Consider the following 71,652-nt stretch of genomic DNA (forward strand, 5'->3'; position numbering starts at 1 on the left):
TCTCAACATGATTTGCTTTTAGGGGAAGTGACTTAGTCACTTAACTCTATGCTTAAATGACTTAGCTCCATTAACTTTTATTAATGCCCACTTGAGAAGGTAGTGATGAGACACACTATCTAGTTCACGTAGCCAACTGCTGGGTGTACTGTAAGTGTTAGTATTAACTCAGCGTGCTGGCACTCTGCTATAGCTGTAGACGGTCATTGAGAGCTGGGTATCAGCTCCCTGCAGCTGCTGGAAAAAAAACCACCTAAAGCTCTCTTGCATAAAGCACACCTTCTTGTCTTGCAATTATGGAGTCCTATGGAGGCCAGAGGCCAGTGTCTCTAGGCAGAGGGAAGTGTCAACAGGCACTGTTTCCTCCAGAGGCTCGCTTGGAGCAGTGGTGCCTTGTCTTTCTCAGTTCTGACAACTGTCAGCATTTTCTGGCTTGTGAATGTTACTGCTGCATCTCTGCTCTGGGTGCACAGCGCCATCCCCTCTTGGTCTAGTTCAGTCTCCTCCCATTTTCTTATCAGGACTAATGATGGTATTTAGGTCTTGATAGGATGATAGGGGTAGTATCCCCAGCTCATGTAAGTCAATCCGCAGCTTAGCGCTGTATGTAGGTACTTCATGTGCTAAGTCTCTTTGCCATGGAAGACGATGTTGGTAGGTGGCAGGGATTAGGATCTGGAATCCTGGGGGACCATTACTTGGCCAATATAGGCTGCTAACTCAGTGTGACACAGAGTGAGGCAATGTTCTAGACAATTCCCTAAAGGAATTGTTGGTAAACCCAGCTGTGAATACGAACCAGTGGTTGTCTTGGAAGAGAGTCCTGGACAAGATTCCAAGTTGGAATCATTCGAGATAGACAGAGTGAGTTGCCAAGGAACACAGCCATGTCAAGGCACAGTGTGATTACCAGTGTGAAGTTTATTGATCCCTTTTCTCATGTGATATAGCATCGAATTTGTCCTCCCCCCCCCCCCCGCCCTGTTTGAAGCTCAAAATTATTTTATCTGGAAATGCATATTTAAATTCTAGAACACCAAGGACATTTTGAACGAGAGTGTCCATCTTGCCTCCAATATGGCAGCTCCTTCCTTCCTTTGTCTCTACCAGCTTTAGATGGCATCATTGGGAGTGCAGATATTGTCTGGAGGTGGCCCACTGACATGGCTTGCTTAGCGCCCCCCCCCCCCCAAGTTCTGAACTTTAGAGTCAGCAAGAAAATTGAGATGTGGCTCTGTGGTACAATGGATAAGACATGGACTTCTGGTGACAAGAAAACTGAAGAGAGAGGGGACTGACTGTGGTCAGCACACCGTGTCACGTTGTATGCTCTGTATCACACTGACGTGTAGTGACGATCAGTCAAATAGAATCACTCTCTAAACGGTTTCAGTATATCTAAAAACTGTGGATGGAAGCTGTGATTATGAAATCATGTTCTGGTATTTTAAAAAAGTGGAAAATATTCTTCAGGTTCATAAAGTTAAATCTCTTGCACACATATAGTGTTATTCTAGATAAATACCACACAATTCCAGTGGAAGGAATTCTTCCCTTTGTCTCTTCGAGCTCACTAGAACTCACAGTTTCCACTGTTGACTTTTGATTCGGTCACTACATACTCCAACTTCAAGAGCAACTTTGTGAAGAGGCTGTCTGCCGAGACGCCTGTGGCCAGCAGCCCCATCACCACCAGATGGCAGCCAAACGCAGCCAGGGACCAGGAAGCCTGCTCTTCTGTAGAGGGCTCGACCTCAGACATCCCTGAATCCTCATCAGTGTTGAAGACAATGCCAGCAGCGGACACCCTAACTCCACATGAACCCAGTCTTAGGCTTTCCGTTAGTGGGCACACTAAGATAAGCTGCAGTTCTTTATGTAGATTGTTCAAGTGCAGGGCCTTCCACAGACCATGCTGTGTTTCTGCCCTTTTTATATGTGGTGGTTGTCATGTTCATACATACGTTGTGCTTTAGATATGCTCACAGAATATACATATATATGTGTGTGTGCATGTATATATGCATATATGCTTATATGTGTATGTATTTCTGCAGTATCTGACAATGTTTTTGCTTTGAAGACTCTAGAGCAGTGATTCTCAACCTTCCTAATGCTAAGATCCTTTAATACAGTTCTTCATGCTGTGGTGACCCCCAACTGTAAAATTATTTTGCTGCTACTTCATAAGTACTGCTGCAGTTTTGCTATTGTTACGAATTGTAATGTAAATATCTGATATGCAACACCACAGGGGTCACAACCCACATGTTGAGAAACGCTGCTGTAGAATATTAATGACTTTGTTAAGGTTCCTGGTACATGACAGTCTGCAAATATATATTGTAATTTCCATTCTTCAGGAACAAACTTTTCCATGAATCATCTAATAGTTTAGTTCCTGTTCTACTCTTTAAAGGTCCCGTGCAACATGATCTTGGGACAGCATCTTTCCTGCTTCTCTTCCCCTTCCTTCCCTTTCTTTTTCTTTTTCTTTTTTCTTTTTTGAGACAGGGTCTTACTATACGACCCTGGCTGGCATAAAATTCACTGTGCAGTTCAGGCATGCCTCAAACTTGCCACAATTCTCCTGCCTCAGCCCTCTAAGGACTGAGATGGCAGTCACTGTGCTTGTTAAGATGGATGTTGACCGTGGTACCAGCTTCTTCCTGAGACACCAGGGTTCCAAAGACCGTAAAGGGACCCAAATCTTCCTAAGCCAAGGGCTTTCCCATATAATGACAAGTAGCAACACCAGAATTTACCTGACGGCGGCAGGAGGAGATAGGAGTATGGGAAATCTTTTGTATTCCTGTGTAATTGAGGAAATTTGGATTGCTATTGTTTTAGGGGAATTTCTTGCTAAAATTAGGGGTTTCCCAGCTCTTTCTGAGCTTGAAACTCACCATTTTTTTTCTTAATAAAGCAGTGTGTGAAAAATTGGAAATCCCAAGCACCAGCTTGTCAATCAAAAAAAGCCCATTTCAGTTTCTATGTCAGTTAATACTGAGATGTAACCAAACACGTACTCCATATTCTAGGGACTTCACTGGGAGTGCTTTGTTTCATTTCAGGGGAGCAAATTCGGAAGGCCCTTCCATCCCCTGTCTGCAGAGACATCTATCTGCAGAGAGGTTCATTTACAGTCATGCTCTGTGCACGAAATCGCCATCTCCTGCTTTCTGAGGCTAGAGGCTGGGACAGCTTCCAAACACTCCCCCTCCTGCTCCCCCATTTTTAGGACCTCTCTCTCTCTCTCTCTCTCTCTCTCTCTCTCTCTCTCTCTCTCTCTCTCTCGGTATGTGCACGCGCTACATATGTATGTGTGTGACCACACATCCTGGTATGCATATGGCGGCCAGAGGACAGCTTTGTGGAGTTGCTTCTCTCCTTGCACCCTTATGTTTAATCTAGGGATTAAACTCAGGTCATCAGGCTTTCTCTTTACCCACAGAGCTATCTTGCTTTGACCATGGATTTTTGTCTTAGTCAGGGGTTCTATTGCTGTGAAGAGATGCCATGACCGTTGCAACTCTTTTCAAGGAAAGCATTTAATTGGGGCTGGCTTACAGTTCAGAGGTTTAGTCCATTGTCATCATGGCAGGAAGTACGGTGGCACACAGGCAGATGTGGTGCCTGAGAGGTAGCAGAGAGTTCTACATCTGGATCAGCAGACAGCGGGAAGAGAGAATGACACTCGTCCTGGCTTGAGCTTCTGACTGCAAAGCCTATCCCGCAAAGCACATTTCTTCCAACAAAGCCACACTTACTCTAACAAGTCCACACCTGACAGTGCTGCTTCTTAGGGGCCTATGGGAGTATTTTCATTCAATCCACCACACGTTTCCTGTGTCATTGGAGGTCCCGAGGCCTGGACTTTTCTCTACACTCTTCTAAAAATATAGCTCAGTAATTAAACGTTTCAGAACAAAGAGCCAAATCTAAAACTTTGGGGGATGTTTCATGTTTACACCCTCTCTCCTCCGGTAACCTAGTGTCCATCTCTTATATTTTGAGTCCTGAGAACTGGGGTGCCAGGCTCCAAGAACATGAATGACAGCTCATCAAGCTCATAGTTGTCCAAATGCAGGAAGGATTGTTACATGTCAAAAGGTCAAGCTTTTCTGGAGGCCCCTTGACCTAGATGGTCTATATATGATGGATATTTAGTTTTTGATATACATGGTAGATCTCTAGTGTCGGAGGGTGGTTTGACAGGTATTCCACTGAAGCAAAAAGCCTGGTAAAGGGATTTCTCAATCTCACTAAGAGAATATATTCTAGTTTCACTTATGTTGCTTGAAAATACTCTCTCAGTAAACAACTTAGGGGAAGAGGAATTTTATTTGGCTTACAACTCCGTCTTTTTGGGTAAACCAAGTCAGGGACTTGAGGTATCTAGTCACATCACATCCAAAAGCAGAGAGGGAATAAATGCATGCATGCCTACTTGTAGTTGGAGTTTTCCTACCTGGCCCAGAGTCAGGACAAATCTCTCTTATCTGCCAGGCCCACAGTTGCTCAGACCCAACCAAGTAAGCATACAGAGACTTATATTATTTACAAACTGTATGGCCGTGGCAAGCTTCTTGTTATCTACTTCTTCTATCTTAAATTAACCCATTTCTGTTAGTCTATACTTTGCCACATGGCTTGTGGCTTACTAGTGTCTTTACATGTTGCTTGTCATGGCGGCGGCTGGCGGTGTCTTTCCCCAGCCTTCCACCTCCCAGAATTCTCTTCTCTCTTGTCCCGCCTATACTTCCTGCCTGGCCACTGGCCAATCAGAATTTTATTTACACAGAGCAATACCCACAGCACCTACTTGCTTGTTTTCTTGTGCTTGGCTCAATTTCTCTACTCATACACAGTTCAGAATCCCTGCCTAGGGAATGGTGCCACCCACAGTGGCCAGGGTATTCCCACATCAATTAACTTAATTAAGACAGTCTTCTACAGGCACACCACAGGTCAACCCAATGTAGACAATCCCTCATTGAAACTCCCTTCCTAGGTGATTCTAGACTGTGACAAATTGACAGCTAAAGCTAACCATCACAGCAAACATATGAGAAATATTGATATCAATAAAATTGACTTCTGTTTCTTAGACAGTATATCACTGTGACTATTGCCAACTACCCTTACCACATCTTTCTGTGACAGGAAGGAAGAGAGGCAAAGTGATACCCTAAGGATCAGGTAGTGAAGACCAATGACTGGTACCCAAGCATCCTACAGTGATGTTCAAGCGGGATGATCACAGCTTGAGAAGATGCTCCTTGCAGCATCCTTTAAGCTACTGAACGATTTCTACCTGTTCTGAAAATCTGTTTTATCCATGTGCAAGTGAAGGCTTTCATGGCTGCTGCTGCTGAAGGTGGAGTCAGGCCTTTATCTCTGGCATTTCCTCTAGTCTTTAGAGGCCATTAAGGCAGTTTCTTGTGACTACTCATGGATAAGCCCAGAGCTTTAGCGAAGGCCCTGTCCATTCATTTTTTCTTTCCCCTAGAATTTGGTGTGAGAGCTCAGACCTCACATTCTAATCTACCGAGAAAGATGCAATGGCTAGTCAGACCAGTAGTCCAAACAATGGTGTGTTTTAAAAACCAGATTCAATCTTACATGTTTTTCTTGCAGGATTCCACAGCAAAGAATCACTTAAAACCCCCCTCAAAGGAAGCTCTGAAATGAATAGCTCCAATCTCCATTTACAAGACACCTCATGTAGGGGACAGAGGAAAACATTCCTCTCAGCCAATGGGGTGACTTGGTTTGTCCCAAAGGGGCCACCTAAAAAGTTTCTCAGCATCAATTTTATTCTTCCTCTATCACAGGTTTTTTTTTTTTTTGTTTTGTTTTGTTTGTTTTTTTTTTAGCTGAGGATCGAACCCAGGTCCTTGTGCTTGCTAGGCAAGTGCTCTAGCACTGAGCTAAATCCCCAACCTACAGGTTTTCTTATGACCCCTTTTCACCTGAGAAATTTTTTTGTGACCCTGGGAATATAAGTATATAAAATGAACATAAAAAATCAAACATTTCCTAATAACAAATCATGAGAAATATATTTAAAAACATTTGTTTATTGTACATATAACTTTATAATTTCTTAAGACTAGTGCAAAATTTGGATACCAATGAGATAGACATGCTTATTTATTTTTACATAGAAAAATTAAATCTTGGCTGAAATGGTTGGTATTACAGGATGCAGAATATTTTTAAGGTCTTTCCGATTTGATTGATGTTTTTATTTTTATTTTATTTTTTTAAAATAACATTTATTTTTACTTTATGTGCATTGGTGTTTTGCCTGCATGTATGTCTGTGTGAGGATGTCAGATGCCCTGGAACTGGAGCTACAGACAGTTGTGAGCTGCCATGTGGGTGCAGGGAATTGAACCCAGGTCCCCTGGAAGTGGCCAGTGCTTTTAACATCTGAGCCATCTCTCCAGCCCTGATGTTTTGATTTTATAACCATCAGGGCTAAGAATGCTGCTTTGTGTAGATACACAGTACAAAATGGTAGAAGCATGTTTAGAGTCATTTCAGAAATTGTTAGAAATTCTGCCCTAATCTCAGTCTAAAATTCATTCACTATTTTTTAAATATATTTATTTATTAAAAATTTTTTCATTTCACATATCAACCCCAGTTCCCCCTCCCTCCCTTTCTCCCACCTTCTCACCTCCCTCCCACTCTGCCCCCATCCACTCCTCAGAGTGGGTAAGGCCTCCCATGGTAGTCAACAAAGTCTGGCATACCAAGTTGAAGGAGAGCCTAGCCCTTCCCCCATTGTATCAAGGCTGAGCAAGGTATCCCACCACAGGGAATGGGTTCCAAAAAGCCAGTTCATGCACCTGGGATAAGTCCTGGCCCTGCTGCCAGGGACCCCACAAACAGATCAAGCCACACAGCTGTCACCCACATTCAGTGGGCCTAGTTCGGTCCCATGCAGGTTCCCGAGCTGTCAGTCCAGAGTCAGTGAGCTCCAACTAGCACTGGTCACCTGTCTCTGTGGGTTTCTCCATCAAGATTTTGACCCCTTCTTCTTCTCTTCCTCCTCCTCCTCCTCCTCCTCCTCCTCCTCCTCCTCCTCCTCCTCCTTCTTTGAATGCTGAATGCCGTTTATTGAAGGAGGGAGGAGGTCTTAAATACAGGCTTACAGCACAATGGGAGAACCCTGGAGGGCAGAAGTTCGCTTCTGATTTTTTTTTTTTTTTTTTTGAGCTGAGGATCAAACCCCGGGCCTTGTACTTGCTAGGCAAGCGCTCTACCACTGACCTAAATACCCAACTCCAACTATTTTTTTTTTTTTTTTAATTCATGAAATTCAAGTCAAGAATTCAAGCAGCAGTTTTTAAAACCAAACATTGTAACATAACATAGCCCAAAGATACACTCCTTTGATACTTACATTCTGAGGGATGATAGCAGGAAAATACAAGAAGTTTTTCTTACTGAAACCATTAGGTTTCTGTAAGAGCAGAAAACCTTGTACACAGTAAAAACACTACTGTTCATAATATGTAATAGCCTTGAATCTGAGATGAGGTGTTTGGGGCAGTGTTTATTGTTGACATTATGTGGTACGCAAAGTGCCCACGTTGTGTGTTCAGAACCGAGGCTGTGGTGAAGTTGTGTGAGGCAACACGAGAGAACATTGAGAGAAACAACTTAGATTCATTACGGATTTAATTTTGAATGAATTTTTGGTCATTGCATGTTCAGAAACCCTTCATTACTGCCGATTACTTCTCAGCCCCCATAGAACCTACAGCTAAAGAAGCTATGCTCTAGAATATTTTTACCTGAGTATTTTCCTTAAGCCTTTGCTGTTGTTTGTTGCATTTCTTCTTAGGTATTTATGCTCTCAGGAGTTCGTTCCAGGTCTTTTGGGCACACTACATGTCAAATGCTTTTAAGGTTTACCAAATTCAGTGACTAGCTTCTAAAGGAAGCAGTGTTTCATCCCAAAGTCTTTAAACTAGAGAAGACACAAAACTCTACTTTAGTCAAGCCTGTTCCTCTAGTGTATGTCTCTTTCTGTGTTTAGTATACATATTGTGCAAGAGGAAAGAATATACTATGAGTATAAATTCTAATTGTTTGAACTCATTTAAAGAGGAAAGAAATACACAGAGCAGGCCTTTCGTTCACGCTTTCTTGTTGAGTATGAATTTAGGGGATGGGTGATGGTCTAAGTATGAAAATTCTGTGAAATAATTGGGGGTGCCGCTGGGCTTCATGCCTGGGCCAGTTTGTTCACATGACTATTTTTTCACCTTCTACTGCTGATTAGAGTCACTGCTCAGCCCCTTGGGACTTTTTTTGCCCTCTTACCATGTCGGGTAACTGGTGGCACTGTGGACACACAAAGGACTTGGCAAGACATCTCTTGGAGAAATTGTTAAACAGAAGTCACTGAAGAACCTGGGCAGGGGATAATGGAAATGGTGTGGTTGTTTAGTGGTGAGCATCTGTTGTCATGATTAGAAGGAAGTCAGATAGCATTCAGAGAGGTGAAGACAGCTCTACAGCAAACGTGTGGTCTTCCAGTGGTCCTCACTGACCTTCTGGAGGGTGTTGCCACTATGAGAATCTGAGTAGCTGTTGAAACTCCCAGAACTCCCATTAATTGGGCTAGTCCCAAGTTGCTAATTAAAGTATAATATAGTTCTCACATAAGAAAAGGAACCCATGAGTACCTAAAGAGCAGCATGTGCTGGACAATGCCTTGGCCAGCTCTGTGGGATAACATGGGCTTTTGAAGTCTATGAAGTCTATTACATCTGAGATGCTACATTGGTCTACTGACCAGCAGACTCTGTTAGAGATGTTTTTTATCAGTGGTTCTCATCTGAGGATGATTTTGTGCCTCATGGCATACATGGTGGTGTTTCCCATTGTCATGACTCTGGGGAAGGGCACCTTAGTGGGTACAGCTCAGCTATGATGCTAAACACACTGTGAAGTACAGGACAGCCCCTACAGCAAGCTGTAACTACCTGCCTTGAAATGCGAGTAGCTACTCAGAAGTAAAAAGCAATGACATCATGAAATTTGCAGGCAAAATGGATGAGACTAGAAAAATCATCTTGAATGAGATGACCAAGGCCCAGACAGACAAACATGGCATGTACTCACTCATACGCGGATAGTAGATGTAAAGCAAAGGGTAACCAGGCTACAGTCCACAGCCCTAGAGAAACTAGGTAACAAGGAGGACCCTAAGAGGGATGCATGGATTGATTGCCTTGAGAAGGGGAAATAGATGAGATCTCCTGGGTAAACTGGGGGTAAGGGGAAGGGAGTATTGGGGAAGGGATGGGGAATGGGAACATGAGGGATTGGGATGGTTGAGTTGGGGGATAGATGGAGAGGGAGAGCAATGAAAGAGATATCTTGGTAGAGGAGGCCATTATGGGGTTGGGGAGAAACCTGGTGCCAGGGAAACTCCTAGGAATCCGCAAGGATGACCCCAGTTAAGACTCCTAGCAATAGTGGAAAGGGTGTCTGAACTGGCCTTCCCCTGTAATCAGAATCAGAATGGTGACTACCCTAATTGTCATCATAGAACCTTCATCCAGTAACTGATGGAAGCTGATGCAGAGATCCAAAGTCAAGCACTGGGCCAAGCTCCGGGAGTCCTGTTGAGGAGAGGGAGGAAGGATTGTATGAACAGGAGGGTTGAGATCATTATGGGGAAACCTACAGAGACAGCTGACCCGAGATTGTGGGAGCTCATGGACTCTGGACCAACAGGACTCTGGACCGACAGCTAGGGAGCTTGCATGGGACAGACCTAGGCCCTCTGCATGTAAGTGGCAGCTGTGTAGCTTGGTCTGTTTATGGGGCCCCTAGCACTGGGACTGCCATCCATCCCTGGCACAAGAGCTGGCTTTTTGGAACCTACTCCCTATGGTGGGATGCCTCGCTCAGCCAGAGTGGATGGGGTGGGGGTGGAAGGAGGGGAAGCTGTGATTGGTACATAAAATAAATAGAAAAAATTTAATAACAAAAGAAAAGAAAAGTAACCAAAACACCCACAATCCAGCCTTTCCATCATAAAAAGAACAGTTTTCTGCCAATTTCTCTTCCATTTTACAACTGAGGACACACCATGAAGATAAATTTTAATGTCACTGAGAAAGTGTTTTATCTTTATTTTAATAGTTCTAATATAATCAAAATGAAATATTGAAAAAAAAAAAAGAAATGTCAGTAGCACTGAGACTGGGAAACTCCTTTGCAGTCAGTTGTTCTGTTTGGAACACGCCGGAGCCACGATTCATTGGCTGGCAATGCCTACCTTGGATGTATTGAGGAGTGTGTGGATTTGATGAACTAGTCTTCAATAATGTCACATTAAGGAAAGCCATCAAAACGCTTCCTCTTGGTATTATTGAACTCAGTGAACCGGCTGTGAATTCTCTGCTTCACCCTCACTGTGTCTTCCATGCTCCTCATTTGCCTACAGTATGACTCTGAGACTGGGCCTGTCTGGATGCTGTCTTCTGAAGCTATCCCCGTGTCTGTCTGAATGTGTCTGTCTGTCTTTGTGAATGTCTGAGTGTGTGTCCCTAACAGAAGCTTTGCTCTTTCCTTAGTGACCGGCACAGACAGTATCACACGGGGAAGAAATGAAGGTAGGTGCTGGACAAAAATCTTCAACAGAATTTTACAAGGGATTGAGTTATTGACTCCAACTGCCCCCAATAACAAACAGTACTACAAACTTCATCATTTATCCAACAATATCCATACATCACAGCCAATATTTATGGTGGATATTCATTTTATAAGGCTGCTTCCAGCCTCTATTTACTGATTCCAGAAAACGATTATCATAACATACATGCATTACTCTGAGTCAGGGGCACGGAAGACTACTTCACTTAGGATTACAGGTATGTAATCTTAGCTGAGGCTGTAAAAGCTAATTACATGGGAAGCTCAAGGTGGGTAAGGTTAGACGTTACAATGTTCTCTTAAAGGTGGCTTAAACAAACGGGCTGAGCACACAGTGGGATAACAGTCTTAAGTCTTAAATGACCTCCAGGTGCATTAGTAACTCTAGCTGTGAGGTCCAGCAAATGTTCCAGTCTCTTAGACTGTAAGAGAGATTTTCATCACAATACATTGCCACAGAGAAGGGAACCAAAATATTAAAATGATGCTTAAAAAGACAGTTATGTCTGGGCTGTGGAGACCAAAAAAAAAAAAAAAAAGAATCTTCTCCACTTTACTTATTCACCATTATATTCTTTGAAAATTCCAATGCATTATTTATTTGGGTATTTATTCCTAATTTTCCTAGCTGGTTTTGATCAAAGTCGGACAAAAGGATGTCATAAGAGCATTCAATGCCCCAATAAAATGATATTATTTTTTGTGTTCATGGAAAGTTCCTTAAGCTCTTTGAGGTTGCTAATTCCTGTTCTTCATGAGTAAAGGTACCATTGGCTTGTGATTGGACCATATACTAAGTCAGTTTCGGGGCTGGAAGAATGAAGGAAGGCTTTTTACTTTAGCTCAGTAATCCCTGCTGAGCTGTGGCGTTGCTGAGGTTAAAAACACTCTATGTGAGAGTCCCCCCACCAGTCATCATCACGCTGTGAAAACTTGGACCTCTCCAGCAAACTCTCGGCTGTAATGTCTTCATTCATCACACCCGAGGTGCACACGTGTGCTCCTGAAGAAGCATTCTCTTTCTGTGCATCCAGAAATGGCTAAACCAGCTGTTTTCAACCCAGAGGGGAGTTCAGCAAACTGATGGGAAAACGCATCTCTGTGAGAAATCCTAATGTGTCTGCGCAGGCATGGGGCAGAGACTGGTGTTACCCTTTGTTTCAGCCCTCCTTTCTCCCTGCCTCTTTCTTTCCTTCCTTACTTTAAAATGCTATTTATATTCATCAGACGAAATCAACATCATTATCCAATTTGCATACCTTCCATAATCCTCTGCTCTGGCCACCTTCACCCCCAAGTCCCATTTTCTAGAGGTTATCATTCTCAGTTCTTCCTTCAATACTGATGTCTTCCTCTGTTTCTTCGGCTATTCCTTATGAGTTTAGACTTTTGAGGACTCTGGCTTAGCGGACAAGAACTCAGGGCCCCTCTTGCCTCATTGTTTTTCCAGTTTCTGGATGTGCTTCTGTTATAGTTTGCAAAACCAGATGAGATTTGGTAGTCAGTGTCCATACCCTGTTATCATATAACTATATTCACTGTAAGTAGCCTTCTTCTCTAGTCTGACTCTGTTTCCCCTGCTTGACTTCTTTTCATTTAACATGTCTATGAAGCTCTTCTTTCCCATTGGCATCCATGTTCTGTTTTTCACTACTGACAACGTGACCTTGAACTCTCTCATCCATGTTCTGTTTCTCACTACTGACAATGTGACCATGCACTCCATCCCTCTACTTCCCTCTTCGCTGGTGTCCCTCTACCAACAGACTGTTGACTTGGCCATTTGCAGAGCTATAATCCTGGGACTCCTCTCTCTTTGACACTAGAGCCACTATTTCTGGAAATGTCTACGATACTCAAATTTGAGGCATAGTGTGACTGGCTGTCAACTCCAATTTCATCCAGCATCGTGGAGACACTGTCTTTTCTAGCTCACACGTGTTGAGAAGTTCCATCCTATTCTGCATGCCATCTGCCTCCTCCCCGCCCCCCCAGCCACTGTTAGTAGCCTCTCCTACCACCAGTGTCCTAGAATTTCAGGATGATAAAACTTGGCATTAATACCCACCTCCACCTCATTGTACATTAAAAAGTACCATTTGGTGGGCCTTTCCAGTCACTAAAATTCTCTAATTATTCTTTCATAATTTTGCTACTTTTTTCTTTCTATTTTAAGCTAATTATTGATATTTCTGGATTGATTTTCTGATTTTCCTATCTTCTCTGTTCTATTTTTCATCTTATTGTTTTTTCCTCTCTCTCTCCTCTGAAGAATTACTTACCAGCCTTGTTACTAAAATTTAAAATTTGGCTGTCTCAGTTTAAAAAATATCTTTTGAGACAAGGTTTCACCATGTAGTTCAGGCTAGTGTCAAACTCTTTATGTAGCACAGGCTGGCTTTCAACTCACAATCTCCCTGCTTCTGCCTCCTGAGTACTGCAGTATATGTCATGTTCCATCTCTAAGGACACCCTAGTTACCCTAGTTTTAATATTTAAAGGGTACTTTTTAATATCATTCTTTTTCTTATGTTCTTTGTGGTTGGCTACTAATCCTTTATCTGCCCTCCAGAAAAAAGTTGTAGCTTGTTGTCTAGTTCCATACATGCTCTTTTTCTTCTCCTTCTCTCCTCCTCCTCCTCCTCCTCCTTCTCCTCCTCCTCCTCCTCCTCCTCCTCCTCTTCCTCCTCTTCCTCCTCCTTCTTAGTTTTTCTTGACAGGCTTTCTCAATGTAGCCCTGGCTGTACTGGAACTCACTCTGTAGACCAGGCTGGCCTCGAACTCACAGAGATCAACCTGGCTCTGCCTCCTGAGTGATGGGATTACAGGTGTAGCAGCCCATCTCCTCTCTGTCTTTCTGTCTTAATACCTCAGTCACTTTGGTTGTAACTAAGAGGTCAAGGAAATAACCTTATATAGCCGTTCCCCCGGACTGGCTCTGCAGACCCATCACATGTGCTTTACCTGAAGTACCCTGAGGTCACCTTGTGTCAGCACTGATGAAAGATGTGATGTTGAAGGCAGAGCTGTGTAGATCTCTCTCCTGCTTCTCTTATGGTAGCCGAAAGTCTGAAACCGATCTCCCACACATCAGACAAATCATCAGTTCTGCGGGCCTCAAGGACAGTTTTCTCCAGGTGCTGTGTACCTGGGGCATTTTTTTTATATGCTTTATCGACACCTGATTAGTCCCGGCAGCTTCATGGCGGGCAGCTCCTGCAACTTTTAAGTGTACCAGCTGGGCCCAAAGCTGGAAGCAGACTGAGGATGAAGGGGTTGGAGGTGTATCTGGACGGCTCTGCAACTCCGTGAGGTAATTACTGGTGGTGTTTTCCAGAAGCTTCTTAGGAGAGGCCACTTTTAGAACACACAAAGCACAGCCCTCATTGTCTCCTCTCTACTTTTGCTCTCCTTTGGATATGTTGTGTCGTCTGTGGTTCTGTTAGCAAGGATTGTTAGCAAGGGTTGCAGACCTGAGTTCTGTGTGAGCAATCTGTGAGGTAACGAGCGCTTCACTTCGTAAATGTCCAGGAAACGTTCTTGTTAGTTCTCCCTTTGTAATAACAACTTGTAAATATGGATTGGACTCCAGACACAAATGTAAAGAGAAAAAGAGAGAGAGAGAGAGAGAGAGAGAGAGAGAGAGAGAGAGAGAGAGACTCAATTCTAAACAGCATGACTGCTTCTGTGTTCCTAATCTTACATTAAAACTGTGAAAGTGTTAGGCATTGTATAAAAAGCACACAGAAGCACAGCCTCATTTTCTAGACCTTTGTACATATTTAGTTTTCAAGCCTATGTTTCCTGGCAGTAAAATGGAGAAAGATGGTGTTAGATATATAGAGATGAGCATCAAAGTTTCAGGTTTGAACGTGTTCTTCAGAGGGCGGGTGGCGGGGGTTGCTTTATAGATACATTGTTGGGATGAGAGGAGTAATTTTATCTTCTTTTCAGAATAATAAATTTAAAGCAGTGGAAACGATGTGGAAGGGTGCCTGCCTCAGCTGTCCCTCATCCCCATCTTCTTCCTCCTTCTCCTTCACTTCCTCCTCCTCCTTTTGAAGTTCTGCTGCTGTGACATTTGAACCCAGGACCTTGCACATTCTGGGCAAGTTCCCTAACCTGGTCTTTGCATCCTCTGGTCTGAGCACCAGTAACTGTTGTCTTCTAAGATGCTATTTGACAGAAAACAAAACAAAACAAAAAATCCCGTGAAGGCTGCGAGCATGTATCTTTATTATTCTGATACTTTAGATAATATATAAATTATATCATAGCTTGTATACATATGTAACATATTTATAAGGCATAGAGTATATACATGCATACACTTGTCAAACAAAAGTTGTGAGAATTGATTTTCTCTTCCACCGTATGGGTTCTGGAGATTGGAGATTGAACTCAGGTTGTCAGGACTGGCAGCAAGCCTTAATAGGCCCCCCCACCCCCGGCATCTTGATAGCCCTTGTTCCAGCGAAAAATCTCTTCGTACATTTGGGCAAACAGTCTTCTATCAACTGTGGAAAACGGCTTGCTTCTCATTCTGTCAGCAGTGTCTTGCAGGATGGAAGTTTTAAATTTTACTGGAGTCCAGCTCGCAAATCACTCATGAGTTTTGTTCTTGGTGTTCTATTTAAAAAGTACTCACAAAGCCCGAGTGCGTCCAGGTTTTCTCCTATGCCGCTTTCTAGGAGAGGAATCGTTTAGGTCTGTGACCCACTTGGAGTTAATGTTTGTGAGGAATGACAGGTCTGTGTGTAGATTCAGCTGTTCATATGTGGAATCCAGCTGTTGCAGAAGCAATTGAAAAGTTCCTCATAATACTGTCTTTGTTCCTTTTCAATACCCAGATGAGGGTGTTAGTGAGGATTTCTTTCTAGGCCCTCCATCCTGTCATTGAACTTGTTGATTCTTCTGTCAATATTAACTGTCCTGATTACTGCCGCTTGTTTATAAGTCTTGAAGGTGGATAATGTTAGTCTTTTCACTTTATTCTTATCCTTCAATATGTGTCGACTATTTTTGCTCTTTGTGTCTCTATACGGCTATTAGAAGAATTACCTCACCAATATCCATGAAATAACTTGCTGAGCGTTTGATTGTGATCGCATTGAATCTGTTGCTCAGTTTGGGGAGAATTGCATGTGCACATAATGAGTCTTTTTACTCTTGTATGTGCAAATATCTCCCAATATAGACATTCTTTTTTTTTTTTTCCTTTCAACAAACGTTTTTAGTGTTTTTTTTTAAAAATATAGATATGCTTTTTTTGGAGACATACTTAAGCATTTAAAAATTTGGCCCATAATATAAATACTATTTGTTTTGAATTTTAAATTCCAGTTGTATATTGATGGCATATAAGAATGTAATTGACTTTCATATGTTAACTTTATATCCTGCAACCTTAATATAATGACCCATAACTCATTAGATCTAAATAAGATCTTATATTTTTTGTTGTTGTTTTTTGTTCTTGTTGTTGTTGATTGATTGATTGATTGTGTGTGTGTGTGTGTGTGTGTGTGTGTGTGTGTGTGTGTGGTGTTGGGCTTGAGTCTAAGTCATTGTATATGCTAATCAAGCACCCTATATGAAACTACATCCCTATCTCTGTTGTTAATGCTTTGGATATTGATTTTGTTAAAAAATAATTTTGTGGTCTTTTATTAGTAGGCCTGAATGTTTCCAGTAACCTTAAAGTTTGACAGTTGGAAGTATTCATAGTGAACCCCAAGATAAGCATCTATGAGTAACAATTGGTTTTCTTGGCACAACACTGTGAAACTTTCAGGCTTTTATCAGAAACCATTTAGTCACAGAGACCACAATTCACTTGAGTTACCTTGTTTCCTGTTGATATACGTATCATTATCAGTTTGATCATGAGTTGAGGGCTAGAGACGAAAAGATAGCGCCAGTGGTTTGGACTTAATGGGGTCTTTTGATGAAAACTTAAAATGGAATAAATGATAGAATCATGAACCCAAATAGTCAAGGGTAAAACTAATAAAAAATTAGTAACTGTGTTCTGGTAGTGTAAGATTAAGAGAAGTTAAAAATCAATAAATGAACAACCATTTATGAACAAAGAATAGGGCTTAGGTCTGCTAGGTAAGCATGGCTAGGATGGATATACAAACATACAAAATTTAGTTTCTTTTAAAAAATCTCAAATGGCAGAATGAATATTCAAAGCATGATGTGGTACTCTGTATGTTCCTCATGACACTTTTGTCTACACTTACGTCTGCCATGTTTCTTTGTTGAAAAGTGTCATTGAATAACTTTGAACTCTTATTTGAAGCCCATACTGAACCCTTTTCTTTCCTTTCCTCCTGTATCCTTTATGTCACAGTTTTATCAGAGTGACTACTTTCTCTCCCACTCTGTAATCTCTTGATACCCATGGGAGAAATATTGTATTTGTGGGATCTTGGAGATCCACAGAACTGTTTGTTTCCTGCAGGCTGTAGAGATGGAGTCAGAGATGAATCCTTCTACCTCAAGAGGTTCAGCAGTGTCCACCATTCCATGTGTCAACCAGGAGTGAAGCTTCATCTTACGGGCTTTTGAAATGACTACTGTAAGTCACTGCTTAGATTGCCAGTTGAGCAGCTGAAATAACAAGATGCAGCCAATGCTCTGACATAAAACCAAAGTCTGAATCTGGAAGAGCCAGATGGTCTGTATGTTTTGTGCCCACATGATGTACCATGCAATAAAATGGTCAATATAACTACCATGTTTTGGGTACTACTTAATTTTCAGGAATGGGAATTGCTGTTGGTGGGACATGAGTATTGTTACTCACCAGTACATTTTTGAAATTATATTAGAACGAACTGGACTGATGTTGACCTACTCTTACACCTGGATTTTCACTGTGGCAATGTCTAATCAGTTAAACAGTCACATTGGGTTTAGTAAGAGGCTCTCATAGTCTAGTTTGGAAGACAGTGCTAACTCATACATGGTTGACTGCCAACATGCCAATGTAGAATGTAAATAGTGAGTTATGGATCTCAGAAATACTCTAGAGCTATCCCGACTTAAGCTGCCTCAAGGAAGATAGGGAAGACTTGTAGAGGGGAGATGAGAACATATTTGATGTTGCACAGTGAGGACATAGGACATAGTGGGACTGAGGCACTGGTAGGTAAATGCAGATCATGGGGAAATTCAAGAGTAAATTGTAGAAATTGAATTTGGGATTTGTTGACTAAGACAAATATCAAAAGAATGAAGACAGTTTACAGTGTGTGTGTGTGTGTGTGTGTGTGTGTGTGTGTGTGTGTGTACACATGTGTGTGCGTGTGTGTATGTGATGTTATATGCATGAAATACAGAACACATTTTTACAGGCAAGAGCTACCAAAGAATCAAGGATGAATTTAGTGTTGTTACAAGTTTGGAAGCAGGAGAGTAGCACCATTGGGAAGACAGTTTGGGGAGAGAAAACTGCTTCAACTTCACTGAAGGAGTTGGTGTGATGTGGAGAAGCTTTGGCAGATCACAGTGAAGTCAGTGGCTGAAATAAAGGGTGAACTGTCATGTGGGGCGGATGATTAGGGTTGAGAGCAAGGGCCATGGTGAACTCTCCTGGTGAGGGAGGGGACGGGAGAGGGAGGGGGACATCCACAAAGAGGGATGAGCAGAAGTAAGCGGTGCTCCATCATTACTCTCTCAGAGCTTTCTTCCAGAGACTTTACTATCCTGACCATTAGGGGATATAAAGTCTCAAGAAATACTAAAAACTCAAAACTCTCATACTAAAAGGCAAATGTTGTGTGCACTTTTTCTTCGAGCCATAGCTCTTTTCTTTCCTCCCCATCAAGAGCAAAACTTGACAGCAGCTGTCTCTTTGCAGGCTGTCTGGAGCCCCCCACAGTGGAATTCTAAACCTCACCATCCTGTTCATCAAAACTGCCCTTCTAAATACCTGCAACCAGAGGCAGCTGACTGATGCCTGCTTCATGACTCTTGCAGTTGCCTGCTCATTTCTTGCCTATTTTCTACTTCCGTCCTACCTTAATTGATTTCTTTATTGTGTGTTAATATTTACTGCTGTAGGTATTACATTATAATCTACATGTTCCCAAGTTACTGTATCTGTCATGCATTTTACATGACAGCTATTGAAAACCTTGCCACTGATAAGACTTTGATTTTATAAAAAACAACTTTGGGCTGAGAAGATGACTCAGTAGTTGAATCGTTTGTCCTGCTAGTATGAAGACAAGAGCTTGGATCCCAGAACCCATATAGAGCTAGACTAGACAGAACCAAGGAATTGTGGGTTCTACAAGGGACTCTGACTCAATAAAAGAAGGGGAAGAACTGAAGAGAACTCTCAACATAAGTTGAGGCTCCACATTTACACAGGCACATTTTAACATGTATTCACACAGCACACCACACACACACACAAACACACACACACATACACACACATGTAAAAATTTTTAAAAATTAAATTTCTTAAGAGGGAAACCATGCTCATTTTGTGTTTATTCAAATATATATATATATATTTTGGTCAATTCTAATGTTCTCCTTAATTCTTAAAGTTTTAACTTTTTCTCAGTAGTAGGCAGGGTTCTTTGAAGAACTCAAGCCAGTAGAATGTAGCTCACTATAAAAAGGGATGTGTTATATTGCCTTATACAGGCAGGGCAGTGAGTGTAGCAATGACTGTCCGCACATGAGCAGGCTGAGAGTCGGTAGCTGCTCAGTTCACAAGGCTGAAGGCTGGAGCAGAGCCTGAGGTCGGTGAGGGCAGCATCAGCATCAGCAACAGATGCACTCGGTCAGGAAGAAGAAGCGAAGGCCCACATTGCACCATCCTCAGATCTCTATCTGGGATGCTGTCTGGGAGGGGTCACTCATGTTGAGAGCATGTCTTCCTCCCTTAGCTGACCTCTTTGTTATCATCCTTACAACACATAGCTGAGTTGTGTCTTCTAGGTGTTTCTGGATCCCATGGAGTCTAATAGCCAGATCAACTAAGAGACGCTCTTCAATAACTTCTCTTTATTCTGGAGGGCTCCTTTTAGCATTTCTTATTGATCAGCTCAATCGACAGAGACGTCTCTCAGATGTTCATGTTCAATTTCTTGACATTCTTGCTGGACAGAATTCTGAGTTGGAAGATTTTACTTTCAGTATTTGAAAGATGCTGGTCCAGTGGTTTTTGGATTTTCTCCTTTCTGATGAAAACTAGAGTCATTTCAAGCCTCTTTCTTCTGGTTCCAGGATTTGGCTCTAATTATGTATATGTCAGATTTTGAATATTATCAGACAAGCAAGTTCATTGACACTTTTTTACTTTGCTATTTTTATTTTGCTATTTTATTATTCCATCAATGGAATGTTTTAGATATCATGTTTTATTTAATTTAAACATTTGCATTTATGGCTTTTCTGTTTCAGACATTTGTTTTGTAGTTTCTATTTTATCAATTTTATACTTAGGCTTTTTATCCTTCCTTTATTTGACCATTTTTATATCTAGGTCATCTTGAGTTTTCATCTATTGATTGTTTTCTCTTTACATATGTTAAGGATTTGAATCATACGCTAGACATTATACATATTATATTGGTTTCACTTTGAATCCTGTTGAGAATGTTGATTCTTTCGCCCTAGCTAGGGTTACCCTTTAGGTCTGGTCTTTTCATCTCTGGCTTGTGTTTAAAATCTCAGATCCATTTTATTTTATTTTTTTTTATTGTGTTTTAATTTTATACATCAGCCATGGGTTCCCCTGTCCTCCCCCCTCCCGACCCCACCCCCACCTTCCCCCCAGCCCCTCCCCTCCATTCCCATGTCCTCCAGGACCAAGACACCCCTAGGGACTCATTTAAACCTGGTGGATTCAGTAAGGCAGGTCCAGTCCCCTCCTTCCAGGCCCAGCAAAGTGTCCCTGTGTAAGCCCAAGGTTCCAAACAGCCAGCTCATGCACCAAGGACAGGTCCTGGTTCCACAGCCTGGGAGCCTCCCAACTAGATCAAGCTATTCAATTGTCTCACTTATCCAGAGGGCCTGATCCAGTTGGGGGCTCCACAGCCATTGGTTCATAATTCATGTGCTTCCATTTGTTTGGCTATTTGTCCCTGTGCTTTTTGCAATCTTGGATTCAACAATTCACACTCTTGCAGTCCCTCCTCCTTCTTGACAGTTGGACACCTGGAGCTCCACCTGGGGCCTGGCCTTGGTCAGATCCATTTTTTAAAAAATTATTTAATTTTATGTACATTAGTGTTTTGCCCTGCTTGTATATTTGTGTGAAGGTGTCAGATCTTGGAGTTACAGATAGTTGTGAGCTGCCATGTGAATGCTGGGATTTGAACTTGGGTCCTCTGGAAGAGCAGTCAGTGCTCTTAACCACTGAGCCATCTCTTCAGCCCCTCAGATCCATTTCTTAGCCTTGTGCTTGACTTGGGCCCATCATTTATACATGTAGCTCTCAGTTCAGGCTGAGACCTGAATAAATACTTTAGATCTCTGTTTCTTTTTCACAGATTTTGCTAGGCTGCCCTGAGTCTCTTCTCCACTCCACGATTAGATGAGACATGTGTGAGCTCTTGTACTCACATCTGGAGGACACTTTTCTTTGGCTCTCTTTTATTCAAGGTTTTCTTTACACTTTGGCCTCCCTGCCTCCTTGTCATTGACCACAGAGATGATGGAGTCTCTTAGAGGCTTTGCTGTAGGTGCTAGGTTAAGACAAAGTCATAAAAAAAAAAAAGTGAAAATTCTCCTGTGGGTGGGTAGGCTCCTTCTTCATGCTTTGACTTCCTGACTTAGTTTACCTGTTTTCAATTTTAAGAGTCCTCAGGGGTTTGATTTTAATATTTTTTGTCAGGAGTTAATAGTTGTTGTTAGTGGGAGGGATGTATTAGTCCACTATAATAGAACTGGTACACTTCATAACTGTATGCTGATATGTGTCAGGCATGATAGGTGCTTATGCGTTGTAAGAAATAAGTTCCTCGACTTGATATTAAGTGGTCATAATATACATTTTCTCCCAGCAGTCAAAGAGTTCTTATCAGGGGACTGGAGAGATGGCTCAGCAGTTAAGAGTTACTCTTGCAGACGACATGAGTTCCATTCCTAGTACCCACATCAGGCAGCTCACAACCACCTATAATTCCAACTCCTGCGACCAGACACTGTTGTCTATCCTAATAAAATTTTGGGGCTGGAGAAATGGCTCAGCAGTTAAGAGCACTGCAGAGGATCCAGGTTCGGTTCTCAGCATCCGTACAGACAACTCACAGCCAGCTATACCTCCAGTTTTCAGATGCCCTCTTCTGGCCTTTTCAGGCACTGCACACATGTTATGCACATACACACATGCAAGCCATACACACATATAAAAGTCAATACATATTAAAAAAATCTTTAAAAAAGAGCTCTTATATGTGTAGGCTAAAGAAAAATTCTGAGAACTTTGAGATGTCATAAGTGAGTCACTGTTTCTTCTAGGTATACTTAACTTGATGGTGTTTTTAAAGTTAGAAATAATGATAGTATTTCCCATGTAGATATGGCAGGTCCAAAGGCATTTTTATAAACATTATGTGGCATTGGTTTTCAGAAACCTCTTAGCTGAGATACATCTGTAGTGACCATGGTGGTTGAACACTCTAAGTCAAAAAATGATATTCTTACACAGGTTTATTTGAGCATTGATGCAAAGTATTGCTCATCAGACTATGAGTCTTTAACCCGATTATGTTTCAGCTTTTACTTTTGAGCTTTCAATGATCTGCTTTGGTTCAGGACTTTGTTTTACATCTGTTCATGGCAAAGGTATTGATTTATCTCCCTTTCCATTTTTAGAAACTTTTTAAAAGTTGCCCATTTTTATTTCATATGCATTGGTGTTTTACCTGCATGTGTATTTGTATGAGGGAACTGGATCTCCTAGAACTGGAGTTACAGAGAGCTGTGATCTGCCACACGGGTGTTGGGAACTGCACCCGAGTTCTTCGGAGGAGCAGCCAGTGCTCTTCACCACCGAGCCTTCTCGTCAGCCCTGGCACTCTGCCTTTCCTCCCATTTGGCCGCATAATCACGCTAATTCAGGCTTGTTATAGACCTTATAGACCTCGATATCCCAGACTGGAATTCTCAAAATCTTGTTGCTGTAGCCCTCGGATCCCCTGTATACATCTGGAACAGACAAAACCACAGTGGGATTGAAAAAAAATAGACTTAAGCCTCTTCTGTAATTATGCATCATCTGTGTCCTGGATCAGAGAGGGATCGTGCCTGGCTGTTGGCACCAGCAAGGGAGAAGTACAGGTACTTGAAACATTTCCTCCTGATGTCCTCTGTGCAGTTACTATATAACATATTAATATAGAGAAACTAGATTAAGTGAGGTAGCTGGAGTTGCTGGAAAGAAGGAGAGAATTGTTTTCTTCTGAATGACATTTCTTGACGACTTAAGGGTACCTTCTTTCATTTCCCTCACAATCTTCCTGTCTGTCATCTTTCATTAAAAAAAAAAAATCTCCCAAACTCAGGTTGGATTTACAAAGCCTCTAGTTTGGGAATTCAGGAGAGAACATGCCTTTTCAGGATCTGTTCATCTGAAGCTGTGATAGGAGCAGAATGGTGTAATAAGACTTTTATTTCCCGACAGGCTGCCTGAGACAAGCATCTGTCACGTATTTGTTAGCCTAATTCCTCATGTAACCATCATCATGATTTTTTTTCAGCAGCATAAAGAATGTTGCCCAGGTGCTGGATAACCTTGGAGGCCAGCTTGCATCACGGCGTCTTCCTGTCTCACAGCCAGCCTTTCTCATTTGAGTCACAATGTCATTTATTTATACCAGGGAGCATGGAGTTTCAGTAGCAAAGTGAGCTCTGACTCACCCTCATTTTATCTACACAGACTAATAAAAATGCCGCAGACCTCAGGGCATCTCGCATTTTGGAGTAGGACTGTACAGCAGGTACATTCTATACAAATGTTTCCAAAAGCTCCAAAATCCAAAACACTTCCTGTTCCCAAGCTTTGGGTGAGGAATACTCCACCTGTGTGTTTGTTGGAACTGTATAGGTTGACCACAGGAAGTCCCAGTTTCCAAGATGTTAGAAGCTCAATAATGATTCCCAGTCCTTGGCTGCACATGGCATTCATTTTAGGAGCTTTACAATGAATGCCACACTACAGTTCTACCCCACCAACGAAACCACAACTGCTAGCACAGAGCAAGACTTCCCATGTGACCCCAGTACATAGTCAGAGAAGGATGGCCATTAAAATGAGCGGTACTGAGTTTTCTCTTAGTTCACAGCAGGATGCCTGTATCCAGTAATTCCCTCTGAGGCCTTTGAAAACATGGTGGGCTGGGGAAAAGGCAGTGCCATGGACTCTATTGCTTGTTCATGTCTTCCAGTCATGGGATATAATCACTAAAAAGTGCCGAGAAACATGCTTGGTTATGTCTTCCAGTCATGGGATATAATCACTAAAAAGCGGCTGAGAAACACGCTTGGTCACTTGTCAGTAGTTGGAGCCCTGTGCTGGAACTACTGCACCCTCAGCAGGTAAACAAATCATGTTTGAACTGTCTGTCTGTCTCACCACTGAGTTAGGAGTGGATAGAACCATAACATTTAAAGAAAAAAACCAAAAGTGAAACAAAACAGCCCATTAGGCTTTGTATCTCTTAGCCCTTCTGCCTTGCAGGTGTTTGGATCTTCTGACATGTGTTCTAGAGGGCACACATATGCAGTGACCATGCTTTCAGCATAAAGTTCAATACATTATTCAGATCTTTTGAGAAACTCTTTCCAAGCAAAAAGTTTCTTTGTATCCAGTAATACCTGCAAAAGGGAAATTTTTTGGCAGAAACCAGTGTTTATTGGTATATATGGAAAATGTTAACCTTTTGAGAGCTTTCCAACTTGTAGACTTATGACATTAGAGTTGGGAGGGGTCACTTAGATGATCCTGCTCAATGGCACTTAAACAATGAGTGTTTACTGGACTCCCCTGCAGGGCTCATGAATGGACATCACTGTGCCCCTCCAGCATTTGCTCATATTAGGGTATGGGGGTTATAATTTGTGTTTCTAATTTCCCAAGTGAGGCCAACGACATAGGACATCAAGCATACTGATGTGATTTAACAGCTTCTTCTTAACCAGGGAAGTTGTGTGAACTATTTCTTATGATACTATAGAATTGGTTTCAATATGTGATGCTTTTAGTACTAGCATTCATCCCTGCATTATATTTATTAAGGTAGATTTAAGTCAATAAGATTTCAGAGCTGTTTATAGACCAGTTAAGTAGCTGAGAAGTAAATTGGAAAATTTATAACTTGGGATTTTTCAGGCCAAACTTCAAATCCCTTGGTTGGTGTGGTCAGGTCAGCTCTGTGCAAATGCTATTTTTGCAGTTGACATCATTAAGGACTGATTTTGTTATCTACAGGAACATGAACTTGTAATCACAGCAACTGTTTTGGGCTGCTCTGTGCTTTATACTTGGTGGGCACAATCTTGTTTTAATTCTTGTTATAGGGGATTCTTATTTCAATTTTTTTTCTCAGAGGAGCCAACTGAGGCATTAGAATGAAATCACATGATTAACAAGTGACCAAGTCAGGATTTAAACCCAGGGAACCTAGTCCCAGAGCCTACACTGTCAGTCAAGATATTAGCTAGGGTTGTGCCTGAATATTGAAGAAAGGATGACATCAGATGTTGAGAATTTGCATTCATAATTGTAGAAGTTCGTTTCTGCTCCTCACAGAACATCAGACCAGCCCCGAGTTCATAGTCTGTGGGAGGATGTAGGGTCTTCATCATGGCTCATGCATTTTTCTGAGACATTCAGCGAGTGTTGAGTTCTTTTTACATATTGGTAACATGGTTAACACTAAGAATGTAAGTGAAGCTTAACAGGGAGACACCTGTCAGAAAAGTGAATAAAAAAATTCTGCTTAAGGTGTTACAACAAGAATCTACTAAAGCCATGCTCCTGGACTAATGCAAAATATTCTTGAAAGAGAGAAATATCATTTCCTAGATATTGTATGTAAATTACCCAGGGGAATCTTGTAATTGTCTAATTTTGTCTTTTTCATGACTATTAGCACAATATTAAAACTGTTAGAAGCATCTATTTTGATTCCAAATTTAAAATGTTGGCAGACAAATCTAATTCACTTTGTTTTTCTTCTAACATCAGGGTCTCACTATGTAGCCCTGACTGGCCTCGAATTTAGAAATCAGCCTGTCCCTGCCTCTTGAGTGCTGGGATTAGCTATATGTGCCACCATGCCTGGGTGAACCTAGCTTATTTGTGGAAAGACTCACACAGGCTGACTACTCCATCCTTCTAACCCAAGGGATTTTTTTTCCATTCCCTCCCTTAATGAGTTTTACTGCAAATTGGAGACCTTGTAAGATGGTATCCTAAGAGCAAATGGACCTTGAGTTTGTAAATTTATAGCTTTCAAGGCCAATTGAAATGTATATAACTATTGATTTCAATTTGTCATGCCCAATAGAATGAAAGATTAATTCACTGTGGTAGCTACTTTTGCTGCCAGGGTCTCCACTGTGCTAGCTGTAGTAACCAGTTATGAAATGGCAATCCCCGAAACAGTAATAGCAGTGGTTGCCACTGTTATACCAGCAACAATGGCAGCAGCGATGTAAAATTCTTTTCTGGAGCATGTGGGTATCCATTGGCATGGATGCAACTCCAGGAACACAAACTGCTAAGGCCCATTATTCTTGATCCCACATGACCCAAGCTGGCAGCTCTTAATATTGTGATGTTTAATTGAGGGTTGCTCAGTAATTGAGTAAAACCAGATTTTATTATAAGCAACAGTCATCCTAAGGTCCTCCATATCATATATATATATATATCCTTATGGCTCTGTGGGTTGCAGTCTAATTGTTCTTTGCTTTCTATCTAGAATCCACTTATGAGTAAGTACATACCATGTTTGTCCTTCTGGGTTTGGGTTACCTCACTTAGGATGATTTTTTTCTAGTCCCATCCATTTGCCTGCAAATTTCATGCTGTCATTGTTTTTCTCTGCTGCATAGTACTCCATTGTGTATATGTACCACATTTTCTTTATCCATTCTTTAGTTGATGGGCATCTAGGTTGTTTCCAGGTTCTGGCTATTATGAATAATGCTGCTATGAACATAGTTGAGCATGTATCTTTGTGGTATGATTGAGTATTCCTTGGGTATATGCCCAAGAGTGGTATGGCTGGGTCTTGAGGTAGTTTGATTCCAATTTTCTGAGAAACTGCCATACTGACTTCCACAGTGGTTGTACAAGTTTGCATTCCCACCAACAGTGGAGGAGTGTTCCCTTCGCTCCACATCCTCTCCAACATTGACTGTAATTAGTGTTTTTGATCATAGCCATTCTGACAGGTGTAAGGTCTCAGAGTCGTTTTGATTTGCATTTCTCTGATGATTAAGGATGTTGAGCATTTCTTTAAATGTCTTTCAGCCATTTGTGTTTCTTGTTTTGTGAATTCTTTGTTTAGCTCTCTAGCCCATTTTGTAATTGGATTGTTTGGTATTTTGATGTCTAATTTCTTGAGTTCTTTATATACTGTGGAGATCAATCCTCTATCAGATGTGGGGTTGGTGAAGATCTTTTCCCATTCTGTAGGCTGTCTTTTTGTCTTATTGACCATATCTTTTGCCCTGCAAAAGTTTCTCAGTTTCAAGAGGTCCCATTTATTAATTGTTGTGCTCAGTGTCTGTGTTGCTGGTGTTATATTTAGGAAGTGATCTCCGGTGCCAATGCATTCAAGAGTACTTCCTATTTTCTCTTCTATTAAGTTTAGTGTCCCAAGGGATTTTTATCTGTGTTTGGAAATGTCCTAATGGGTCTTTCCATAGTTCTCTTATTTTATTAATTAATTAATTAATTTCCAGACAGGATTTCTCTGTGTAACAGTCCTGGCTGTTGTGGAATTCACTTTGTAGACTAGGCTGGCCTCGAACTCACAGAGATCCACCTGCTTCTCTCTCCCGAGTGCTGGGATTAAAGGCATGTGCCACCACTGCCCGGCTCTTCCGAAGGACCTGGGCTTAGATTCCAGCACTAATGTGGTTCTCAGAATCACCTGTATCTCTTGTTCACAGGGAACCAGGGATCCTTTCTTCTTACCCTCAGAGGCACCAGACACACATATGTTACACATACATACGTACATACATGCAGGTACAACACTCATGCACATAACATAACCTAAATACATCTAAAAAAAAAAAAAAAAGAAAAAAGAAAATGGACTCAAACTTGTAAGAAAAGTTGCAAATGTAACTATTTAAAAGATGATTAATTTACAAGAAAAGAATTAGAGTAACACAGCATCAGAACAGCTCATTCTTGCCAAGAAGTGCAAAATAAATAACACATGATTATTTCACAATTACATTTTGCTAGATATAAAGTAACATGTTAAATTTCCAATAATTTCAGCCAGGAACACACTAGTACATAATGTGTGTGTGTGTGTGTGTGTGTGTGTGTGTGTGTGTGTGTGTGTGTTGCTTTAAAAATTTATAATTGAGCTGACTGTGGTGGCATGCCTTTAATTCCAGCACTTGGGAGGCAGAGCCAGGCAGATCTCTGTGAGTTCAAGGTCAGCCTGGTCTACAGAGCGAGTTCCAGGACAGCTAGGGCTACACAGTGAAACCCCATCTCAAAAAACCAAAAACCAAACCAAAACAGAACAAAAACTTATAATTGTTTGGAAAGCTGTTATGTTAGCTTTGAAATTATTTTGAAATTTGTAATTTACCTAAAGATTTTTGTCAGAAACAAAAGATACATTTTGTTTATATGACAGCAAGCACTAAATGAAACACAAAACAAACAAAACAATCAACTTCTCTTTAAAAATGTCAACTAACGCTACACAAACCAAACTAAAATAAAATTAAAAATATGTAAATCCAGCATCAGGACCACAATTGATGGAATATAAGGAGATTAGTGAAAATGATAATCACGGGGCCTGGAGACACGCTCAGTAGTTCAGAGCACTTGCTGCTCCTGCAGAGGACCCACAACAGAGCTCACAGCTCCTGTAACTGCAGTTCGAGAAAATACAACACCTTCTTCTGGCCTCCTCAGATACCGGCACACATGTGTGCACAAACATACATATGTACATGCATATAAATAAAAGTTAAAACCATTAAAAATAGGGATGATGTAAAGTATGTTAAAACACAGAAAGGTTTTATATAGTAACCAATAGAAGAACATTCAGTATAAACTCAGTTTGTTACTCTGTAAATATTCTGACTCCCAGAAGGTAATATGCAGAAGTGAGGTTAGCTCCTGGGATGAGCAACAAGATTTGCAGATGAATCCAACCAAAATAGTTGTTAAAGCACTCTTTAAAGTCACTAGCCATCCCAGTTATCAGTACAGACATGAGCTATGAATCCTGATGTTCAGTTGATTAGAGTTATTTGCAAATAATTGCTCTTCTGAAGTGTATTGGGATTCGAGATGCCTGAGATCTGAATTTACAGGTACTCATGTGCAGTTTTCTTTAACATACTGTTATCTGAACGACAAGGACTCAGGTCACAAAGTAGAGGCTACCCTTTAGCACAGAACCTGGAAGAGCCCTGGGCTTCTCCAGCCGCAGAGTTCTGCCGCATGGGTGTGTTGCGTGCAGTTTTTCCATTATATGCTAAAAACACTGACTGACAATTATTAGCATCATTTAGGGATGTCTTCTATTGGGCATCTTCCCTTACAGCAGTGGTTTCTCATCCCGGGGGGAATAATTTCTGAGGGGTGTATCTGCCCTCACCCAGGAGAGCTGCTGCGGCTGCCGACTTCTGTGTACATCATCCAGGTGACCTTGCTTTCTCCAGGGCTCACTTGTCTATGTTCTTACCTGGAACTTTACAGGCCACGGAGTGGTGTCCCTGGTGATCTGAGGTCCTTGCCGTTGGAGGAGGATTGAAGGATGGACACCTACGGGTTTTGGACGTAAATACTGAGAAGAACATTCAGACCCCAAGCACACACTCACAGGGAAGCTTCCTCTTCATCCCACATCTAGAATCTTATGAAAACAATTTATGACAGAATGTAGGATCCCACCTTTCCTTCCCTTCTGAGTCCAAAAGGAATTCCAATTCTTATGAATTTTTTTTTTTTTTTGTAAAATCTATCGGTGAGTCCAAAGTTAATCTATTTTGTTTCTTCTCTCTTCCTCCTTCTTTCCCCTCCTCCCTCCATCTCTTCCTTCTCTGCTTTTTTTTTTCTCATCACAGTTTGACTCCAAAACTTGAGAGCAACTGGCTATCCCTGGCCAGTGGCCACGATTTAAATCCCCTGCTTCATTGCACTGGAGCCCATTTGTTTTCTCGGTCTTTGGATGAGTTAGGATAAGCTTTCTTAGGATAGATATAATTTCTAAAAATACCCAGTCCTCATGTGGCTGGCTGGAGAGTGAAGAGAACAGAACATAGAGTCTAGAACCAGTGTAGGCACATTCATCATGCACCAGAAATTGCTAGCATTCAGGGTTTTGTGGTCCTCATTATAGATTTGCTCCCTCATCTGGCTACCTAAGACAAAGGAGATTGCAACAGGCCAAGGTGCTCCCAAGAGTGTTGTGGCTCTGTGGGCCTGCCCCAGGCTGTTGGGTGAGTTCTTTGGTGAGTAAATGCCACACACCACAGCAAAGTATGCTGCATAAAGTAGGAAAGCTCTGATGAAGGCCTGGTTCTTTGATTTCCTCATCAATAAAGGAGAAATCTGACAGCTACCCCACCTCTGAACACAGAGATGAATGCTTCTAAGTTTGACCATACTTGCACATCTCTTAGAAGTGTCCAGGTTCCTCTTCCTTGAATGTGTGCGCGCTTTAGTCAGTTTCTGGAGAGATGCTGTCTTCTGTAGATGACAGTCCCGCTGTGCTTATGGACTCACAGCTGTGGTTGCCTGAGCAAAGCCTGCATGAGCTCAAGTCAGCGGAACACTATTGACAGTCATAGCTACATAGCTCCCGGGAGGAGGGAGAGTCCATTTTTGATTTTTAAGGGTGTGGTGATCATCAGATGGTCCCACACTCGTGAGTATGAGGGTATCATGGATTGGACTCAGGAGGTAGTTTTTAAAAAGATGACAGAAATTTGGGAGGTGAAGGGAAGATGAGGGAGAGGGTCTGAGGGGAGTTAGGCGAGGAGTGGGGGGTGAACACAATCAAAATACAATGTATAAATTCTCAAAAAGTTAGTTTTTTTACATTAAAAAGACAACCAGGTGTAAGTAACTGTCTAGTTTGCTGGTGAGACCTGTCTTTGACGTGGCTTTTTTGGTCCAGAGCAAAGGATCAATATGTAGTGTCATTGATGACACTTGTATGTAAAAAACAGAACTTGCAGCAACAGTGTTCTTAGAATTTAAAGCCACAACCTCCCCGTAAAGAATACCTTTGTCTGAGGTAAAGGTGTCATTTCCCTCTACCTAGTGAGTGAGGACTGTCACTGGTGTGCTCTGAAAAGGGCTTCAAGAACACTGCTGCTTTCGTGCCACGTGTCATTTTTCCAGAACTTTCTCTTCAATTTAAGTCAAGTTAGCTTTCAAACCTTGCTTTGGAAAATATATGGGATTTTCCCTCTTTGCTATTCCATTCTTCTTTTTTCTTCTTTCCTTTTCCTTTTCAACACACAGTGGGTAAAAAGTCATTTCCATTGCTCATTATATCTATTGAGAATATAATAAAGACATCATCCTGAGCGTGGATTAAAAAGCATTATTTTAAGTTAGAAGTGAACTTTTTAAAGATTCTTGTTCCTGGAACTTTGTGGCAGAAGTCAATGGGAGTGTTTAACTTTTTGACAAGAGGCTTCTCTAAGTGACAATTTTCTGTATGTATCTAACACTGCAAATATTTAATATTTCTTCTTATAAGAACTTGAAGAAGGATAGTAGCAAAAAGACTTGGAGAAGTGTGAGAGTGAGACTATTTAATATCACTTTTTAAAAAAGGAAATCACTTGAAAAACTGTTTTTTTTTTTTGTTTTGTTTTTTCGAGACAGGGTTTCTCTGTGTAGCTTTGGAGCCTGTCCTGGATCTCACTCTGTAGACCAGGCTGGACTCTAACTCACAAAGATTCACCTGGCTCTGCCTCCCGAGTGCTGGAATTAAAGGCGTGTGCCACCACCGCCTGGCGAAAAACTTTGTATTATGCTTGTGTGTGTTTGGGTGTGTACACCTGTGGGTGAAGGTGTTCTGGGGGTGTGGTAGAAGCATTGGATGCCCCTGGAGCTACAGGTGTTTGTAAACCGCTCAACAAGGAGTGCTCAGTGGCATAGGAATAGTGTACAGATTTAACTGCTGAACCATCTGTCCAGCCCCAAGAGAGGGTCTATTTTACATTCCTTCTTTGTGGCTTTATCTTTTTTCTTTTTTTTCAAGACAGGGTTTCTCTGTGTAGCTTTGCACCTTTCCTGGATCTTGCTCTGTAGACCAGGCTGGCCTCGAACTCACAGAGATCCACCTGGCTCTGCCTCCCGAGTGCTGGGATTAAAGGCGTGTGCCACCACTGCCCGGCGTGGCTTTATCTTAAAGCGACATTCTAAAATTGTTAAAATTGAGTTTGTGTGTTGATTATGTGTACAGAATTTCTTCTCCCTCTCTTCCTCCCTCCCTCCCTCCATCCCTCTTTTCCTCCGTTTCTTCTTTCTTGCTGTACTTGGGATCAAACCAGAGCTTGGCGTATGCTGGGCAAGTGTGCTATTCCCCAGCTAAAAATTTCCTAGTTCTAAAGTAATTTAATTTCCTACTTCTTTAAAAAGACAACTCTCTTGCACATATTTTAGGGTGGTCAAAATAAACGGCATAAATATATCAGTAGAATTAGACTATCAAAATGAGAATAGAATAAAATGACTGAAAAGCTTTAGTGTAAGATCCTATATACCTTTTTGTTTATTTTTTAAATATTTGTTTTAAATTATGTATCGATGTGGATGAGTATATTCATATATGAGTGCAGGTGCTCCCAGAGTTCAGAATAGGGTGTTAGACGCTCTGGAGCTGGAGTTACAGGCTGTTGTGAGCTAGCTGACATGGGTGATGGGAATGGAACTCAGGTCCTCTGCAAGAGTAGTTTAGTTAGTGTGTGCTCTTGGCTGCCAAGCCTTCTCTCCTGCCCTGGTTCTATGTCATTTAAAAGCAACTATATCAAGTTGCATTTTCTTAAAGTTTTAAATGAAAAATAAAAAGATAATGGCCTGCAATAGAAAATGAGATTTTCCTTTGGAGTTTGGCCTAATGTTGGAGCATTGAACTGGTCTTAGATCTGGCTCTGCTGTTAACTCATGGTGTGACCTTGTGTGAGATGCTTACTATTTCTACATCATTTTATTCATTCATAAATTAAGGGGCTGCATTATTCTGTGAACATAATTTCATGTAAAGCACTTAAAGAACCAGTTCCATGTCCCCCCTTGGAGTACCATATAGTGGCATGTGTTGTGTGTGTGTGTGTGTGTGTGTGTGTGTGTGTATGGTGTGTGTCTGTCTGTCTCTGTCTCTGTCTCTGTCTCTGTCTCTCTCTCTCTCTCTCTGTGTGTGTGTGTGTGTGTGTGTGTAGGTGTGTGTGTGTTGTGTTCAGGGAGGGGAGTGATATGTAGGTACAACAAGACTCCCAAGGGTCTAGGACCTAGGTTATGTCTCTTCCAGGATCCGATCGGTGCATCCACACTCCTTTGTGCTGAAGACCTTGTACCACAGGACAAGATGATGTCATGTCTCAGAGTCCCACTCTCAAAGGACTACTAAGAAACCCCACTTTTGTGACAAGGTGACCCCTTCCCGAGTTTGGAGTCAGTTGTACACCAAACACCTCCCCACTCAAATCTCACCTGGCCTTGCAATCCTTCACATCCTCCTACCCCTAGCCTCTTTCATGGAGTTTCCTTTGTTTGTTTTGGCCCAAGGTTTTGATTGTTAAGGCCACTGTTGGGTTAGGCTAGGTTTGCCAAGTGTTTTCCAGGTGACACTGGTGAGGACATTGTCATGCCAAAGTCAAAAGGACTGCGAGTCAGCTGAGGATGATGCTGCCCACTATAGCTTCTGGCCTCATCCTCCAAACAGCCCCAATGCATACAGCAGCCCTAAAATGAAATGAGTTCTGAAGTGAAGAGCTGACTTTGATATTAACCCAGAGTTCCCCAACTAATGTGACCATTAAATGCCGTTCTCGTTTTTAATATCTATCAACCTTGTAGAAAGCAATCATAACTGAGAATATTCTTTGGGAATAATGAATAGAAGAGCAGAGGGGAAGCCACAAGCTCCAGAATCCTTTAAGCAAGTCTGGCACTTGCGCTGTGGAAGAGTTGGTGGACCCCTTCGCCTTAAGCGGCGTCCATTGATGTGATCCATTTCTTGGAATCTACCCGGAAGGGGGTATTTGAGACTGCAGAGATAAAACCAATGACAGTGGGGTAAGAGTGTGGGCTGAAGCTCCGTTCCTTTAAAGGCACCTTGTGAAATCTCTGTAGGCTGTGACTGTGACCTTCTGTGGACAAAGGGTTTTCCATGATGTGATGAGTTCCAGGTTCTTGGGAGGAGCTGTCTCAGGTTATGCAGGTAGGCCTAAATCCAATGTCAAGGTATCCTGTGACTCGGAAGAAAATCCGAGAGCAGACACAGAGAAGTCAGTGTGCTCACAGAGGCGGGCTGGAATGGTGTGGGCACAAATCAAAGAATGGCTGCAGCTGTCAGGAACCGAAAGTGGCAAGGATGAGACCTTTGGGCACGCCGTCCCACCCACCCTAGACTTCACACTTCAGCCTCAGCCTGTGGGAGAAGTCAGTTTCTGGTGCGTAACCACCCAGATTGTGGGCATTTCTTATGATAGCCACAAGGCACGGGTCAGGGTGGCGGGGTGGGAGCGGGGGGTGGGGGGGTGGGGTGGGTAGGGTTGGGTGGGAGGTGAGAGAGGGTAGGGATGAGTAGGGGTGGGGGGGGGCGTGGAACAAGCATTGGAGAAGAAACTTAGTTAGCCTCAGATGCTGGGTGAAAGGCCCGGATGGTGAACTTGGAGGGTGCAGGGAACCCTGTACTCTGGGAGGGATGCTGGTCCTGGCTCAGGTTACTTAGTTTTCATCAGCCACCCTTGTAACTTGGCGCATCCTCTTTCTCCCACGGGTCACAGAGGCAGGGCGCTGCACCTGGCCCCGAGTCCAGACGAGATCCTGGCGCATGGGACAGCTTGTGTGTGGAAGAAGCACCCGTGACCCAGCCAGTCTTAGCTGAGAACAGTGCGGCGGCCTTTCCTTCTCCATTAGGTCGTGGGGATCGGAAGTTGTGATGCTCGGCTCTTCCTCGCCCGATTCTTCTCAGGCTGGCGTCTCTGTACTTCTTCCCACCCCACAGTCCAGAGACGGTCCGGCTTTCTTCTGTCTCCCTCTCCCTCTCTCCTCCTCCTCTGTCTTCTGTTCTTTCCTCTTTCCAGATTCATTTTTCACAGTTTTAGTAAAAACGAGTTCGATACAGTTCTTTTCGTACCTGGCTGTTCTAAGTCCTTCCGTCGTATTTCCAGCTGTCTTTCCCATCTCTCCTTTTTGAGTTCCTTTCCTGCCATTGGTTCAAACTCAGTGCACTGCTGCTATAACTTACAGATCTGAAAAGCCCCTGCCAGGCTCCCGCCAGACGCTGTGCGCTGTGGTAAGCAAACTTAGCTCTCCTGCCTGCTTTCCTCCAGTCTTTGTTTCCTGCTGCTGTAACAGAAGGCCTAAGACAGCGGAACTTAGATCACTGGACATTAGTTTAGCTCAGGGTTTCGGAGGCTGGGAAGTCCAAGAGCGTGCTGATAGCCCGGCATCGGATAAGGATTTTCCCACTGTGCCATCCTAGGGCAAAAGATGCAAGAGGCCAAGACAGCAACAGGCGGTCACTTACAGCAGGTCATTGTACTCTCTCTCTCTCTCTCTCTCTCTCTCTCTCTCTCTCTCTCTCTCTCTCTCTCTGTGTGTGTGTGTGTGTGTGTGTGTGTGTGTGTGTGTGTGTGTGAATTTGACACAAGCTAGAGTCATCTGAGGAGAGGGAGCCTCACTTGAGGAATTGTCTCCATCAGATTGTTCTGCAGGCAAGCCTGTAGGGCATTTTCTTGATTGATGACTGTTGTGGAGGCTCACTGTGGGTGTCGCCACCACCAAGCCTGGTTTTATAGGAAAGCAGACTGAGGCAAGCCAGGGGAGAAAGCCAGCCAGCAGCTTCTGGCGACCTCTGCGTGTCTTCTGTATGGCTCCAGCGTTGGGCTTTGCTTGTCTTTTGGAATTCTTGCTCTTTTCTTCCCTTTTTTTTCCCTGCACACAATGTTTGTTTTCTCTTCTCTGTGTCTATCTCTGTCACTCTCTCTTGATTGTCCTGGATCTCGTTCTGTAGACCAGGCTGGACTCGACCTCACAGAGATCTGCCTGGCTCTGCCTCCTGAATGCTGGGATTAAAGGTGTGCGCCACCACTGCCCAGCACGCTTTAACAGTCTTATAACATTGTCATGATCAAAGGTCATTTCTACAATCAATATTGGTATGTGACCAAAGGGGCCTCACTTAAGAAAAACACCAATGTATTTCTATCTGATATTAATTTTAGCAGAAAGTTTGGGATATGATTTTTAATAAAGAAATTAGAACAAGTCTAGATAACATGCAAAACAGAAGCCCTGACTACAACCACTTTTTGAATTTTGTAACGCAAAGCTTCACGTGTATAAATTCTTAGTGGATAGGTGGACAAACTTCTTAGTTCATGAATAGATAACAGTAAGTTCTATCCAGGTTAGGATGTGAACTAATGGTTTCCTAAAAGGATCTCTGAGCATACTGTCAGTGAACAATCTCTGAATTCTGGTTTATAGCATGATGGACTGGTCTTTACTTGTGCCTACCTCCAGCTAGGTAGAATCATGCAATAAACATGTGTGTTACATGAGACTACAGCGTTCTTTTCACTGCTATACTGTGGTGGTAGTGTGTTCCCCAAAATATTGTGTGACCCTAATAAACTTACCTGGGGTCAGAGACAGAACAGCCACAATATTAAACATAGAAGATAGGCAGTGGTAGCACACGCCTTTAACCCTAGCATTCCAGAGGCAGAGATCCATCTGTTCAAGGTTACAGCCAAGCAAGGTGACTCACGCCTTTAATTCCAGAAAGCGAGCCTTTAATCCCAGGGAGTGATGGCAGAAAGTAAAAAGGTGTAGCATGAATCTTAAAAGTTCCTATTAATAAAATTAAACCTGAGGCCAGTTATTGGGGTGCATGCTGGAAAATCAGAGAAGCAGAACAAGCCACAGCTTCCTCACCTTGCCAGTTCCTCAGCTGATCCCATTTCCTCAGACTGGAAGCCTCTAAGTCCTCATTCAGAATGAATCTCAGCTGAAATGTTGCTCAAAAGCCTAAAAGCTTAAGCAGCCAAATGCTTCTAGTTTCTGGTCTTCACACCTTATATACCTTTCTGTTTTCTACCATCACTCCCTGGGATTAAAGGCTCACTTCTTGGGATTAAAGGCATGTGTCTCTATGCCTGGCTGTTTCCAATGTGGCCTTGAACCCAGAGATTCAGAGGGATTTCTGCCCCTGGAATGCATGAGTGCCACCATTTTCCAGTCTCTGTATCTAGTGGCTGTCCTGTTCTCTGACCCCAGGTAAGTTTATTAGGGTGCACAATATTTTGGGGGACACAATACCACCACGGAAAACTATATAAGGTGTGAAGACCAGAAACTAGAAGCATTTGGCTGGTTAATCTTTCAGGCTTTGAATAGCAGTTCAGCTGAGATCCATTCTGAATGAGGACTCAGAGGCTTCCAGTCTGAGAAAACAGGATCAGCTGAGGAACTGGCAAGGTGAGATAGCTGTGGCTTGTTCTGCTTCTCTGATCTTCCAGCATTCATCCCAATAACTGGCCTCAGGTTTGATTTTATTAATAAGTACTTTTAAGATTCCTGCTACATCATTTTTACCCTGTGAGTATAAACTTGTTTATTTACTAGAAATGGATATTTAAATTATTTGCAGTTTGGGGTTTTAGTAATTAATCTGGTATGTACATTACTGAACATATCTTTGGTGGACAAAACACTCATTTCAGTTTAATATATACTCAAGAGTGGAATTGCTAAATTATAAATATATCAGCTTCATCTTCAACAGACACCAGTGACTTTTCCAGTAAGAAAGGCACATTTGTACTTCAACTAGCAATGCACGAGGATTCGAGTCAACAATTTAAGAAATGGAATGCAGGTTTTCCAGTCTCTTTGGCCTCGGCAGCAGAAGCAAGGTGACGAAAGGAGCGTCATCCTTTGGGAAGTGTCACAAAGAGACGCACACGTTGTGCTGCCGCTGCGGCTCTAAGGCCTAGCTCCTTCAGAAGTCGACCTGTGGCAAGTGTGGCTACCCGGCCAAGCGCAAGACAAAGTGTAAGTGGAGTGCCCAGGCTAAGAGACGTAACACTACCGGGACTGGGCAGATGAGGCACCTGAAAATTGTCTATCGAAGAATCAGACATGGATTCCATGAAGGGACAACACCTAAACCCATGAGGGCAGCTGTTGCAGCATTCATTTGACCTTGAGGATTTCAGTCAGTCATAATATAGATGTTCTGGTTTCAAAAAATGAAATTCAATAAATAATAGTTTATTTATTGTAACTAAAATCCTAAATCCATATTAAAGATTATAAGATGTCGAAAATATCAGCCCGGAACCCCTCTAATAGCAACTTTATTTTGTAGTTCAAGGAGTCTGATCCTTGTGGGTTATCAGCCTTGTTGGGGTGCTAAGGTGAGGAATCCCACGTTCTGGGTTCCACCAATATTAATTAACTCAGAATCTCTGGAGGTGGGTCCTGGGCAGTGGCGATTCTGGATAGACCTATGAATCTAGTCGACAACCATCACTGAAAGCCTGCGACTAGCATTTTAATCAGCCTGAGTTTTGCTTCTTCACTGGCTTCAAAAGCTGACTATTAGTGTGTGTTTTCGGATACGTCAGGAATTATGTATGTATGTGTATACATACATGCATAATTACATAATACATAAAAACACTTCATATGAAAATTAAAGAATTTGTTCCCATGATTCCATTTCAAAATGGCCGCTGGGATGATGACTGTCCACTAAATTAAAAAAGCTGAGCAAACTTGGGGCATTTTTGCTTTCAAGAAAATGTTTAGATCACAAGTCATTACTCTATCCCTATGAGAACATGGCAGTCACTGTAACCATCATGATGGTGACATCAACCCAGGCTCACAGACAAGGGGAACCAAGAGATCACCTAGATAACCCAAGGCTGAAATGAAAACTACCAATGCTGACTTTCTGTTACATCCTTTTCTTGGCTGGCCAGGCACTTCATTTATATCTTCTAGAACTCCAATTTCTGTTCTCCTTGAGCCTTTGATGCTATGCTTCATCTTAGTCCAGAGGCCAAGAGCCAATGCACATCGGCCTAGGGAAACTACCCTTGAGTCATTTCTGATATTTGGCCTCTCACTTCTTGCATATAAATAAGAGTAGTGGTGTGGAGGTGTGAGAGTGGGAGCCAGGCTTTTTCCTTTTCACCCCTACACTCCAGAGCAGTTCAGAATGCCTGAGCCCTCCACTGTGTTTACTGTCAGACAGATCTGCTGAAAGTGAAGTGCATTGTCCAGGGAGAAACTCCCCTGTCCCTGCACACATGGATGACACTGGTGTGGCCCTGGCTTTCTTATCTCCCTCCTTCATTGTCCATGTCATTGCCTTCTGACTCTTGGTTTTGCTGATGGAGAGCCGCCCAAGGACATTGCAAAAGAGAAGCACCTGCAGCAGTCATTCAATTGATTTTATTTGTGATTAGATGTAGAAGTGACAGCAGATGAAATGAAATTCACGCATCTAAACTGTGCCCTTCATAGTCTTAATTACCCAGCTGAGATGTTTCTTTGAGAGAGAGGTATAGATGCCAGGCCCTCGGGGATCTCCACATTTCCCCTTAAGGCCAAAAGCTGTGATGCCTCGGAAAATACCGTCACACACCAGAGGGCTTCCAGAATCTCCCTGGGGAGAGAAGAGGGGTGGGATGAGGTGAGATCAGTATGAGTTATGAAGAAGTTCTGTAGCACTTAGTGTGAAGAGCAGCCCTGACTTCACTGAAAATTACTGCTTAAAACATCAAGATGCTTAGCAATATTTTAATATGTATAGATTAATGAAAACAGCAATGAAAGTTGCATTACATATTTTGGCCACTGATTTGAAGATCAGTTGCCTTTTTCCAGAAAGCCATCTCTCTTGATTATTTTTTCAACATGGAGTGAAATAGGCAGATGCAGATGATACCCTTAGGTAAAGAGTAACTGCCATGTTTTCTGGTCCCTCTAGAAGGTAACTATTTTCCCAAAGAAAGACAATTGACATCCTCCTTTCAGGAAAAAGCTGTCTTTATATCTGTATGAAGTAATAGATCACATAAGAACTGTGGCCATCCCTGCTGAAATACACTCCCTCCTTGTTAGAGCATCTGGAATGTGCAGATTCAGCCCCATAGGCTGGATTCCTCAGCAGCCAGCCTAGGGCATTGAGAGAACAGGGGAGCACTGCTGAGCCTCTGCAGGTACAGGGGCTGGTTCCAGGGGAGGGGCATCCTGAGATGCTGATGTGGTCTCAGGGTGTTGAATATAAATCCCCAGGAGGGAAAGCCAGGTTCCTGGGTGCCTTCAGTGGAGGATGTGGGAGGCAATGAGTAAGGGAGGGTTAAGAGAAGAAAGGCACTAAGGACAGGTACCATTTCTTCTCAGCATTTGGCCAACCTTGATCCTGAAGAGAAGGCATAGGTCCTCTGACTCCTTCCCTGTTGATAGACACTCTGGCCTCATCTCGGGAGACTCTTTGGAGTCTTGTGGGAAGGCGAGAACTAACAAGCTAGAACTGAGGGTCTAAAAATTTGCAAAGTGTTCTTTTTAATTCTTGTCTTTAATCAGGCCCTGTCCCTCATGTTTTTGGGGATGCTGGGAGGGAGGCTTAAACATTCTCTGGTGAGGGTCATGTCTGAAATTGTTCACTCTAGTCCCGGGTCCCTGGCCAGGTTTGGGAATGCCTGGCATTTCAAACATGTCCATGTCAAAGGCAGTTGAGCACTTTGGGGTTGTGGTGAGGTGGGAAAGACCGACGGCTCTCCAGGAACTCTAGAATTTTATCTATCTTGTTTGTATCTATATGATAACATGAAAACTGAGAACTATCTCAACATTTCTTCTAAGCAATTTGTTTTGTTCAACATACGAAACAAAGTCAATGTATAGGTCATCCATGGTCCTAGCAGTGGATTTTTAGTTTTACTGACTCTTTGGAGCTGAGTGTGTTGTTTTATTCACCTAGATCCTACCAAATTTCAAAACGCACAGTGGAAGGCTGGGCGTGGTGGTACAGGCCTTTAATCCCAGCACTGGGGAGGAAGAAGCTGGTGGATCTCTATGAGTTCCAGTCCAGCCTGGTCTACATAGTGAGTTCCAGGGTAGCCTGGTCTACATAGTGAGACTCCCTGTCTCAACAAACAGACAAACAAACACAGTAGGAACCTGTAGAAGCCAATGCCCTGACAAGACCAAACATAAGTCACACCGTCTACACCCATGTGCCTTGCTCCAGAGCTGACACACTCTATCTCATTTCACTTACTTGGCATGAATCCTTCCCACCATGGAGGTTTCCTGCACAAATCATATTTAGTCCAATTACAGGATTAAAATTATAGTGTTTTTCGTCATTGCAGATTTTTCTGTCTATGACAGTAATGTTGACTTCTCTCAGAGTAGAAGAGGGAGGTGAGTTATTCTGAATTCTCCCCCATCCTGCAACGTGGCATCTGGTTCCTGGTTTCACATCACCTCCCTTTTTCGGCAGGGCAAGGATAGCCACATTTTTGTTAATGGTTGCTTTTTCATTTAACTGTAGGAAGACAAACATAAACAGTTAAGCGTATGAAATGAATTGTTGCAGAATATTTGTTTAACTAAGCAAAGAAGTGTTGCATTTGTTTGACTATGCAAAGGTATGTTACATTTATTTATGTTGTAGAATGTTTGTTTAACTATGTAAAAATGTGCTTCTGTTTTACTTTGCCTGTCTAAGGCACCTGACTGGTCTAATAAAAAGCTGAATGACCAATAGTGAGGGGGGAGGTATAGGTGGGACTTCTGGTCAGGGAGAGTAAGTAGGGGGAGGAATTTGGGTTCAGGAAAAGAAAGAAAAAGAGATGCCAGGGAGACACCAGGGGCCAGACAGACAGACATGGAGGAAGCAGGAAAGTAGGACATACAGAATGAAAGAAAGGAAAAAAGCCTCAAGGCAAAAAGTAGAAGAAGAGAAACCAGTTAAATGAAGTTTAAAGAGCTAGTTGGAGGAGCCTAAGCTAAGACCGAGCATTCATAATTAATAATAAGTCTCCATGTCTTTATTTGGGAGCTGGTTGTCGGCCCAAAGAAAATGCCAACTACAATGAGTATTTAATTTGAACTTCTTACCTATCTCTGAGGGCCTCCCTTATTTTTACCAGGTGGGGAACTAGGAACATACTTTATGTAAGTCGTGAATCTTTCGAAGGTTTTGTGACTGAAACAACAACCAAAGGTACATACCTGTAAAAGTTGCAGGTCACCCTCATGTGTATCCTGGTCAAAACATGGGTAGGGGAATGCTTTCTTAATGGATAATATCTGTTTTTCTGGCTCATCCTTGTCTATAGAGTGAGCTCCAAGGATGACCTGAGAACGTTTCCCCCTGGAATAGACACAATACTAGTTACTAGTTTAATCAGGAACTGGTCATAATATGTGTCGAACAGTTTCATTATGCCATTGATGTAAATGTTGCTTTTGGAGAAATTTTGTTGCTTGAAAGAATATGCCTGCCTTGAAGGGTAAGGTGTTTATGAATCTGTTAACATACTGTTTTAGATTTATGTAGCTTTAACAAAATATCCAGGGCTGGGTGTGCTATAAAGAATAGAAGTTTCCTTTGGCTCACAGTTTTGTAGTTCAAGAGTTAGGTGTCAGCATCTGCTGGGTTTCTAATGAGGGTCATGTGACATGTCAGCTCATGGTGGAGAAGTACTCAGAAGAGATGAGGATGTGTGAAGAGGATCAGCTGAGTGACAGAGGAGGCAAGAGAGCGACCAGACACTGAGCTTGATTTATAGCAAGCTACCCTTCACGGTAACTGGCCAACCCTGAAGCCTACATTCATCCTGTTACCAGAATGGAGCCTCCATGATCTATCTCTTAAAGGTCCCGTCTACCTCTCAGTGTGGTTACCCTAGGGACCAAACTTCCAGCAAATGAACTTTTGAGGGGACAGATGACATTTGAGCCACCACACTTATCGTCTCCAACAGCTTATTTATAACAAGATAACAGGGTTATGGGAAAATCAAATGAGAGAAGTTCACATTGGATTTGTTTTGACTCTTTCCTCTCCCTGATTAGCTGAGGTAGAGGATTAGGCTGCAAATCCCTGAAAAGCAAAGCTCCCAGGAGATCCAGAGGCAGGAAACAAAGGCAGGTGGGGGCTGGAGAACAATTTCTGCCTGATCTCTTTGCAAGAGGACAAACTCAGATGGGGGTGGGTGGGTGGGGGAACTTCCAGAAACAGACAGCTTGGTAAGGAATCCTATGTACATGCCACTCAGGGTGCAGACATTTCCTAATGCGCTCATGCTCATGGCTCTTGTCATTCACAACCCATTATACACCAAACCGAGCAACAGTCACATGATTTTTTTCTCTATTGCACCAGCTGAGGCTGGTCTCACTAAAGACATCACAACGGTACATTCTAGAGCATGCTTTGATAATACTACGGTTTGTAAATTGCATGGATCCCAAACCATGAGTCACACGTAGCTACGAGGACTCTGGTGCATGACCAAAGAAGTAAATTTGTAATTTTAGTTAGATGGAAGTTATGTCACCCACGTAGTACTGTGGCAGGAGCTTAGGCACCAGAAAAAATGCCATCATGATGACAGATGAAAAAGCCATTTGGCTGAGAAGGACCGCAAACCCTTCTCCACATGGGTTTCACCCAACAACCGGAATATGCTCTAGAGAATTGGGAGAGGTGGGCGCTATGTAATGACCCACATAGGGTCAGGAGTCTAGCAGCCCACTGGTATTTTTGCCTTACCCCAGTTCACTAGCTTATTAATTCTCAGGAGTGATCCCCCCTTTATAAAATAGCCAAAGTGATTTTATTTCCACTTAACAAACCTGTTTATTATCTTTCTTTTCTTAAAAAAAAAAATCTTTGATACAATGTAGTTTGATCACGTTCATTCCTGCTCATCCCTATTTCCTCCCAGATCCACTTCCACCTCCCTATGCCCTCCAAGCCAGTGATCTTTTTTTTCCCTCATAGTGGGGACCTTCAGACAGAGCTTGCAGACGCTGTATCCTCATTGCCTTGGCTCCTTGTGACAAATCTGGGGTTAATTTCCTTTCAGATCAACACAACTTGTCAAGGATTTCATTTATATGAAAAAATATTTATATATAAGTGACTTTCCTGTGTGTCAGTGAGATGTAGTCTTTTTATTATTTCTCCTCATTAGAATACTTCTACAAAACTTTAACACCCAAAACTTACGATGTGCAATGGGCAGCAGTCAACACCCAGTCTTTTGCAATCAAAGTGCCAGCACAGATGCTTTTTCCTCTAAGTTTAAGTAGGACCATGTAAGGTCTTGAATGAGGAACCACTGTATCTCCTCCAATGATTCTTACACAGCCACCTGTTCAATAGAAAAGGGAAATTCAGGTTAGTGCCTACTCTAAGTAACTCTTCAAGAAAGCCATACTTCTGGGACAAGGCATGCCTTTAGAATTTGGAGAGAATCTGGTATGACCTATGTTTACCCTCCTCTTTTTCTCTATGTAGACCTTCGGATGTCTGACCCTAAGTCTTGGTCCTTGGGGCTCACATCCACAGTAGCCCACTGGTGTTCCAGGGACCATTCTGCTAGAAACCTGTCACAACTGTGGCTTCAGAGCTCAGGCTTTGCCAAGGGCAGAGGGGTTATCGGTTGCTAGAAGGGATGCTTGTCTTGATGCAACCCTAACTGCCCCCACTCCCTTCTGGAGAAGCAGGATAGGAATGGATTGTAGAAGCCCGTCACTCCCTGTTTCCATGCAGAGGCTGTGTGAAAACATAGTATGCACATTGATGTTAGCACCTCGTAGCTGTGACCCTCCATGAAGACTTCGGTCCCTGTGAGATTTTAGGCAGTGGTGGCACATGCCTTTAATCCCAGCACTGGGGAGGCAGAGGCAGGTGGATCTCTGTGAGTCCGAGGCCAGCCTGGTCTATAGAGTGAGTTCCAGGAAAGGCTGAAAGCTACAGAGAAACCCTGTCTTGAAAAACAAACAAACAAACAAAAACCAAAAAAAAAAAAAAAAAAAAAAAAAAAGAGCACCACTCTCATTCACAAGAGGAGAGAGTAACACTGGTCTCCCCTGAGGCTCTGCTTCAATCCTCAGACCAAATACAGTTTAGTTTACACCCTTCACAGATGAGTTTAATGGGTAGAGTGAAAAGGAGTGGAGGTGTGTAAGTAAACAGTCCACTTTATTAAAACTTGCATGAGCTGGACCAGGATGATAGACACCGTCAGGGGACAGAGAGACACACAGGCACAAGGTGAGCATGTGTGACAGTGGAAAGGACCCCGTGCCCTTGTGGCAAGCTGCAGTTTTGCAACTTCTATACAAGATATTCTTGGATTCTCAAATACTTCTGACTGTTGGTGGAGAGTTATGGTTTCTTGAGTAGGGATCGACCTCTCTTAGTCCACAGATAAGTCAAACTAATTGCCGAATTCTTAAGTGTCAGTGGTAGGCCTGGAACTTCTCATCAGGCTGAGGAGGGTGAGGGGCTGGAAAAGAGGGTACATGGCCCACTTTCTGTGAGGGAATAGGGAAGGCAGAATTTTAGGCTCTAGAAATAGACTTAGAACCAAAAGAACATTGGTCACATCCCAAGTTTCCCTGGGGTGACTCTTACAGAGCTAGACTACAAAGGAGAGTCTGTGGACACCAGGAGTCATGAATTCGAGAACTTTCTCTTTTGTAGAGCTCTGTGCCTGAGCTCATGTCAGCCTGAGCATAAGGCCAGGTCTGCCACTAACTGGACTTCCAAAGGTTTGGGATAGGACTAACATAAGCAGGAAGCTTTGAAACACTAGCAACTACTCCTCCCCATTCAGAATCAGATTTAGTAGAATTTCTGAGGCAGGAGCTATGATGACATTCAGACTTTGTTTTGAAAAAGTCTTCTAGATTATTCTGACTAGTCCTGAATACAAAGCACTGCTTTCTTTCCCCTTTTTTTTTGGTCACACAGCTCCTTCTGAACACAGAAAACAAAATGTAATAGAAAAAAGCTGCTCTTATGGTTTCCCTTGAAGAATATATATATAATTGGATTTAAAAAAATACAAAATCCAACTATAAAGAAAGAAAGAAAAAGAAAATCTGCTCTACTCTCATGGTTTGGGGAGATTTGACATGGCTGGGTCCCTGTGGGCTGTGCTGTACAAGTCATGTGTCCACTTTTGGTCCCAAATACCTTCCCACCTTGTTTTAAAATTTCTTTTCATTGTTGGGTATAAGGTTGACACAAGAACTTCTTTTGAAATTCCTGCCCATCACTTCTACCTCTAAAAGCTTATGGGTCCTGGGAGAAATCATGGCTGCCTCTGTATTTGCTAGCCATTTTACCCCCTTGCCAAGCTTCCTAGCAGGTTCTCTAAGGAACATGGAGAACCCCTCAGAAGTTGTTTTTTGCAGTAGCAGGGCAAGAAATGCAACGGCATTCCCATGGGTGCAATGGTGCGTTGGCTCACACAGGAATATTGGTTACTACTTACTACGTGGAAGGAGCAGCCGGAGAGCAGCTCTCCAAAAGAGTCAGTGAGAGGTCTGCCTCAGGGTCTGGAGGACTTGCCAGGGAAACGCTTCAATAGTGAGAAGCACCTACCTACCGGTCCTCACCGGCTTCTGCTGTCTCGCTCTGACTCAGCTCTACTCTCTTCAAAGCTGTCTGGACAGATTTGGAGAGAGAACGGGAAGCCCTACCACTACTTCCTTTCTTGAAATCTAGAGCTTGGTTTCCCAACTCAAGAGCATCTCATTCATTTGTTTGCTTATTTCCACGTTGTCTTTTAAAGCAAAATGCAAGCTGTAAGTTGGCAGCAATTACCAATCGTTTTTTGCCAATTTTTGGAAAGAAATTACAAATACATATTTTTTTCTTCTAAAATAAATATATTTCAAAAACGAATGCTAAACGCTCCCAGGCTTTGGGAATTCTATCGGTTATAAATAAGGCACCATTGTTAAAGCATCACAAAATCGGCTCCGTCATGGTTGCGATAGGAACGCCGTGTGTCTGCCTTACCTTCAGGAATTAGCAGGAGGAAAACGACAGTGGCAAGAGAAGACACCCGGGGAGCACAGAAGTTCTTCATTGTGGCTCACCCCACATCAATCAGCAGGGAACTCTGGTTTTGTTTCTTTCCACCTATATATGAGAGTACAAAGGATGTGGTTTCATTTCTTCTCTTTCAGATATCTAGGTGTGGAGTTGGAAAATGAAACTAAAATAGAGGAAAGCTCACGCGATCCCTCATCACGGGGCGGGGGTGGGATGCGCATGTTTGACTGTGTTAGTGATGCAGGGTGCAGAGGGCCACGTGTGTCCTCCTACCCAACAGCTGAGGGGAAGAGAACCTTGTTGCCAATAGAATGTAGTTCCGAAGAAGGGACTAGAAATGACTCAGTTGGGATAGTTTCATCACCGGCAATATTATCGTCAGTATCCATTAGTAGAAACTCTTTGAAAACCTGAAAATCAGAGTTTTGCATGAGCGATCAGGTTGAGGGGGGCAGGTGGGAGGTGAGGAGAAGAGTGCTGAGCAGGACTGCTGGGGTGGGGCCATTTTGGGGTCCGGTGGAAGTCTGATGCAGGGGAATCTCCCAGGAGTCTTATGGGGGAGGACCCCAGGTTAGACTCCTGGAGGTAATAGATAAGTACCCTGAAATGGTCTTCTCCTGTGACCAGATAGTTATCAGAGAGGCGTCATCTAGCAGCTGTTGGAAGCAGGTGCAGAGACCCACAGCCAAACATTAGGCAGAGCTCAGGAATCCTGGGGAGAAAGGAGTATAGGGAGCCAGAAGGGTCAAAGACACCACGGGAAGGCTCGCACAACCAACTAAGCTGGGTTCATAGGGGTCCACAGAGTCTGAGCCAACAACCAGAGAGCCTCCACGAGACTGACCTAGGTACTCTGCATATATGTTACAGTTGTGTAGCTTGGTCCTCTTGTGGGACTCCTAAGAGTCTCCGACTCTTTTACAGGCTTTTGGACCCTACTTCTTATACTGGGTCTCCTTGCCCAGCCTTAATACATGGGGAGGTGCTTAGTCTTATTGCAACTTAATATACCATGTTTTATTGATACTCATAGGACACCTGCCCTTTCCTGGACAGAGATGGAAGAGGAGGGGATTGGGAGTGGGGAGAGGGGAATGGAGGAGAGGGATTAGAAGTGGAGGGTGGGGGGAGGCTGCAGCGGGGATGTAAAATAAATAGGTGAATTTAAAAAAAAAATCAGAGTTTTCGGTGCCAGTAGGTCAAGTGCTTGCCACATAAACACGAGGACCCGAGTATTAGAAGGGACCCCTGCTGAGGACTCCTAGAACCTACAGAACAATCTGAGTGCAACAGTGTGTGCCTGCAATGCCAGAACTGGAAAGCCAAGAGATGGAGATCTTGCTGTACTGGCTCCAAGGTTAGTGAGAGACCCTGTCTCAAAGAACAGTGGGAAGTGCATGAGAAAGAAGCCCAGTGTCAACCTCTGGTCTCTTCACACATATGCATACACATGTACACACACACACACACACACACACACACACACACAACTTGGAGTTAAAAAAAAAGTCCTAAAATTGATCACCAGACATGTTTCTTTTTAGCTATTTTCTGGGGTTATAAGTATTGATAAGAAAAATACAAGTGGAGGTCCAGAGGAAGATTTATGGACACAAGTTCCTGCCTTGGTTTGAAGGACAGCAAGAGTCAGGTTGTTTTGTCCCAACATGGGATATGTTGCTTTCTTAAAACAGACTGAACATATGGCCAGTCTTGGGAGGACAGTGCTGACTTGGTTTCTAGTAGAAAGTCTTGAGCTCTCTGTCGGAGCCGAGGAAGTGGTCTTGATAGTGAGGCCACTGGCCATATGTTCCTATCTGGTGTTAAACCACACAGCCCCACAGTTAACACCCCAATGACTTCAGACCCAGTGGGTGCTTCTTTAGAAGTCACGTGACTTTAGAAGGGACCCCTGCTGAGACATCTGTGGTTCTTTTTCCCAGATCTCAGAGAGCACCAGGGTTTTTTATCATTTTCAGTAACAGCAGTGAGATACTGTGCTTCTGGTCTTGGTGAGTAGATTTCTTCTCACCTTTTTTTTTTTCAAAGTCACACTTGCACCAAGTGAAAAAGGAGACATTGTCAATTTTGCTTCTATATAACTGTCATTGTAGTTTCTCTGTTTAGTTTGGCTTTTAATTGCTTGATAAGGTGTAATTCATGTACCGTTACTCCTCTCATTGAAGGCATACTTCCAGAGTTATATAGTCACCATTATAATCTAACTGTAAGACATTTTCCCCAAGAACCTTTTATCAATTAGCTGTGGCCCCATCAGGCCCTCTCAAATCTACTTTCTGTCTCCATAGATTTCTCTATTCTGGGCGTTTCTGGTAAGTGCAATCATATAATATAAAGGAGTTCTTTTTTTTTTTTTTTGCAACTAATTATTTTCACTTAGCACAATGCTTTTGAGAGTTCACATTGTAATACCTGTCCATATTTTTTCTTCTTATTGCCAATAATATTTCACTATATAGGTAAATACATTTTATTTATACATTCATTAGTTGATGGATAGATACATGGCTTATTTCTGCTCTTGAGCGACTGAACACTCATGTATAATTTTTAAATGTGAACTTCTGCTTTTCACATTTTTGGGGTCTGTACCTACCAGTGAGTAACTGAGTGATGGCACAGTAACTGTGTGTTTACCTTTCTTTTAAGGAACTCTAATGAAGTGGAGGCACCGTATTAGACTTTTTCCCAGTAGTCTACAAGGGCTCTAATTCATCTACATCATTGCCAATATTGTCACTACTTGGATAATTTCTTTTTTAGTCATTGTGGTTCCGATTGACATTTCTCCAGTGACTAATGATGACAAACTTCTCATGTGTCATTCATATGCCTTTGCTGAGATGTCTATTTACATCCTCTGCCTATGTTAAAATTGTTGGCTTTTTATTAACGAAGACTAAGCATTCTTTCAATATCCCAAATACAGGTCTCTCACAGCACGCAGGATTTGCAGATGTTTTCTCTGCATTTGTACCCGTCTCTCCCCTCTCTTGATGCTGTACTTTGGAGCAGGAAGTTTTAAGTTTTGGTAAAGCTCCACCACTTACGATCACTTGTATCTTGGATGTCGTATTTAGAAAGTCATCCACTAACCCAAGATTGGAGGGGATTCCATCTATATTCCCTTCCTTCCTTCCTTCCTTCCTTCCTTCCTTCCCCCTCCCTCCCTCCCTCTCTTCTTTCTTCCTTCCTTCCCTCCCTCCCTCTCTCTTTCCCTCCCTCCCTCCCCCCTCTTCTTTCTTCCTTCCTTCCTTCCCTCCCTCCCTCCCTCCCTCCCTCCCTCCCTCCCTCCCTTCCTTCCTTCCTGGCAGGGTTTCTCTGTGTAGCCCTGGCTGTCCTGGAACTCTCTTTGTAGACAAGGCTGACCTCAAACTCACAGACATCTATCTGCCTCTGCTTCCCAAGTGCTGAGATCAAAGGCGTGTGCCACCACTGTCCAGCCTGGTCTACATTTTCTTGAGTGTTGTCTTCTGCTTTGTTCTAATATTTAGATGCATTTTTGAACTTTTTTTGTTATAGTTTGAGTTAACTGTTTTACAAATATTTATTTTATTTTTTAATACGTATATATGTGTATGTCTGTGTATCTAGGAGAGGACATTGGGTCTTCTGGAACTGGAGGTAGTTGGGAGATGCTGAGCACTGAACTCAGGTCCTCTGTAAGAGCAGTGTATGCTGCTAACTTCTGTGTCATTTTCCCAGCCCTTACTGGTTTAAGTGACATTTTGTGTGTGGTTGAGGTAGGGGTCATGTTCATCTTTTGTATGTGAATATTTGGTTATCCTAGCATTAATTTGTTCAACCATTTTTCCCTGACAGGGTTGTTTTTACTTCTTGTTGAATATCATTTGACCATAAGTATTCGGGTTTACTTCTGAGATCTCAGTTCTACAAAATGCATGGATAGGGCTGTTCTTACGTTAGTCCCACTTGTCTTGATTACTGTAGCTTTGTAAACCTTTGAAACTGAAAGGCGTCGTCCATGTCCATATAGATCACCCGGAACACACTGATCTCATCTGAAATAGAAGATGGGAATTCACGACCTTTGTCCTGAGAGTTCTTTCCCAGATGGTTTTGACGATGAGATACAAATTTCAAAACTTGCGGGTGCAACTTTTCTTTCCGTTCTTATGAACAGTTAAATGTATTTTACCGCGAGGGAGCCTACTGCAATATTACAACCAGTGGACCTCAGTGTGTGATTTGTAAGGCACCCTGAGCTCCGTCAGGGGTCTGTGAGGTCAAACTATTTTCTTTTTTCCGTGTGTGTGTGTGTGTGTGTGTGTGTGTGTGTGTGTGTGTGTTGTGTGTGTGTGTGTATGTGTGTGTGTGTGTGTGTGTGTGTGTGTGTGTGTGTGTGTGTGTGTGTGTGTGTAATCATTGGAGCATGTGGAGGTCTGAGGTAGATAGTAGGAATCTCCAACTGTTCTTCCACTTTAGTCATTGAGGCAGGATCTCTCAACGAAATCCAGAAGTCTCTGATAATGGTTAGTCTTGCTAACCAGTTGGCTCTAGGGAGCCCCTGTCTCTGTCTTTTGGAGCTGGACTTATAAGTGGGCTATGCTGCCCACCTGGCATCTATGAGAATTTCTGGGACCTGAACTTGGGTCCTCATGCCTGTGCTACAAGGCCTTTAACCACTGAGCAATCTCTCCAGCTTCCAAACGGTTTCCATAACAATACTAGGATGCTTGCCTTTGGCTCTTATGTTGACATTTGTGCTGATCAAAATTCCAGGGCTTTAGAACACACAGTGCAGTTACATCAGACTGCTCCAGTACTACCATGTTCTTCAATGTCAAGAACTCTCTGGAAACACACACACACACACACACACACACACACACACACACACACACACACAGAGGAAATTCACCTAAGAATGTCCTTGCTTCAGCAGTAGAAGCACTAAGATATTTTAGCTTCAGGGACAACCCTGTAGTGAATTCCTGTTTGGTACTATATGCAAGGGGTACAAAATGCATGGATAGGGCTGTTCTTACGTTAGTCCCACTTGTCTTGATTACTGTAGCTTTGTAAACCTTTGAAACTGAAAGGCATTGTCCATGTCCATATAGATCACCCAGAACACACTGATCTCATCTGAAATAGAAGATGGGAGTTCACATTGTACAGTGTGAGTGAAGTAGCCTGCCTCTTTAAAGAAAGCACTTTTGACTATCCTACCTCCTAGTAAGGAAGAAGTTTTATATATAGGTAAGAATTTTAATTTGTTAAGCATCATGAAAGAAAACATTTGAGTGCTGGAATGGAGGATAATAGGGGAGGGTGTGTGTGGGAAAGGGTGCCCAGAACAGGATTTGCTGACAATTGCCTGCAGGATGTAAAGAAACCCCTCATTTGTAGGCAAGTGTATGCCTGTGGGGCTGAGAATTCATGTGTGTATGGTGGATGTGTGTGGGAGTGCAAAAGCCCACATAGGGGTGGAGCCTGGTGTGTGTGAGGAGGTGAGAAGAATGACTGCCTGGCCTCTTTTGGGGACGGTTGAGGTTGGAAGATACTCCCAGACATGTTCTCACTGGCTGTTCGAGGGAAATGGGGCCCAGGAAATTGAATGATCTCTTCCGAGTGTCATGGAGAGTCAGGGGTGGGGGCAGTCAGGACTTCTGGGGCAAGTCTGTGATTTCTCACTCTCCCATCCCAGGCTGCAGAGGCAAGGTGTGTTTTTAGTTTTTGATGGATAAAGTACAGATGACCTTACACTCCACCCTTCCTGCTTAGCGGAAACCACACTCAGACCAAAGGCTCTTGCATGTAACTTGCCTTCTTTTTAACATTTTCTCATTGGATAGTCACAGGGATGTCTACTGCTCTGTTTTCCTAAGAAGGACTTTTGCCCAAGAAGGAAAAGAGAAGGAAAGCTGGCACTTATCAGGTCTCTTTTAAGGATTCTCTCCTATAGAGCTTCAGAGAACTTCAGGGAAACGCTGTTATTGCCACCTCACCATCTTTTCCAGAATCCCAAGGGGGAAACTGATCTTGGATAACTGTATGTTATAGGGTTATGCGAAAGCAGGTGCACATGCCCAGCACAGTGCCTGGCACACACACTCAGCGAGTGAGGTCTTGTTGCTTGGGCTGCAAGGCATCGCCTCCTCCATCATTTACAGTTTGACCTTTGAGAAATAAGATTATGTAAGTGCTATCAAGGAACGGGGTTATTATTTCCAGATAACTGAGGCTTCACACCAGGCTTCAGCATTCTCTGTGTCTCGACCGAGCGAAACCACCAGGCTTCCTGAGGAGGTTCCAAAGTCGCCATTTTGACTACTTGGCATCCTTTCGGCACGGGCTTTACAAGTTTCTGCGTTTCAGTGAGTGAAGGATGCTCTGTCCTCCAGACAGTGAAGAGACACTCTTCAGTGTGAAGAGTTACTCCGCTCAAGATCTGCTGTTTCCGGATCAGAGCCTGGATCTGTCCTCTGTTGAGAGGCGGAATAAAACCCTTGCCTTCCATGTTACATTTGAATCAGGCAGTTACAAAATGTATTTTAATGCTCCTCACCACATTTCACTGATGTTCAATCAATAGCTATTTTCTTTTCAACTTTTTTATTCAACGATGTTATGAGCATTTTTGTTAGCTCTATTTAATTAAAATGTCAACCAGAGATTCATTTAAAATATATGAAATTGTAGGAGGCATGGAGGTCCTTGTGCTCACAGACAGGCACTAGGGGAAAGTAGAATGTTAGCACATGGGATTGTTCCTTCAAGGGAAGGAACAGTATACTTGTTATCTGTCCAGAAGGCTGGGAGCAGACATGCCTTCTAGACTGGTGACCTCTGCCCTATTGTGCTATCTTTGTGGCCAGAAACCACCCTGGACCCTCCCTGAGATCCTTGTCATAAGCTTATTTTTCTCAGTCAATTCACTGAACCCATCTCTCTGGAATGTGTCACATGTTCTCTACAAAAAGTTTTGAGGTAGTCACATCTGATATTTATTTGGTTTACTTTGTTCCTCAAGAAGATTTATGTTTGCTTTATTGTGCACATGGAACTGAGTTACTTATCACCAGGAAAGTTTTCACCAAGTTGTGATGTGCTTAAATATCCCTGAAATAAACTACTCAGGGTCAGACTCCTAATATTTGAACCAACACCAGCAACTTAGTTGTGTTGAACTGAACTGCCTTCCTATTTCACAAATAGGAAGAAGAAATTCAATGTTGATGAGGAAGTGGTGTAGATTTATTAGCTTTGCATGACTACAGAAAAATACCCAAGGCAACTAACTTTATACCAAGAAAAGTTTTATTGAACTTGTTTTTTGGGGGTTCAGAGTTCAGGATCAAATGCAGCCGTTTTTTTAGTCTCTATTGAGAGCAGCATATGGTGGCATAGCATGGCAGGAGCACATGTAGCATCGGGTGGTCATAAATATGTTAAACATGTTAAACAAAAGCAGATGGGATGGGGAAGAGTGGGGATGGGAGAGAGGGCAGGGGATACAAGGGTTGATTGGGAGATCCACAGTCCTTTTCAAGCGGGTCCGGAGTGTGTTTTCCACTTTCATTTCATGAATAGCTTCTGCTGTCTGTGCGTCTTGGCCAAATCTGTGCCTTCAAGGAGACAAGAAGTAAGGCAAGCCTTACTGGTGAGTATGAGGACACTTTCACTCTGCACTTAGACTTCTCAGTCCCAGAGGGAGCATTGTTAGGCTCTCGGTGAGACTGTGCTCTTTGTGTCTAATTTTCCTACTCCACTGCTGGTTTGCTCCCATTGCCCTGGGGCACCTTCTTAGTCAATCAAGACTCTTTCTGCAAGGGTTCGATTCTGGAGCTCCCATCTGAAACAAGGCCAAGCTGAAAACCTGTGGATCTTAGCATCCACAGACAGGACAGGCACGTGGTGGCATTGTCGCACTGTGGATGAACCTCACAAGTGTAATTAATGTTCCACAAAGAATCAGTTCACATGAAAGCATGCACTGCAGGGATGGGTATAGAGAGACAACAGCATGCACTGCAGGGGTGGGTATAGAGAGACAACAGCATGCACTGCAGGGGTGGGTATAGAGAGACAGCAGCATGCACTGCAGGGGTGGGTATATAAAGGCAGCAGCATGCACTGCAGGGGTGGGTATGTAAAGACAGCAGCATGCACTGCAGGGGTGGGTATATAAATGCAGCAGCATGCACTGCAGGGGTGGGTATATAAATGCAGCAGCATGCACTGCAGGGGTGGTACATAAAGACAACCATCACCGACACTTAGGCTAAGCTCTACTCAGATGTTAGAAGTGGGGCTCAGAGTTACTTTTTGGGTAAAGGTGTTCAGCTGTTCAGAGAGCCTGGTTGGTCGTCCTTTGTTAACATGGCAGCAGTTAAGTTTCATTACATTCGTTTATTGAACATGTAGATACTGAAAATTACACCAGTCCCTGACTTCATGGGACTTGTACAACTAGTGGGAAGAGACATTGTCACCAAGGTAATACATACATAACTGATTAGGAAATTTTATACATACATACATACATACATACACACACGCATATATATATATATATATATATATATATATATATATATATATATATATATGCATGTCAAAGTAAGGGGGTAGCGTACGTACCCCAGGGGTGTGGTGTGCAATGACATCACAGTGTTTCGATGGAGGCTGGGTATGTTAAGACATGGAGCTAGCTATCTAGTGGAGTTTTCCAGAAACAGAAAAACCAGAATCGAAACAGGTTTAAGAGGGAAGATCCGAGGGCAGGGGAGGGGGCTACTTGATGCTCAAGTGGGGCTGTGAAGTGGCTGGATTTTGGGGGTGGAGGGAGAGAGTGCAGGGAGAGACAGCTGTAATTGGAGGACAGTGTGGGAACCTAGTTCGGCGGAAACTTCCTGGTCTATGAGAGTGACCCCAGTGAGGACTCCTAGTAATGGAGGACACTGGTCCAAACTGGCCCTCTTTTGCAGCCAGGCAAGGCTTCCAGTGGTGGGTCGGGGGGACATTTGGTTTAGTTGTTGACCAAGGAGATCCCATGGAGATCTCTAACAGCCCAGGCTGGTGCTAGGACAGAAGGTTGCCCTCTGAGAACTGACAGCAGGGGATAGGTGGGTGGGAGGGGGCAGGGCGGCATTTTCAATGGCCACTCCCACTCAGCTCATTAAACAGAGAGAGATTGAGCTGGTGCAGGCATGAACTTCACTCCTACATTCTAGTCTCTTTGGTGTGATAAGGCGTTCTGCAGGCTATAGATAGAGCAACCAGCCCAGCCACAAAACTCTCCATCTACAATCTGTCCTTCCTGCAAGATGTGCTAGGGCAATGGCGTCCCAGAACATGTGGGGAGTAGCCAACCAATGTTTGGTTTAACTTGAGGCTCACCCCACTAGAGGGAGCTCATGATCTAAGCTGCCTGGATGACTAGGAACCCAGAGACCTCGGGTAGAACCAAACAGGACTGGCAATAAAACAAAACAAAACAAAATAAAATAAAATGAAATATAAAATCAATGAAATGATTCCTAATGATATTCTGCTATTTATAAATTGGTGCCTTGTCCAGTCATCATCAGAGAGGCTTCCTCTGGCAGCAGATGGGAGCAGGTGCAGAGACCCACAGCGGGTGGAGAGAGAGTTTGAATTAGAGGTCTCCATCAGGTCCCTCCCTCAGATATTGGGGAACTTCATGGAAGAGGGAGAGGAGAGACTGAAGGAGTCAGAGGGGATGGAGGACACCAGGAGAACACGGCCCATCAATCAACTAAGCAGGGTGCATATGGGCTCACCAAGACTGAAGTGGGAAGCATGGGGCCTGCAGGGGTCTGCACCAGGTCCTCTGAGTATATGTTATGCCTGTTAGCTTATTTTTGTGGGACTCATAACAGTGGGGGTGGGTGTGTCTCTGACTATTTTGCCTGCTCTTGAGACTCTTTTCCTCTTATTGGGTTGCCTTGTCCAGCCTCAATATGAGGGCATTGTCTTATTATATCTTGGTTTGTCCTGTCTGTCTGACTGTTGTCTCTTGGAGGCCTGCTCTTTTCTGAAGAGGATATGGAGGGGGAGTGGACCTGGGGGAGAGGAGAGGTGGGAAGGAACTGGGAAGAATTGAGGGAGGGGATGCTCTGGTTGAGTGTATTGTATGAGAGAAGAATCTATTTTTAATAATAAAAAATTTCACACACACACACACATTCTAAGGGCCACAGGTATTTGGGGACTGTATTTGGGAGAGCAAAGACTATTTTGGCTTTCTCTGGGATTGGCTTCTTTTAAGCAGCACACAGGAAAACATCAGCCCATACTCTGTGAATAAAGCAAAGTGATTCTTGAATTGAGGACCCTCCTCTTAGGGCTCTCTGGCCACAGAAACAGTTAATTGAGAAATGGCAGCCTTAATGATCTACAGAGTGATGTGAGCAGGTGGCTGGTGATCATGTCAGACAGGCATGGCTGGCGCAGTTAGGAAGAAGTGCTTCTTGGGGTAGGTGAAGTTTCAGGCCCCTTTGCTCCATCTCTACGACTGGTAACCTCAGGTGTCTGTTTCCATGGACCGGTGTCACATGGCCCCTGCAATGGTTTTCCGTATCCAGTTAAGATACTTGTTTGTAAGGAGAATGTAGACACCAGGCTTTTTGGGGTCACCGCATTTCCCAAAGGAAGTGACACCCCTGAAAATGTTATCACATATCAGAGGGCTTCCAGAATCCCCCTGGAACAGAAAGACATGTGTTTTGAGTGTGTTGCTTTTCCAAGATACTTACTAATCATTTTATCCATCCATCCACCCACCCACCCATCCACCCATCCATCCATCCATCCACCCATCCAACTCTCCCTGCCTCCCTCCCTTTTATTTCTCTTTCCTGATTTAAAAGCAAATTTAAACTCCTTTAACTAGAAATAATCAAGTGACGGTAAATAAGACTCAGAAAGACAAATAGCCCATTTTTTCTTATATACAGAAACTAGATTAAAAATCGAGAATGAGAGGGTGAGTCAGGAGAATTACTGTGAGTTCTAGGTCAGCCTGGGCTACAATGGAAGTTCCTGTCTCAAAAACCAAAACTAAATCAAAGGGACGACACGACATGACAGTAAGTTGAGGAGAGTTTGGAAGAGGAAGGGGACTGGCAGGCAGGTGGGGAGGACAGAGAGGGTCACACAGTGTGTGTGACTAGTTCGAGATGTGGTGTGTGTGTGTGTGTGTGTGTGCGCGCGCGCGCGCGCTCGTGCGCTAGTGAGTGAAAATTCTGTGATGAAGCTCTTCACACTGCATGTACTCGAACAAAACTGAATGAGAAAGTGAATCAAGTAGAAGAGGCTCTCAAACAAAATTTTCCACCACTTCTCAGCCCTCAGCATCTGTGTGTGGGCTTTTTAGTTTATGGGTGTCTATGTTTTCCAGGCATTCACCTCTTTCAAAAGGCAGTTCTGGGGCTGCAGAGACGGCTCAGTGGTTAACAGCACTGGCTGCTCTTTCACAGGTCCTGAGTTCAGTTCCCAGCAACCACATGATGGTTCACAACCGTCTATAATGTGATCTGGCTCCCTCTTCTGGCACGTAGGCAGAACACTGTATATATAATAGATAAATGAATCTTAAAAAAAACCCTGGCAATTCTGCAGCAATGAAGAATCATTTCTATCAGTAAGACAGGAGAGAATATGAATCTCCTTTCATTGACCTGTGCCCTCTTTTAAAATTAAATTATATTTATTATTAAGCAATATAAAAATATGATTAATAAATAATTATAAAGTTATTAATAATTATTATCTCTGTCTCTGTATATATGTATGTATGTATGCTCATGTGTCACAATGTGGAGGTCAGGACAACTTGTGAGAGTTGATTCTCTCCTATGTGGAATCTGGGGATGAAATTGAGGCTTGGCAGCAAGCGCCTTTACAGGCTGATCTACACTGCTGTCCCTTTAAAAAATAATTAAAAAAAAAATTATGTATTTTCTCTCCTGGTCAGTCTGTCACGGGAAGACTTACGTTGGGGCAATTAGAAAGCTTGAAATGGGGTCCCAAATACGCCCTTCTCCAAGGAGGACACTAGCTGAGTCATCTCAGACAGAAGAGCACATTTGATATCTCAAACAACTTTTAGGTTATTTTTTTTCTTCAGGAATTTGTGAGTTCTCATTTTACCTTATTTCTGGCCATGTACTGGAAATGACCATTAGGAAATAGAGACCACTCCCCGAGGGGGTCTGCCAAGGGATGGAGAATGGTGCCACACTCTAGGGACAAGCAGGGGTCCTTAGCCACAAAAGGAATGACAGGTATTCACCATGTTCTTTCTAGAAGATCCTCTGAAACTTTCATCCCCAGAGTCAAAGGACGCTTAGACATTTTAATTTACGTACACTGCACGAATCGTCTTCCCCTTGCCTGCCGCCAGCACAGAGCATGCTGTTGTCCACCAACTGTTTGAAATTGTAATGCGCTGGATTGTTGCAGACTCTTCGGTCAATCACAGTGACGTTGACTTCTCTCAAGATGTTGGAGACTTTGCAAGAATCTCTTTTGGTGCTCCCCCATCCAGCCACCCGACACTTGGTGTGGGGTTTCACATCCTCTCCTCTTTTGGGGAGGTGAAGGATTCCCACAGCTTTGGTTATAGCTGCTTTACCATCCAGCTGAAAACACAGAGTTGTTTATGGCCTCATGAACATGAGCAGGCAGAGGAAGAAATGCAACCTGAAGTGTAACCAAGGGAGTTGAGTGAGTAGAAGGGGATGGAGCTGCATCCAGGAAGCAAGGCAGGAACTAGCATAGGGATGAGAGGCGACCCAGGGAAGGCCAGGGCTGGTGGTCTCTAGGAAAACAGCAGGAGAGGTTAGGCTGGAAGTCTGGGGACAAGGAAGGTGAGGGTCCTGTAGAGGCAAACGGAGTCCCATGGCTCTCTCTTTCCCCACGGTGGTGAGGATGCAGAAGCCCTGGGCTCAGTCTCATTTTTGCTTAAGAAGTTCACCATCAACCCATCTGTAGCTTTGTGAGACACTGTAGGCCACTCAGCTCTCACTCTCTTCTGGTCCTGTCTTCTTCATCCTACATTCTACATCACTCTTAATGTGTCTGGTCACATCACCCTCCTGCTTAAAATACTTCCCTGTAACATTCAAATTCTAGCCAAGGTTTACAAACTCCGTCTTTGTTTCTGTGTCCCATTTTTACCCCTCCATTTCAAATCTCATCCTAACTCCTTTCTCTCCTCTCCCCAAAGCTATTCTATTTTATACACGCTGTTCTTCCTATCTAGAAAGCCCCTTCCTCCCTTTTTCCTGGTACCCAGCAGGATTCTTTGACCACCGGCTCGTCCCTGGTGCTCCCATGTTATCTTGGTCATGGATAAGCAGAACACTGTCAGTTCAGGGTCAGTAGTTCATCTGCCTGCCTCTCTCTAGACTGAACACCTGTAGGGGAAGTCCCACTTACAACTTCTCTTCTGTGGAAGAGGTAGACAGCAGTGGCCTTCATCCTCCTGGTAATTCTTAGCTTCCTCAAGACTGTTAGTACCAGACAAGGGGAGCCCAACGAAGGGAACAATCACAGCATGTTGATTGAGTAGGGACAAAACTGATGCCATTGTCCTCAACCCCCAAATGACCAAACACCATTGGCCAAAGTTCACGATGGGTATGTCCTTACAATCCCAACATTGGCTCTTTGCCTTCTGCTTCCTAGGTAAGCAAAACTGTAAAGATGCTTCATCACAGAACTAGCCCACTCACTGACAACACTCCCTTCAGAGCAGACTCAGTTCCTCAGTGCTCTACCAGACTGCCAGGCAGAGCTTGAATCCTACAAGAGGGCTCCCTGCATGTCCTCTCACTGAGTCTACCCCAGTAGCTTCCCACAGTGGCCATCTCTCCTGCTGAGCGAGCGTCAGTCAGCACAGACATGTTGCTATGGGGGAGTTCTGGTGGCCTTTGGTCAATGAGCAGCAACGCTGTAGACTGCCTGGACCTACAATGGAGAGAATTTGTGAGAAACAGTTGAGCTGAATGGGAAAGAACACCAGGGGTGAAGGGCTGGATCCTTGCCCTGCTGAGGAACCTCACACTTGGAGTCCATCTTGTGAGGGCTGGTTTATGGTGTGTGTGTGTGTGTGTGTGTGTGTGTGTGTGTGTGTGTGTGTGTGCTCACACTCTTGTAGTAATTGGTTTCAGGTTACACTGTCTGTTTACTAAAAGTTATGAGAGAAAAACAAAAAACCAAAGCATATTTACCTGAAGGAGTTGAAGATCTCCTTGAAATGTCTCAGGATCGTAGCAGGGGTATGAAATCGCCCTTTTAATGGAAAACATCTGTTCGAGTTTCTCTTTCTGAGATACAGAGTGGGCACCAAGAATAATTTGAGGCTTGCCTCTCCTGAAAAGAAAGCCATGCAATATTTAAGTTAGAGAGTAGAGTAAGCTCAGCTCCGGGTATAATTTCCCTGTGTTTGCAGGTGGCTTCATATTTATAACCAAACACAAAATGGGGCCGGGGTTTATAGAACCCTTTTTGGTATTTTGGTGTCTTCTACCTAAGACTCCCCACATGTGTTAGGACACATTCCAGTTGCCTGTGTCTTTTCAAGGAGAAAGCAACCACAAAGGGAGTCCCTGACCTAGAAAAACCAAACATGAATTGGAATGTCCTGGAGAAGGTGTGGAACAGGGCTTCCCTGGTCAGTCACTGAGGCCCTGGGTGGCTGGGCTAGAGGAACTGGGCTCTGCTGTAGTGAAGGAGGAGCTTCCCATTTCTTCAGCTGCTTTGGATTTGTGCAGCAAAGTCTGTCTCCTAGTGGCCTTCTGGGCTGATGACACCCAGTGGAAAGATCCAACCCAAAGCCATAGCGAAAGGCTTGCCTTTGTGTGCTCCAGGAAAATAGTGAACCTTGCTGTTGTATTCAAAATAGGAAAGGTGGTCCAAGGCATGCTTTTAGGAGCTTGAAGGAAAAGATGCTTTTATAGGGAAACTGTGAAACCAAGAATTGCACACCCATATCCAGATAAACACGGAGAGCCCTCTTACACACACACACACACACACACACACACACACACACACACACCTCCTATACACACACACAGCCCTCCTATACACACACACACACACACACACACACACACACACACACAGCCCTCCTATACACACACACAGCCCTCCTATACACACACACACACACACACACACACACACAGCCCTCCTATACACACACACACACACAGCCCTCCTATATACACACACACACACACACACACACACACACAGCCCTCCTATACACACACAAACACACACAGAGCCCTCCTACACACACACACACACACACACACACACACACACACACACCTCCTATACACACACACAGCCCTCCTATACACACACACACACACACACACACACACACACACACACACCTCCTATACACATACACAGCCCTCCTATACACACACACACACACACACACACACACACACACACACACACAGCCCTCCTATACACACACACACACACACACACACACACACACAGAGCCCTCCTACACACACACACACACACACACACACACACACACACACACACACACACCAACCCTACCCCCCACAGACCCTGCTGCCTCACATATGGACGTGTACATAAATCCACACAGAGACACCCTCACCACACACAAATACAGAAGCAAACAGAACTAGAGCTAACTCCTCATCTAGTTTATGAACCAAAGACAGATGAGAAAAACGGTATCCCAACTTGTTGGGTCAACTTGGCCCTAAACAGTCCTGTCAATTAATGGATTTGTCAGTGGCTAGTTTTCTTGTTTGCATAAATTGCGCCAATGTTCTTACTTGACAAACTTTATTTTGTACCACGGCATAACTTCCTATATAATTTTAAGCTGAATCTTTGGTTTAGGCAATTTGTGCCAGAGTGAGCAGAGAGACTATCTGGTATTGCTTACCAACAATGGGCACCAGTTAAAGAATGGTAGTTTTACCTGATGAATGTGACTCTGCCTTTAAAATAGTGACTCAAACGGCTAATTTAAGCTGTAGGGTACTGATATTTTTCACACAGCCAAAGAGTAGTAATTTCCTACGATCACTCTAAAATATCATACAAAGGTGGGAAAAGGCCAGTGATAGTGAATAAATGAGCTACAACCACAGGAGACACGCAATGTGATCGATATTAAAAGATGCTTATGAACCAAACAGGGAACAAAGTACTGGCAGATTGTGTGTGGGAGGTTAGACCAGTTGAGTTCACTGAGTGCTGTTCTTTCCCTGTCTTTTCAACTTCTAATTCGGTTGATTTTTAGAGTGGTATTAGACATTTCAATCTTACCCTAGATCATCTGGCCCTGGTTTATGAGGCAAATATTACAACAGTGTGGAGGCCCACAAAGGTTTCCTAGTGAGATCTGAGCCTGCTTTACCTAGCAGGGCTGCATTAAAGGATTGCTTGACCACATGTGTGGTTACCAGGTGATTGGAAGGGTCTGCTTGGCTGAGCTAGGGGGAGGTCTTTTGCTCTACCCCTTGGCATTCCTATAAAAGGCCCTTTAGAAGCTACCGGTGGATATTGATCCAGGCCCTTACGAGGCTGTCCTGTGTTTCTGTTTCTCTACTCTCTGTCTTTTGCTCCCACCCCTCCTCAGACAGGGTTTCTCTGTGTAGCTTTGCGCCTTTCCTGGAACTCATTCTGTAGCCCAGGTTGGCCTCGAACTCACAGAGATCTGCCTGCCTCTGCCTCCCCAGTGCTGGGATTAAAGGCATGCACCACCGCTGCCTGGCTCCTCTCTGTCTTTCTACCTATTATCTATTATCCCTCTCTCCTCAAGAGTCCCCTGGGGAAAAACGTGGAGGCCGGTTCCTCCATGCAGCAGGATATGATGTTGATTATGGGTGCCCACTGCTTTCTCCATTCTACACTGATTGCCGGTCTGGACTGGATAGCTGTGAGTCAGCATTGGGAGTGAGAAGAGCTGGGATGACTTACAGGTCACAGTGAGCAGCTGTCAGGACCCAGTTCTCGTTGATCAAAGCCCCTGCGCAGATCCCCAATCCTTTGATCAGAGCCATGTAGCGTCTGGCATGAGAGGGCACCTCATTTCCTCCTATAATTCCCTTACAGGATTCTGGAAAAACTAAGAGATTGATAGTGAAATCCTTGCTCATGTAATCATCCTTTACCTATCCCAGGAAAATCTGGTTTAAAAAAAAAATTACATTGCAAATTCTTAGAAGTGTGTCCTGTGCCAGAAAAGAGCAGATCAAGCTCCCAGGTTCTGGCTAGGGCTTGCTGCTGGAGCATTTGCCCATGGCTGTGCTCCCAGCCACAAATGCTGCTTCACAGCATTTATTTACGCTCAGTTTAGTGCTTGGCTTCTGTTTTTTGTTTGTTTTCTGAGACAGGGTCTCATGCAGCCCAGGCTAGCTTCAAACTTGTTAAGTAGCCAAGGCTAGCCTTTATCCTTCCTCTGCCTCCCAAATGCTAGGATTGCAGGTATGTTACCATGTCAGGCTTGAGTTTAGCTTTGAGTTTCATTGTAAATAAACATCCCTGCTTTTAAATTATATTTTTATGCCATGTGCCTAAATTGATGCTCTCTCTCTCTTTCTCCCTCTCTCTTTCCTACTCTCTCTCTCTCTCTCCTTTCTACTTCTGCTTTATTACCCAATTTTTCTTATTATGGCCAAATGACAAATATGTAGAATACTTTTCTTTGTGCATAATAATTTATTGTCATGATAATAACCTATAGCCCATATTTAAACCATAATTCATTCCATAGACCCACTTGAGAGAATGGTTTGGAACCAGGAAACATGTGTTAAATAAGCATCCTGATTCTGATGCAGGTTCTGATGCAGGTTCCTGATTCTCTGAGCTGCAGAGGACTGTGGATGTGTCTAGGAAAGTAGTGATTTATCCCAGTTTTGATGCTGTGGCCTGTCATCACCAGCAGATGGCGTTTCACAGAGAGTCATCTGATACATGGTAGAGACACCCCACACCACCAAGCGGCCAGAAGGGGGACGGATGGAGGGGAGTAGGCAGCATCCTTGACTGGACCACCCCCAACCCCCTTCCACCCCACCCACACCCCACTCCCATCCCACCCCACCCCCAGGCTTGGCTCTAGCCTCAAACAGAGGCTACTCAATTTGCCTGGAAACTAATTCTCTATGCTCTTATTCAGAAGCAAAGATACTGAGAAGCTTCTTGAATTGTCATGGGTGGAAAAAAAATCGATTATTAGTAAAACATGTACTCATGTAAGTAAAAGGAAAAAAAAGCCTTAGCATTTTAATGCCTAGACAGGAAAAAGTACTTGTTGGGCTAATCTGTCTATAAAGAAATTCAGCCCACTGATTTGTTTTTCTGAGACCATGTTAGCCATCTTCTGGGCATTCTAGGTCTGTATTGCATATATCATTCACTTTATAGATGTTAAGGTTATAGGTTTTTTAAATTATTATTTTATGTGTATTATTTTATGTGTATAAGTGTTTTTCCTGCATGCATGTCTGTGGAGAGCAGAAGAAAGCATTGGATCCCCAGGAACTGGAGTAATGATGCTAGTGAGTCACTATGTGGGTGCTGGGGACTGAACCTGGGTCCTGTGTAGGACGTAACTGTGCAAGAACTCTTAACAGTTCCCCACCCCCCTCTGTTGTACTAATCGAGGACTTCTTTTCTAATTAATTCACAATCATGCCATTTTTTCCACAACTATTTTTGAGTATCTGCTGTTAAAATGGGCCCAGGAGCGAACGGAACATAGTTCTCTCCATCCGAGACCATAAGCGTTAGGGAGGTGGACAGGCAAGGCCGGTACTGCTTATTGTTCACAAAGGGTAACAGTGCTCGAAGTGTCTGGCCCGGGTATCCACAAGGAGCTGCAGGATCTCAGAGGCAGGAGCTGCTGAGTTTCTTGAAGGAGGTTTGAAGGGACTTCAGATTTCAGGTGAGGCTAGAGCAGGTTTCAAGTCAGTTAAGTAAAAGGCAGCGCGCTGGAGATCTTGAGAAAGAAACTGACGCCCACAGAGTGATGTTAAAATTGAGCTTGTTGGGGCCTGGAGAGATGCTCTTCTAAAGGACCCGGGTTCAATTTCAGCACCCATATGGCAGCTAACAACTGACTATAACTCCAAAATCTGACACCCTCATGCAAACATACATGCAGGCAAAACACTAATGCAAATAAAAATAAATAAATTAAAAAATTGAGCTTGTTGATCCACTGACTATAAATTCTTTTGAGGCTCAGCTTTAATATACTTTCAGACTTTAACATTTTAATTGTTAACAAAATTACATATAAGGTCTGACTTAACCTGTTGCTATTCTTTTCATTGTTCAGGTTGGGTTTATCCCAGCTTCTGCAATATTTCCTCATCTCTCTGCATAACCTTATCTTGAATTCTTCCTTAACAGAGTCCAAACCACCTTTTTAAAATGTAGGTGGGAAATGTCAGGCAATTTTGTAAAGCTCAGGGTGCAGGGAAGTTAGAGAGGGCAGGAAGTCTCTTTTCTGGGCATTGACGGTCCTCTAGGTGGGACACTGGAGTATTGGCCTTAAAAACTTGCACTATTCCATAGCATGTTTAGATCTGTAGTGGCAGTTTTAGTAAACATATTAAAAGTAAAGGAAAAAATTCAGAACCTACAGTGACAGCAGTAATGGAGCATCTGTGACTCCCATTTGTATGTGACACCACTCATAATGTTAATTACAGTGGAAGGTAGGTGATATTTTTCCAGGTAGATGAGAAGGATGAAGTTTAAACATCCAAGTTCACACCACTGATAATGTCAGAGCACCGTCCTAACACAGTCTCAGGAAGTGCAAACCCATGTTTTCCCATTGTGAAGCACGGTCTCCTCCAGACATGGCTTCTCACATAGTCTTTTCTTTCTTTTAGCATTTTTCTTGCAGAGTTATGAGAATCTAATAACACAAGGCCTACACATGCAATTTAACTATTTACATGTGGCCTTGGGAGAGCTGTTTTGATGTCTAAGCCTGGCCTTGAATAGGTACATAGATCCTGTGCCAATGTGCCAGTGTGCCAGCTCTGAAGGTGTGGTTGAACCTGAAGTCAGAGCTCAAGCCCGGCACTTCTACAAACCAGCTGCATGTTCAGCTCATACAGTAACCTTTCTGGTCTTGGTTTCCCATGTTGAAATGGAGATGATTTCACAGACACTAAGATGCTCAACTGAGCCAATGTCTGTAGACAGTTAGCATATTGCTAATTTTTATTTGTGAATTTTATTAAGGACAGGCATTTGTTCCTGTGCATTCATATGTATGCATGTGCATGTGTGGGGGCATGCATGTGTGTATGTAGTTAATATTATTTTATGCTGATACTGTTATTTCCTTCATCATCCCACTACTGGGCATGAACACAGATACAAACAAAATCTTGAAACTAAACATTGTAAGACTTATCTGAGAGCATTTGGTTGTACTTATGTAATCGACAGGTCAGTTAATACAGCCTGTACATCCCCACTTTAATGGCACCCACAGTTTGCCACTTAAAGACCTTGCTTAGTAGAGTCTCAATTTGTAAGAGACACCAGGTATGGCTGATGCTTTCATAGTATTGCCTTAGATACCTAGGACATGTTTGTTTGTTTTTTTAAAATCTGGTGTGGCTTTTAGATAGCAGAGACAAAGGATGCATTAAAAAATGATTAGGGGGATTTATCATTTCCCTTCCCTTTTTATATAACATTAAGCATAAATTAAACCAGTATATATTTCTCTTTTCTCAGGAGCAAAAGGAAAAAGCATCCCAAAGTGTCTTACCTCCAGAACTGAGAAGGAAAAAGATGACCATGGGGAGAAAGGAGGCGGGAAGCACCCTTCTGCTTCTGGTGTCCATCCCCACCTGGAGAGTGCTATTCCGGGTGTTGGCTTCAGTATGACAGGAGACACAGCTGTTTGCCCTCTCTCCTGACCCCTCTCTCTTGTGTTATGCAGAAGCTAGGTATTTTGTTACTGGAAAGTTCAGTCGTATTTTATCTGTGGTATGAGTACTTACTTGTTTCATAAATTGAGGTTATTTCCTTTGGGGTTAGGTGTGTGCTGTCCAAAAGGGCAAATGTGAAGTCATGGGACTATGTTAATTTATAAAAAAAAAAACAAACCAAAACATTAAAAAGAAAATTGTGCTTAGAAGGAACTAATCCAATACAAATGGACTAAATCTGAATAGATACTTCTTCTGAGAAGTCTGTGGTGGCCAACAAGCAGATGCAGAAATCACCAGGGAAGTGTAAATCGATTAGAATGGTTATCATCAAGAATAACCTACTATTGAGCATGTGTGAGACAGTCACTCTTGTATTCTTTAATGGGACTGCAAATTAGTTCAGGCTTCATGGGAAATAGTATGGGATTCCTTAAAATTAAAAACAGATCTATTACAGGATCCCACAATCCCACTGCTGAGTGTATATGTCCAAAGGAGATGAAATTATTATATCAAAGAGCTACCTACAGGGGCCAAAGAGATGGCTCATTGTTTGAGAGCACTTGTTACTCTTACAAAGGACCAGATTTCAATTCCTAGTGCCCATGGGGACAGCTTACAACTGCCTGTAACTGTAGTTCCAAGAAGTCTGATGTCTTCTTCCGGCCTCCTTGGGTACCCAAATGCATGTGCATGTACACATGGACATATACAAATAAACATACAAACATGTACCCATAAAATGAAAATCTTAAAAAAAAACCCAGAGATATTTACATGCCCATTTTTTATGGTAGCACCAGTCATACATGCTATGATTGGGAATCAACCTAGGTTGCTCATCAGTAGATTAATGGTCCCTCCCACAAAGACTCTCCATGACTGTTTTGTACAATCTGTTCTTCATATTATTATGATAGTAGGCTCTGGTGGGTTTAGGATGGGAGAGGGTGGGTGGGTTTCTCTCTGGGATGAAGCAAAATCACGAGAACTGCAGTGAAAGGAAAGGTGGGGAGAACAGGGTCCATTTAGTCCCTTTGTCCAGTCAGCCAGTAGGCAAAGAGCAGATTCACTGCACAGGGCAGGATGAGAGGAGTTGGTCCATATCCATCAAAGAAAGCAGAGGAGCACTAGGTGATGAGAGAGGAGGATATGCGGGTCTTGGGTTGCCCTGGGATGGATGGTGCTTGAACCTAAGGACAGAGGTGACAAAGCAGTTGCCGTAACCATGGCCTGACAGTTGCAAGGCAACGATTGGCTTCGACTCATTGTATCCAACCATAAACCAAGAACAACCAAACAGCTGGCCAACATTGAGAAAACCCTGGAATGTGTAGCTGAGAAAACATGTGGTATTTCACCAGGAGATTGGTAGTGGTTGAGACTGTAGCTTTTCCTACTCTACTTAAGTCTTTTTAGAGATAGTGGATCCACACACTTGGAGGGAACTCCCCTGAGGTTACCATGGCAAACAGCTTCACATAGAACTATCCAACATTGCTTTAACTTAGTCCCTTATAATGTATTTCTTGTCTTTCTTGCTTTTCTGGGTATTCCCATTACTATTGTAATGTCAAAAGATTTTCCTGGAAGATCCAGAACTATAAATAAGGTCAGGAAATGCCTTATGAGGAAAATCTGACCAGTGTACACAGATCCAGTGTAAGACATCTCCTTCGCCTGTCCTGGGTAGATTAAACAAAACTGATTTTCAAATAGAACCTAGAAAGTAGCTCCACTGTGCCCACTCCAGAGCTGGCTGTGGTGGCAGTGAACCAAGCAGAGACTTGCCCTCACCCTTCAAATTCCCATCCTGCTGCTCTGGGTCACCCACCTAATAACACAGTAGCAGCTGAGATTTTCCTGCAGACCCTTCTTTTCAAAGGAAATTTCCAAGAAAGGTTTTCCAGTATTCTCATTTTATCTGTGTTATGAAATAACACATAAGCAATGAAATTATCAGAATATTTTAGGGTTGGGGAGATGGCTCAGTAGTCCAAGCCATTTGTCTCTAAGTCTGATGACAAGTTCAATTCCCTGGGAGACAACTCCTGTGCTTGTCCTCTGACCTTCATGTGTGCATTGTAGCATGCTTTCCTGCACACACACACACACACACACACACACACACACACACACACACACACATACACACACCCCTAAATGTACAAAGAAAAAAATGTATTTTAACTCTATGTAGTAAAAAGAACTTTTGCTGGGTGGTGATGACAGAAGATGAACTATTTTATTATTTATATAATTATATTTTAAATATTTTTGTAATAAATTTTTAGGGACAGAATTATTAATAAAATATTAAAATACCTTTAAAGTGAATGTTAATGATTAATTTTTTCTACATGGCACTTATTCTAATTTTCCACTCTTCCTTTTAGAATGTAGGCTCCATCCAGGTGTTTTGGTGTGCACCTTTAATCCCAACACTTGAGAGGCAGAGGCAGGCAGATCTCTGTGAGGTCAAGGCCAGCTTGGTCTACATAGCAACTTCCAGGCTAGCCAAGGATATACATAGTGAGACCCTGGCTTACAAAAAAAAAAATCTTAAAATGTTGGTATCATCAGAGATGGGTGACATTAATGGACATTTAAACACATTTTTATTAATTCTTTGAGAATTTTATACACTGTATTTTGATAATATCCATCCCCTCCCCATATCTTCCCAGACTCATCCGCACATTGAATGCACAATCAACTTTGTGTCCTTATTTAAAAAGAAAAACAACAACCCATTAAATTGTATTAGTGTTGGCTATATAATGTTAGGAATAGATGAATTTCTAAATGGTCTTATTAAATAAAAAACACAGAGCCAAATATAGAGGTGAAAGCCTTAGATCAGGGAAATAGGGAAAGCCACCAGTCAACCTTACCTCACCAACTCAGCAGCTTCCAAATGCAAGTTACTTCCTGTCTTACCCACACCTTTATTGCCTTGTTGTTCTGCCCTCTCATTGGCTATCTTAGCCCAGCTACCTCACTTCCTTATCACTGTCTGCTGTGGATATCGCTCTGTATAAATAAAATGCTGATTGGCCAGTAGCCAGGCAGGAAGTATAGGCAGGACAAGAGAGAAGAGAATTCTGGGAGGTGGAAGGCTGGGTCAGAGAGACACTGCCAGCCACCGCCATGACAAGGAAGATATAAGGTATAGGTAAGCCACGAGCCATATGGCAAAGTATAGATTAATAGAAATGGGCTAAATATAAGAGTAAGAGCTAGACAATGGTAGGCCTGAGTTAATGGCCAATCAGTTTAGATAATATAAGTGTCTGTGTGTTCATTTTATAAGTGGGCTACTGGACTGCTGGGGCTTAGTGGGACCTGGAGAAAAGCTCTCCAGCTTCAAATGTCTGTCTGTACAAACCTCCAGGTCTCTATGGTTGGTACTG

General features: G+C 43.0%; 3 protein-coding genes and 1 pseudogene across 3 annotated transcripts; 2 read left to right on the forward strand and 2 right to left on the reverse strand.

The window, feature by feature from the left end:
- The first annotated feature begins 648 nt into the window (after positions 1–648).
- Cdc20b (cell division cycle 20B) lies at positions 649–34,996 on the forward strand. Its single transcript, XM_036206915.1, is given in 11 exon segments — positions 649–654; positions 1,578–1,845; positions 5,641–5,765; positions 11,727–11,820; positions 17,162–17,278; positions 22,809–22,906; positions 22,909–23,007; positions 24,170–24,264; positions 29,548–29,768; positions 30,286–30,378; positions 34,893–34,996. Coding segments are annotated over 11 exon segments (1,320 nt in total).
- Positions 34,997–38,004: 3,008 nt separating this feature from the next.
- LOC118596153 lies at positions 38,005–48,877 on the forward strand (annotated as a pseudogene).
- On the reverse strand, positions 39,587–47,444 carry Gzma (granzyme A). The gene is made up of 5 exons (XM_036207282.1): positions 47,208–47,444; positions 44,400–44,544; positions 42,395–42,536; positions 41,436–41,705; positions 39,587–39,815 (listed from the first exon to the last, which is right to left on the reverse strand). Exons 1-5 carry the CDS (start codon positions 47,275–47,277, stop codon positions 39,654–39,656), a joined length of 789 nt encoding a protein of 262 aa, XP_036063175.1. The 5' UTR covers positions 47,278–47,444; the 3' UTR covers positions 39,587–39,653.
- Positions 48,878–57,804: 8,927 nt separating the features above from the next.
- LOC118596154 (granzyme A-like) lies at positions 57,805–64,426 on the reverse strand. Its single transcript, XM_036206916.1, has 4 exons — positions 64,248–64,426; positions 61,490–61,631; positions 59,624–59,896; positions 57,805–57,957 (listed from the first exon to the last, which is right to left on the reverse strand). The coding sequence occupies exons 1-4, from the start codon at positions 64,424–64,426 to the stop codon at positions 57,805–57,807; spliced, it is 747 nt and encodes a 248-aa protein (XP_036062809.1).
- Positions 64,427–71,652: the final 7,226 nt, after the last annotated feature.

Source organism: Onychomys torridus, chromosome 15 (genome assembly GCF_903995425.1).
Source record: "Onychomys torridus chromosome 15, mOncTor1.1, whole genome shotgun sequence".
Classification (NCBI taxonomy): domain Eukaryota; kingdom Metazoa; phylum Chordata; class Mammalia; order Rodentia; family Cricetidae; genus Onychomys; species Onychomys torridus.

Bases quoted from the DNA above. Each gene is read 5' to 3' on its own strand.
- LOC118596154 (XM_036206916.1), bottom strand. From the start codon at position 64,426: ATGAGCAAGGATTTCACTATCAATCTCTTAGTTTTTCCAGAATCCTGT. The intron at 61,632-64,247 runs GTAAGTCATCCC...CTTTCTTTTCAG, and splicing joins ACAGCTGCTCACTGTGACCT to GAGAGGCAAGCCTCAAATTA. The intron at 57,958-59,623 runs GTACGTAAATTA...TTTCTGTTCCAG, and splicing joins GGGAAGACGATTCGTGCAGT to GGGGATTCTGGAAGCCCTCT.
- Gzma (XM_036207282.1), bottom strand. From the start codon at position 47,277: ATGAAGAACTTCTGTGCTCCCCGGGTGTCTTCTCTTGCCACTGTCGTT. The intron at 44,545-47,207 runs GTAAGGCAGACA...TCTATTGAACAG, and splicing joins CCTCCTGCTAATTCCTGAAG to GTGGCTGTGTAAGAATCATT. The intron at 41,706-42,394 runs GTATGTACCTTT...GTCTTCCTACAG, and splicing joins GTGACCTGCAACTTTTACAG to TTAAATGAAAAAGCAACCAT.